The sequence below is a fragment of the Salvelinus sp. IW2-2015 genome, linkage group LG26, assembly GCF_002910315.2.
Source record: "Salvelinus sp. IW2-2015 linkage group LG26, ASM291031v2, whole genome shotgun sequence".
Taxonomy (NCBI): domain Eukaryota; kingdom Metazoa; phylum Chordata; class Actinopteri; order Salmoniformes; family Salmonidae; genus Salvelinus; species Salvelinus sp. IW2-2015.
In genome coordinates, this window is record NC_036866.1 from 2,381,787 (window position 1) to 2,452,497 (window position 70,711).

The 70,711-nt window shown below is 41.1% G+C and overlaps 2 protein-coding genes across 4 annotated transcripts; one reads left to right on the forward strand and one right to left on the reverse strand.

The window, feature by feature from the left end:
• Positions 1-20,020: 20,020 nt before the first annotated feature.
• dynlt2b (dynein light chain Tctex-type 2B) lies at positions 20,021-30,250 on the reverse strand. 3 transcript variants are annotated; one of them, XM_023971982.2, is made up of 5 exons: positions 30,060-30,250; positions 26,924-27,057; positions 23,365-23,434; positions 20,759-20,822; positions 20,021-20,671 (listed from the first exon to the last, which is right to left on the reverse strand). In XM_023971982.2, the coding sequence occupies exons 1-5, from the start codon at positions 30,116-30,118 to the stop codon at positions 20,597-20,599; spliced, it is 402 nt and encodes a 133-aa protein (XP_023827750.1). In that variant the 5' UTR covers positions 30,119-30,250; the 3' UTR covers positions 20,021-20,596. The 3 variants fall into 3 exon arrangements, with proteins under 3 accessions (XP_023827750.1, XP_023827751.1, XP_023827752.1); XM_023971983.1 differs by having other exon boundaries at positions 20,021-20,676; positions 30,060-30,248; XM_023971984.2 differs by lacking the exon at positions 30,060-30,250 and adding an exon at positions 29,694-29,903.
• Positions 30,251-37,847: 7,597 nt separating this feature from the next.
• On the forward strand, positions 37,848-46,640 carry LOC111952916 (uncharacterized). Its single transcript, XM_023971934.2, has 5 exons — positions 37,848-38,059; positions 41,412-41,747; positions 42,103-42,261; positions 45,668-45,705; positions 45,926-46,640. Exons 1-5 carry the CDS (start codon positions 37,999-38,001, stop codon positions 46,121-46,123), a joined length of 792 nt encoding a protein of 263 aa, XP_023827702.1. The 5' UTR covers positions 37,848-37,998; the 3' UTR covers positions 46,124-46,640.
• Positions 46,641-70,711: the final 24,071 nt, after the last annotated feature.

Consider the following 70,711-nt stretch of genomic DNA (forward strand, 5'->3'; position numbering starts at 1 on the left):
CAAAACAACCAATGTGCCATCGTCCCAAAACTTTCAGCTCACTGGATCTCTGGTCTGTCTTGGAATATATGGGAAATGTCTCCAAATTTAATTAATATGATTAAAATACTTATATGCCAAATCGCTCAGCCATAATTATAACAGGCAACTCTGTTTCAGAATCACTAGAAGCAGAGAATCTAGACAATGTATCAATCGCTCCCYAACGCATTGAAGATCGTAGATAAATACAGCTTTATCTCAAGTTATAAAATTAATCTAACCAAATCAGCTCTACTACCTCTCAAGACCCCGATGGAAGACTCCATCTCTACTTATGGAATCCTAATAGTTTCCCATTTTAAATATGTGGGAATAGATTATCTCCTTCTTTAGATAAAACCTTTGCAAGAAACTTTGACAGAACYCTCAAATCATTTCAATCCAACCTCAGTAGATGGAATAATATCCAGTTGCTTTAACCCGGCACAATATTTATTGTCAAAATTAATATATTGCCAAGGCTGAATTTCAGTATTTCAATGCTTCCCATGACTCCCCCTTCAGGCTGTTGGGAAAAATTCATAGTGCGGTTTTTAAAAATGCATACGCAAGGTACGCAAGGTAAAAGATAAAATGTATACATTTCTAAAGAGGGAAAGACATAGGAGGACTATCCGTACTGATGGATTCTGGGTACTAACTTCTAAACTTGGGATAGGGTTAATTATCAGGTATGCTATTGAAATATTGAGTGCTTAGGTTTAGAGAGTCTACACCAGAAGTTAATGGTTATCTGTAGGAGGAAGGTATATGGTGGGTGAAATMAYGTTTGGAATGTGCTGAGTGCAGGGAAAGTGATCACGTAGCAGGCAGTGATAAAGGGAGAGAGCCATGGATTACTGATGAAGGGMTRAGGTCACATTAAGAGAGAAAGAAAAGTTTATGGCCGTATTACTTAGTTTCCTGCCTAGCAGTAAATATATGTTTGTTCAGATCAGCCTAAGAGAAAGTGTTTTAAATATCAGTGCTTGTGTGAACAATGTGTTTGTCTAATGCAGCTGRATTGATCCTCTGGGAAGAATAAACTTGGTTTAAGATTTCATAGTGTCCGTCAAGTTTTTACTCTGAAATTTAGAGCCTAACCGTACCAAACTTTAAATTATATTTCCAGGCTCTAGCATTTCCAGGAGCGGTGCGTGCAGCACTGGCAGGCAGCACTGGCAGGCAGCACTGGCCGGCAGCACTGGCCGGCAGCACTGGCCGGCAGCACTGGCCGGCAGCACTGCTGCAAATGTTTTGGGGGGACTAAGATGGCAACCACCTCTCTCCCATTTAACCAGTGGATACAGTTACTGTTAGAAGCTCTAACATCAGAACTATTGACAGTGAGAATGAATGGTGCTAGTCAAGGAACAATTGAGGCCTGAACAAATATACTTGACTCTGTAAAGAACATTCTCAGCTAAAACCCCCCCACACACACAGTACCAGGCAAAAGTTTGGACACACCTACTCATTCCATGGTTTTTCTTTTCTTTTTARTATTTTCTACATTGTAGAATAACAGTGAAAACATRYAAACTATGAAATAACACATATGGAATKATGTWGTAACCAAAAAAGTGTTAAACAAACATATTTTATATTGAGATTCTTCAAAGTAGCCACCCTTTTTATTGATGACAGCTTTGCACACTCTTGGCATTCTCTCAACCAGCTTCATGAGGAATGCTTTCCAACTGTCTTGAAGGAGTTCCCACATATACTGAGCACCTGTTGGCTGCTTTTCCTTCACTCTGCAGGCCAACTCATCCCAAACTATCTCAATTGGGTTGAGGTCGGGTGATTGTGGAGGCCAGGTCATCTGATGCAGCACTCCACCCCTCTCCTTCTTGGTCAAATAGCCCTTATGATAGTCCCACTAAGCGCATACCAGATAGGATGGCGTATCGCTGCAAAATGATGTGGTAGCCATGCTGGTTATATGTGCTTTGAATTCTAAATGAATCACCAAGTGTCACCAGCAAAGCACCATCACACCTCATCCTTCATCATCCGTTCACCTACTCTGCGTCTCACAAAGACACGGCGGTTGGAAGCAAAAATCWAAAATTTGGACTCATCAGACCAAAGGAAAGATTTCCACCAGTCTAATATCCGTTGCTCGGGTTTCTTGGTCCAAGCAAGTCTCTTCTTCTGATTGGTGTCCTTTAGTAGTGGTTTCTTTGCAGCAARTTGACCATGATGGCCTGTTTCACAAAGTATTTTCTGAACAGTTGATGTTGAGATGTGTCTGTTATTTGAACTCTGTGATGCATTTATTTGGGCTGCAATTTCTGAGGCTGTTAACTCTAATGAACTTATTCTCTGCAGCAGAGGTAACTCWGGGTCGTCCTTTCCTGTGGCGGTCCTCATGAGAGCCAGTTTCATCACAGCGATTGATTGTTTTGATACTGCACTTGAAGAAACTTAAAAATTTCTTGAAATCTTCCGGATTGACTGACCTTCATGTCTTAAAGTAATTATGGACTGTCGTTTCTCTTTGCTTCTTTGAGCTGTTTTTGCCATAAAATGGATTTGGTCTTTTACAAAATAGGGCTATCTTCTGTATACCACCCCTACCTTGTCACAACATAACTGATTGGCTCAAATGCATTAAGAAGGAAAGAAATTCCACAAATTAACTTTTAACAAGGCACACCTGTTAATTGAAATGCATTCCAGGTGACTACCTCATGAAGCTGGTTGAGAGAACGCCAAGAGGGTGCAAAGCTGTCATCAAGGCAAAGGGTMGCTACTTTGAAGTATATAAAATATATTTTGATTTGTTTAACCCTTTTTTGTTACTACATGATTCCATATGTGTTATTTCATAGTTTTGATGTCTTCACCATTATTCTACAATGTAGAAAATACTAAAAATAAAGAAAAACCCTTGAATGACTAGGRGTGTCCAAAKTMTTGACTGGTACTGTATATACACACTGAGTGGATAAAACATTTGGAACACCTTCCTAATGTTGAGATGCACCCCCAATTCGTCGGGGCAATGGACTCCACAAGGTGTCGAAAGCTCATGTTGACGCAAATAGTCTACTTGGACACCGGGTCCCCACATTTCGCACTCTGAATAGCCTGACGCCACAGGGCTCTTCTCGCAGGCTCCATATACCTACGTGGGAGCATTGCGAACCGTAGGTTGGGATTTTTGACCTGGCTACATGTACATTGAACACAGCAGCTTTTCGGCATGTTTTTCTATATAACCATTTTTTTTTTTTAATTGACAACGAAGTTGCCTCTATTACAATGAAATCAATAGAAAACAATGTTGGTTTATCCCAATTTGTGAGCGTGGTCGAGGGGAATTGCCTATTATTACGTGAATACCGACTGAGACTATGCTTCCCACAGTTGTGTCAAATTGGCTGGATGTCTTTTGGATGTTTGGCCATTCTTGATACACACTTGAAACTTTTGAGTGTGAAAAAGCCAGCATCGTTGCAGTTCTTGACACACTAATCGGTGTGCCTGGCAACTACTACCATACCCGGTTCAAAGGCACTTTAATATTTTCTCTTGCCCATTCACCCTCTAAATGGTACACATCGACAATGATTTAAGTGGATTTAACAAAGTGATATCAATAAGGGATCTTCGCTTTGAGCTGGAATCACCTGGTCAGTCTATGTCATGAAAACACAATGTTTTGTATAGTCAGTATACAGTACATTACTTTTATTTTGTACTTTATTTTGTTTTTCTTAAAACCGCATTGTTAGTTAAGGGCTTGTAAGTAAGCATTTCACTGTAAGGTCTACTACACCTGTTGTATTTGGCACATGTGACAAATACAATTGAATTTGTGTCTGGATTCACCCGGTCAGCCTATAGAAACACAATGTTTTGAATACTCTGTGAATTTAGACTTTTGCTACTTTCTTTCCTTCCACCTGGGGGGCAGTATGGGGGGGTCTAACGGAGTCTCAGGGAATGGATGGGTGGGAGTGGGACTGATAAACAACCTCCGTTGCTGGGTGGGTGTGTGCAAATTCAAAGCTGAGTTTCTGTTGTCATGGCAAACTGCCAGTTGCCTTACTGCCTCCCTGGCAAGAGTGGCCTTTGAATGATTAACTTGGTCAAAATACTTGCAATGTGAACTGAATAAGCGGAGTTTTGTCTTATTGGAAAAGCCATGATTCATATTCAATGATTTTCCCCTCTAGTGGCATTAAGGGCAGACTTTTGAATATTGAATGATCTCTGATTTTCATTCAGCTAGATTTAAGGCCTTGTGAGTTTTGAAAATGGATTTGACATGGAAGTTATGTAAAGATATTTTCTGAAGGAAAGGGGAATTATATTGACCATCTCAGTTAAAAACCGATGCCCTTGTCTACAAAAAATAAATAAAAATAAATAATATTATTTACATTTATTCTAAAGCTCCTGGAAACAACAGGTGTGGATTATGAGAGAAATTCAACCCAGTGTCAGTAATCCACATTAATAATGTTTACATACTGCGTTACTTATTTCATATCTACAGTACATTCGGAAAGTATTCAGACCTCTTGACTTAACATTTTGTTGCGTTTCAGCCTTATTCTAAAATTGATTAAAAAAAAAAAATCCCCCTCAATCTACACACAATACACCACAATGACAGTGAAATCAGTTCTTTTGACATTTTTGCAAATGTATTASAAATAACAGAAAAACCTTATTTACATAAGTATTCAGGCCCTTTGCTTTGAGACTCAAAATTGAGCTCAGGTGCATCCTGTTTCCATTGATCATCTTGGAGATGTTTCTACAGCCGCCCAGCCAAACTGAGCAATCGGGGGAGAAGAGTCTTGGTCAGGTAGGTGTCCCGATGGTCACTCTGACAGAGCTCCAGATTTCATCTGTGGAGATGGGAGAACCTTCCAGAAGCACAACCATCTGTGCAGAACTCCACCAATCAGGCCTTTATGGTAGAGTGGCCAGATGGAAGCGAGAGAGCGAGAGAGACCTGAAAATAGCAGAGCAGAGATGCTCCCCATCCAACCTGACAGAGCTTGAGAGGGTCTGCATAGAAGAATGTGAGAAACTCCCCAAATACAGGTGTGCCAAGCTTGTAGCGTCATATCCAAGACGACTCGAGACCAATCGCTGTCAAAGGTGCTTCAACAAAGTACTGAGTAAAGGGGCTGAATACTTACGTAAATGTGATTTCAGTTTTTTTTTAATACATTTGCTTTGTCATTATGGGGTATTGTGTGTAGATTGATGAGGGGGAAAAAACAATTTGATTAATTTTAGAATACGGCTGTACCGTAACAAAATGTCAAAGGTGAAGGGGTCTGAATACTTTCCGAATGCACTGTATATAACGTATTCTCATTAATGCCATCCTATTCAACTATTGCTGTACATATACTATTCTATCCTATGTATTCTACAGATCTACTAAATATTCTATTCACATACACAATCCGGACTTCGACATTGCTCATTCTTTTTTTTTTTTTTCTTCTTTTTTTTACCTTTATTTAACTAGGCAAGTCAGTTAAGAACAAATTCTTATTTTCAATGACGGCCTAGGAACAGTGGGTTAACTGCCTGTTCAGGGGCAGAACGACAGATTTGTACCTTGTCAGCTCGGGGATTTGAACTTGCAACCTTTCGGTTACTAGTCCAACGCTCTAACCACTAGGCTACCCTGCCGCCCCAAAAATTCTAATATTTATACATTTCTTTTTACATTTTAGTAGATCTCTTATCCAGAGCGACTTACAGGAGCAATTAGGGTTAAGTACCTTGCTCAAGGGCACTGACAGATTTCACATAGTCAGCTCGGGGATTTGAACCAGCAACCTTTTGGTTAATAACCTCTTAACCACTAGGCTACCACCCAGCCCACATTTGTGGTGTATTATTGTGAATTGTTAGATATTATAGCACTGTTAGAGCTAGAAACACAAGCATTTCGCTACACCCGCAATAACATCTGCTAAACATGTGTATGCGACCAATTTTTTTTTGATTCGATCTAGATTTTCATCAAAGTTGTGCATTTATGCAAGAGAGTGATTTTCAATTTTCAATGCACTTGAATTCTCAGATGACAAAATAATATTGCCAGTTTATGTACTAGTGTTTCTTCAGGAGTATGGTTGGTTTAAAATAAGAAAAGGCATTGGTCTATTGCTGGGAACATGTCGGTTGAACCTTTACCATTTGAACATTAAAGATTTAAGAGGGGAAGATTTTGGGACAGCTAACTAATTTTTAAAAAGCAGTTGTAGTGTTCAATCTCACATTGTGCCAGGTATCCTGCTAATACTTGCCAATTACCTATCCAATTACCTATGCCAGAAATAAAACTATACTGTCACATTGTATTTACATTGCTCAGGACACCTAAGGTGTGCAGAAATGTGCATATTAAATGAGCAGTGGGTGATTGAGCTCGCTCTGTTCTCTGAAGCTTCCATAAATCGGTTAGTCCGTACTGCCTAGTGAACCATCACAGACCTGAACCAAGGAGACAGTTTCATAGAATTTTCCAGGGCCCTGCGTTACGGAGAAATCCCTTAGCACATAAGGTCTTCAGAAGGTGAGTCCTTACAGGATAGAATGCATTTAGGGTCACATAGTAGAACTCACAATCCATATGGCCATACGAGGGCAACACAATAGGTAACACACTTCAATCTAGGGGGAATGAGATCACTGAACCCAGTATTCTGTGTTACAGATACAGATTAGGTCAAATGTATTGATACACTTGCACTTGTGCAATGGAGCAGAATGCTCTGTTTTTCCTATTTAAAACTTGAATGTATTGTTTTTTTTACCCTGTAGACCCTGCTGCAACTTTGCACAGGTGAAATAAATTACACAGTTAACCAGAATCATTGCCTCCAACCAAATTCATCTGAATTTTAGATAATTTAGTCCAGGCCATTTAGATTTTGTTTTATATTCTTAGTGCTGGGCAATACACATGTAAACACCAAAAGTTGTTTTCAAATTCAACTTATTTTAGAATAAATAGTGAATCATCAAGGATGCCTATATATTTGATCGCATCTGAAAATTTAATCATCAGGAAAAAAAGTGTGATGTAAGAGAGATTTAGCTGCTAAACACATTCACACTCATTCAAATGATTGCCTACAACCACACAGAGGCAGTGTTACATTCCCAATTAGGACTATCACATGCATCAACATCAAAATAGCTCTATTTTTTTACATTTGAAAATAAAACCGCTGCCATCTGCCCTTAGGGTAATTGCTATTCAGTGAGACTATGATCTGTTTTCTGAAATGCTATTTATGACTAGCTTGAGTTGTGTGCCAAAATTGTCAACCAAAATAAAAGTGCTTTGAGTAGTCACTTGGTATTTGCAGTACATCCAACAACAAATTGTCTAATTGTCTTAAACATCCTGCTCTTTAAAAAGGAACTTCCTTACTGCGCACCGTTACACCTTTTCTATCTGAGTCGTCCGACTTTCCAATTACACCTGGAAATAAACGGCAGTGTGAAACGTGTTATCGTCAGTCAGCAATTATGAAAAAGGCACAGAACTAGTTGGAGGATGACCTCGCTCATGATTGAGACAACACTGCAATCATTGTCTATTTGAGAAACAAATGATATGGATGAAAGGATGCGTAATCCCTTTGCTGAGAACATACTAGGTTTCATTTTATTTGTAATCAGAAAGAGATAGGTGCTAATGGTGTTTGCTCATGTGCAAATATTTTAACTATAGGATTGAACATTGTTACCATATTAGAGTGCAAAATATTAAATCATCTGAACATAGCAAGAGCGTTTCTTACATTGTCCTCCTTTAGATGCAGGTTCACTGCAGACTGAAAATAAATTGAGCCAAAAGCTATTGAGTGTAGGAAACAATCAATTCAAACAGTCAACGATAAGCAGAACTCAAGTATTCGAGCAGTAATCCAAGCAGTATTCCAATCATGACAGAGGTATATGGAGACAACACAAAATAAATCAGAACTCAAGTATTCAAGTAGTAATCCAATAATGACAGTGGTATATGGAGACAACACAAATCAATCAACAGGGATATAGAAAGATATTTTCAGATTTAAGAGTTAGACATAAGATTTTTGTTTTTAGCTGAGAAACAAACTGAAAGGACGCAACGCAGGCCACATGACGCAACGCAGGCCACATGACGCAACGCAGGCCACATGACACAACGCAGGCCACATGACGCAACGCAGACCACATGACGCAACGCAGACGCAACGCAGACCACATGACACAACGCAGGCCATTGGTGCAATTTTCACAACTCTTAATTACAACCCTCAAACCAACTCGGGATGAGGAGGGCTTTTAGCGGGTGGAATAGTAGGGACCAATTGGAGGTTTACTTAGTAGCAATGCAAATATCATGGTACAGCTATATACACACTCAATCATCATGGTACGTTTTAATGGTACGTTTACAAACATATTTTGATAAAAATAATTGAAAGTTGTGTCTCATTATGGTAAGTGGTGAAATAAGTATAGCCAGTTACAATTGTAATGGCCTAGCAGATAATAAGAAAAGACGATCAGTATTTACCTGGCTAAAAGAGAAGGAATATAACATCTATTGTTTACAGGAAACCCATTCAACCGTTTTAGATGAAGTTTTGTGGAAAAAGAACTGGGGGGGTGAAATATATTTCTCCCATGGGCAAAGAAATTCAAAAGGGGTGATGGTTTTAATTAACAATAATTTTGATCCAAATGTACAAATTGTCCAAACAGATCCTCAAGGTAGATGGATTATTTTAAATATGTTATTGGACAATAAATAGATATGGCTTATTAACCTATATGGTCCGAATAATGATGATCCAAGCTTCTTTGACAATACATATAAGAATTTATCAACTCTACAAGCAACACTAGAGTCTATTATTATGGTGGGAGATTTTAATACGGTCTTAAATACCTCTATGGACCGGAAAGGAAATCACACTACAAACTATCACCCTCAGGCACTTAAGGAAATCATGAATGTCATGGATATATTGGAATTAGTGGATATATGGAGACTTAAATACCCTGGCCTAGTGAGATATACATGGCAGAGGCTTAATCAAGCTAGTCGTCTTGACTACTGTCACGATCGTCGTATGGTGGAAGAGAGGAGGACCAAGGCGCAGCGTGATAACAATACATCTTCTATTTATTATAACGAAGACGAAGAACACTTAAACAAACTATACAAAAACAACAAACGAACGTGAAGCTATAATTACAATAAGTGCAGACACAGGCAACTTACATATAGACAATCACCCACGAACTACCTAATGAATATGGCTGCCTAAATATGGTTCCCAATCAGAGACAACGATAGACAGCTGTCTCTAATTGAGAACCAATCTAGGCAACCATAGACATACATACACCTAGACAAGAGCCTGCCCCATAAACATACAAACCCCTAGACAATACGAAACACATACATCCCCCATGTCACACCCTGACCTAACTAAAATAATAAAGAAAACAAAGATAACTAAGGCCAGGGCGTGACAACTACTTTCTTATGCCATTCTCTCTGGCACCAAAAGTTTAAAAAGTGTTGATAGGGGACAGAATGCGGTCGGATCATCACATAATTGGCATTATATTACTCTTACAAGAATTTCCACGTGGGCGGGATATTGGAAATGTAATCAAAGCCTACTAGATGATAAATTGTTTAAACTAGGACAGAAGAATTTATAACTGACTTTTTCCAGACATAACATAGGTACAGCAGATCCCCGTATTGTATGGGAAACTTAAGTGTGCCTTTAGAGGCCATGCAATTCAGTACTCATCTATAAAAACAAAAGCAATTTAGATCAAGAGTCCATATTAACAAAGGAAATTGAAGGACTAACAGTACAGTTAGATAGCAATAAAAACGGTACCATAGAGGCCAGAATAAGTTAGAGGAAAAACAAAAAGAAATGGAGGAACTATATTCAAGAAAAGCTCCAGTGTAATATATTATAAAAATAAAGCGAACTGGATGAATATGGGGAAAAAATGCACCAAATTCTTTTTCTATCTTCAATATAGAAATGCTACCAAAAACAATGTATTAAAACTTGTTACAAATGGAGTCACGCATTATTCACCAAATGATATTTTGAAAGAGGAAGTAAAGTACTTTAAGAATATGTTTTAGTTTCAGGCTCCTCCATCTCCACTAACTGAAACTAATTGTATGGAATTTTTTCCTAATAATAATGTAAAATTAACATCTGTACAGAAAGACTCATGTGAAGGCCAAATTACAGAGGAGGAACTGCTTGATGCAATTGGGCCTTTAAGGATGGGAAAACTCCAGGGCTGGATGGCATACCAGTGGAAGTATACGAAACTGTTTTTGATATACTCAAAAGGACCATTATTAGCATGTTTTAACCACTCCTATATAAATGGTAATTATCAGACACGCAACAAGAAGGTCTGATATCATTATTACTGAAACAGGACCAAGTGGTATATATAGATCCAGTCCATTAAAAAATTGGAGACCTCTTACACTTCAGTGTTGTGATGCAAAAATCCTAGCAAAATGCTTGGCGCATAGAATTAAAAAAGTTATCAGATATTATTCATCCTAATCAGACAGGTTTTTTACATGGACGATACATTGGAGATAATATAAGACAAGTATGGAAACAATAGAATACTATGAAATATCGGGGACACCAGGCCTGGATTTCATAGCTGATTTTGAAAAGGCTTTTGATGAAGTACGACTGGAGTTTATATTAAATGCCTAGAATATTTCAATTTTGGGGAATCTCTTTATAAATGGACCAAAAACTGACAGCTGTGCCAATAAAATTGCAAAATAGTTGGGAAGAGATTTTCGATGTACCCATTCCATGGCACATGGTTTATGAATTGATACGGAAAACAACGCCGGATTCAAAACTTCTAACTTTTCTATTTAAATTACTATACAAAATTCTTGCAACTAATAGAATATTATATATATGGGGGATACAATCTTCCCAGCTCTGCAGACTTTGCTGTGAGGAGGCAGAGTCATTAGATCATTTATTTTGGTATTGTCCATATGTAGCTCGTTTTTGTAACAGGTCCAGGAATGGCTGAAGAATTGCAACATTTGCCTAGAACTAACACTACGATAGCAATACTGGGGGATTTGAAAAGCCATAGTCAATCAATCAATTATATATAATTATTTTAGCAAAAATGTTTATTTTTAAATTAACAATCTGTAGAAGCTATTAGAATAGAAAGGTTCAATTATTTTGTGAAGCATCACAGAACAGGTGAAAAATATATGGCAATAAGAAATCCGAATGGATGATGTTGAGAGTAGATGGGAGGGGTTGAATGGAGCTGAAGGGTGGGACTAATAACAAGATAAACAATGTAAAACATACGGGATCTGTAAAATGTATATAGGTTCGGAACTTTTGTGAAATAGCAGCTACAAATATAAATCAAACTGGATGGACATCAGAAATAGAGGAAGGACTAAGAACAAACAAGATAACTATGTGTAAACTGTGTCTGTAAAAATGTGTATAAGATGTATAAATTGAAGGTAAAAGCAGAAGTGTTTATTAGTTTACTCCAATTGGGGGATCGGTGGTAGGGTTTGCGGGGAATAAATAATAAAGGTACTGTATATTCTTTTTAAAGTATGTATGTCTATATAGGTATGTATATATGTATGCATGCGTGTATGGATATTAGATTTACCCCAAAATATATGGGGGATTGGAATGATGCAGCAATTAAATTGATGGAAGCAACATTCTTTCCGCAATATTAAGCTGATCCACCCTTAAATAAATAAAATACAACCCTCAAAACCAAATTGTCAAAAAGGCAGCCGTTTCAAAAAACTCACATTTTCACTTGACTAAGACCACAAAAAAAAAAAAAACTTGACCAGTGTCTGTTGAGATTGCGACCAACAGAATGAAAATGTATGTTTGTAAAGTATAACATATAGCATGACAGAGGCTGACTGTAATGAGCAATTATGATTAGGACTCTACACTAGTAAAAATCATCTTATTTGACAAGAACAGATATGTAACAAATGCATAATCCAAGATGAATTGCTTGGTATTTTGCTATGGGGGGGGGGGGTTTCGCTTCTTTTTGCTAATATTCCATTGTCTAATAGATTACTGTATATATTCCAGTGGTCTAATAGGTTACTGTATATATTCCATTTAGTCTAATAGATTACTGTAATATATTCCATTGTCTAAATAGATTACTGTAATATATTCCATTGTCTAATAGATTACTGTAATATATTCCATTGTCTAATAGATTACTGTAATACATTCCATTGTCTAATAGATTACTGTAATACTTTCCATTTATGTGAAAAAACACTTGTATCCACAGTGCATTCAACCCTGACAATGGATTGGCCATGCCAAAATATTTTTTCCCAGGTGCATGAACATTCACTGCTATGTGGATGAGAACCTGTGGCCAAATGCTAAACAGGCTTGACGCAAACTAGAACTTCCTAAACGTTCTATTTCTTTCATTTGATTACAGTACACCTATGTTGTAATTATATCGGAAAATATATATTATTTTCTTTGCATCAACGATTGTGGAAGACGTCGTCAACGATCACACCTGGGATAGAAATGATGGAAATGTGATTCAGTCAATTTTGATGCGTAGTGCAAAGTGTATAGCCTAATCTGAAAACAATGTAATATACTATAATATACAGTACTTTGGCATATCACTTTCAGCACTTCAAAAGGGCAATTTTGAAACATGTATCTTGCATTTTTTTGCTATTGGATTGTGTTTTGTTGATTAAACCAAAATGTTCTCATTATATTTCACAGTTAACTTGTATTTTTGATCAATGGCTGTGTGGTGAAAGATGTCTCCAAAGAAAAGGAATGCACAATGAAAAGTTTTGAATGTAAGACGCTTCGTTACAAGAGAAACTGTAATAAGCTTAGAAACCACGAGGGTCACAGTACATTAGTCTGCCATATACAGTTGCTACCTACGCTTCCATTCTAATTCGTATGCAGCTGGTTCTCTACAGACAAGTGGTAGCTCCTACTGTTCCACACTAGCTCCAAACTACCAAAACAAAATGACTTTTGAAACATTGAGGAATAATATCAAGCATCACTTATTTCCTTAAGGATCACCCCGCACACACACACACACACACAACTGTGTTCTTGGGGACCTTCAATGCTGCAGACATTTTTTGGTACCCTTCCCCAGACCTGTGCCTCGACACAATCCTGTCTCGGAGCTCTACAGACAATTCCTTCGACCTCATGGCTTGGTTTTTGCTCTGACATGCACTGTCAACTATGGGACCTTATATAGACAGATGTGTGCCTTTCCAAATCATGTCAAATTAAATGAATTTACCACAGGTGGACTCCAATCAAAGTTGTAGAAACATCTCAAGGATGATCAATGGAAACAGGATGTACCTGAGCTCAATTTTGAGTCTCATAGCAAAGGGTCTGAATACTTGTGTAAATAAGCTATTTCTGTTTTTAATACATTTGCATACGTTTCTAAAAACCTGTTTTCACTTTGTCATTATGGGGTATTGTGATGTCATTATGGGGTATTGTGATGTCATTATGGGGTATTGTGTGTAGATTGATGAGAAAAAAAATATTGAATCCATTTCAGAATAAGGCTGTAACGTAACTAAATGTGGAAAAAGTCAATGGGTCTGAATACTTTCCCAATGTACTGTACGTACGTACAGTATGCATGCATACATGCATACATACATGCATACATACACAGTACCAGTCAACAGTTTTGACACACCTACTCATTCCAGGGTTTTTCTTTACTTTGACTATTTTCTACATTGTAGAATAATAGTGACATCGAAACTATGAAATAACACATATGGAATCATGTAGTAACCAAAAAAAGTGTTAAACAAATCAAAATATATTTTATACTCTTCAAAGTAGCCACAGTGTTGCACACTCTTGGCATATATTGGAAAATAGTAAAAATAAAGAAAAACACTTGAATGAGTAGGTGTGTCCAAACTTTTGACTGGGACTCATACAGTTGAAGTCGGAAGTTTACATACACTTAGGTTGGAGTCATTAAATATTGTTTTTCAACCACTCCACAAATTTCTTGTAAACAAACTATAGTTTTGGCAAGTCAGTTAGGACATCTACTTTGTACATGACACAAGTTATTTTTCCAACAATTGTTTACAAACAGATTAATTCACTGTATCACAATTCCAGTGGGTCAGAAGTTTACATACACTAAGTTGACTGTGCCTTTAAACAGCTTGGAAAATTCCAGAAAATTATGTCATGGCTTTAGAAGCTTCTGATGGGCTAATTGACATAATTTGAGTCAATTGGAGGTATACAGTGGGGCAAAAAAGTATTTAGTTAGCCACCAATTGGCAATCTCCCACTTAAAAAGATGAGAGGCCTGTAATTTTCATCATAGGTACACTTCAACTATGACAGACAAAATGAGAAAGAAATCCAAAATCACATTGTAGGATTTTTAATGAATTTATTTGCAAATTATGGTGGAAAATAAATATTTGGTCAATAACAAAAGTTTATCTCAATACTTTGTTATATACCCTTTGTTGGCAATGACAGAGGTCAAACGTTTTCTGTAAGTCTTCACAAGGTTTTTCACACACTGTTGCTGGTATTTTGGCCCATTCCTCCATGCAGATCTCCTCTAGAGGCAGTGATTGTTTTGGGGCTGTTGCTGGGCAACACAGACTTTCAACTCCCTCCAAAGATTTTCTATGGGGTTGAGATCTGGAGACTGGCGAGGCCACTCCAGGACCTTGAAATGCTTCTTACAAGCCACTCCTTCGTGTTAGGGATCATTGTCATGCTGAAAGACCAGCCACGTTTCATCTTCAATCGCCCTTGCTGTGAAGGAGGTTTTCACTCAAAATCTCACGATACATGCCCCATTCATTCTTTCCTTTACACGGATCAGTCGTCCTGGTCCCTTTGCAGAAAAACAGCCCCAAAGCATGATTGGTGGTGTTTGGATGCAACTCAGCATTCTTTGTCCTCCAAACACGACGAGGTGAGTTTTTACCAAAAAATTATATTTTGTTTCATCTGTCCATAATGACATTCTCCCAATCTTCTTCTGGATCATCCAAATGCTCTCTAGCAAACTTCAGACGGGCCTGGACATGACTGGCATAGCGAGGGGACACGTCTGGCACTGCGAGGATTTGAGTCCCTGGCGTAGTGTGTTACTGATGGTAGGCTTTGTTACTTTGGCCCAGCTCTCTGCAGGTCATGTCACTAGGTCCCCCCGTGTGTCCTGGGATTTTGCTCAACCGTTCTTGTGATCATTTTGACCCACGGGGTGAGATCTTGCGTGGAGCCCCAGGATCGAGGGAGATTATCAGTGGTCTTGTATGTCTTCCATTTCCGAATAATTGGCTCCCACAGTTGATTTCTTCAAACCAAGGCTGCTTACCTATTGCAGTTTCAGTCTTCCAGCTGGTGCAGGTCTTACAATTTTGTTTCTGGTGGTCCTTTGACAGCTCTTTGGTCTTGGCCATAGTGGAGTTTGGAGTGTGACTGTTTTGAGGTTGTGGACAGGTGTCTTTTATACTGATAAGTTCAAAACACGTGCCATTAATTAACAGGTAACGAGTGGAGGACAGAGGAGCCTCTTAAAGAAGAAGTTACAGGTCTGTGAGAGCCAGGAAATCTGCTGTTTTGTTAGGTGACCAAATACTTATTTTCCACCATAATTTGCAAATAAATTCATTTAAAAATCCTACAATATGTGATTTCTGGATTTTTTTCTCATTTTGTCTGTCATGTTGGTCCGTGATTTCGTTCTTTTGAAGTGTAATCTATATGTCAATTAGTTTTATTTTACTATTGTTGATAGTGTAGAATCGTGGAGAATGAACTTCACAATTGGTGGCTGACTAAATAACCTTTTTGCGCCCCACTGTACCTGTGGATGTATTTTCAAGGCCTCCTGTTCAAACTCAGTGCCTCTTTGTTGACATCATGGGAAAATCAAAAGAAATCAGCCATAGACCTCAGATAAAAAATTGTAGACCTACACAAGTCTGGTTCATCCTTGGGAGTCATTTCCAAACGCCTGAAGGTACCACGTTCATCTATACAAACAATAATATGCAAGTATATAACACCATGGGACCACGCAGCCGTCATACCGCTCAGGAAGGAGACATGTTTCTGTCTCCTAGAGATGAACGTACTTTGGTGCGAAAAGCGCAAATCAATCCCAGAACAACAGCAAAAGACCTTGTGAAGATGCTGGAGGAAACAGGTACAAAAGTATCTATATCCACAGTAAAACTTATATCGACCATAACCTTGAAGCAAACATGTGCTGTGCAAGACATCAGTCAGTGAGTTAAAGCTTGGACGCAAATGGGTCTTCATAAATGGACAATGACCCCAAGGCATACTTGGTCCATAAGTTTGTGGCATTAAAGGTTGAGGACGGAACCAGAAGTCAAGGTATTGGGGAGTTGGCCATCCACAAAGGCCCTAACCTCTAATCACATAGAAAATGTGTGGCAGAACTGAATAAAGCGTGTGTGAGCAAGGAGGCTGTAGCAAACCTGAGTCAGTACCACACTGCTCTGGTCAGGCAGAAGTGGGCCAAAAATTTACCTCGACTTATTGTGGGAAGCTTTGTGGAAGGCTACCCGAAATGTTTGACCCAGATAAACAATTTAAAGGCAATGCTAGCGGAATATACTGGTGTATGTAAACTTCTGACGCCACTGGGAATGTGATGGAAAGAAAAAAAGCTGAAATAATATTCCTACTATTTTTCTGACATTCTAGCATTCTAAAAGGATGAATTGGTGATCCTAAACTGACCCAAGTCAAGAATTTAATCTAGGATTTAAATGTCAGGAATTGTGAAAAAACGTGAGGTTTAAATGGTATTTGGCTAAGGAGTATGTAACTTCCGACTTGTGTATGGTATTGTAGTATATGCAACACACACACACACACACAGCACACACACACAACACCACACACACCCCCACACACACACACACCACACACACACAACATCACACCACACAACATCCATCACACACACACACACACACACTACACACACCACACACACACACACACACACTATAAAGTCTCTGAAACAGTTCTTAGCGACACAGTTCAACAGGATTCCACAGGCGACACACACAGATGAGATTCTGTAAATGAGCATATGGGGGGGGCAGCGAAAAATGAATCACGAGCTGACAAGGTACAAATATGTCGTTCTGCCCCTGAACAAGGCAGTTAACCCACTAGGCCGTCATTGAAAATAAGAATTTGTTCTTAACTGACTTGCCTAGTTAAATAAAGGTTAAATAAATAAATAATCTACTGTTCCTGTACAAATCCATGTGTCAAGTCTTTGTGCAAAACGACAATACACTTAGTGTATTGCAGCAAATGGTGACTTCAAAGCAAGTTGCACTGAAATCCTCACTTATTCCTTTTGTTGTTCTTTTCTTTCACCCCTTTTTCTCCAATTGGTAGTTACAGTCTTGTCGCTGCAACTCCAGTATGAACTCGGGAGAGGCGAAGGTCGAGAGCRGTGCGTCCTCCGAAACACAACCCAGCCAAGCCGCACTGCTTCTTGACACAATGCRCACTTAACCCAGAAGCCAGCCACACTAACGTGTCGGAGGAAACACCGTACACCTGGCGATCATGTCAGCGTGCATTGCACCCAGCCCGCCACYGGAGTCGCTAGTGCGCGATGGGACAAGAACATCCCTAACCCGGACGACACTGGGCCAATTGTGCGCCGCACCATGAGTCTCCCGGTCGCGGCCGGCTGTGACAGAGCCTGGACTCGAACCAGGATCTCTAGTAGCACAGCTAGCACTGCYATGCAGTGCCTTAGACCACTGCGRCACATAGGAGGACCATGGGAATACATTTCTATTAAACATCATTATGTGCAGTCAAATTGTTTTAAAAGTCCAAGACCAACTCACCAATATTGCAATCCTCATCCAGATCATTTTCAGTTCCACATCCTCACYGTCATTCTCCTAGTGAACTGACGAAACCTCCTTTAAATGGCAACTTGTTAGGGCTCATTTAGTCTAGACTAGAGCAAGTGCACCAAAGGGATTGCACACAGTTGAACTGACAGAAAAAAGTCAGACAAAAGTCCCCTCTTCAAAGACAAGCATGTCACACATTTACACAGATGCAAATATAAATACATTTAACAAAACGAAACCAAAAAAATACATCAAAAGTTATCCATTTTTCCCCCACAGCATAGACAGGTTAGCTGATAACGTCAGTAAAACTATACCGAAACTTAAATGGGGCAGAAGTATGTGTATTGTGATTCTGGATGGCCAGACAGCTAGCAACAATGACAAGAAACTGCCCTGATTTCTAGGAGATTGGCGGAGAACGAAGCGTAGTACTGAATATGAACAAAGTAGACATAGCTACTGACACTCAATCTGGGATTGGCACGCAATATATGTACGCGCTAGGACACATGTCTAAACTCGAGCACTATCACAGCTGTGCCTCGTCAAGACAAATAACACTGGTAAAGCTAGGCACTACAATAGACCAAGTATAGAAAGTCGAGTGCAACTGATCTAGTCTGAGGGAATCTTGCAAGCCCAGGAGCAAGGGGCCTTAGTGAGGAAAACAACTAGCACCAAGTTTCTAGAATCTACGCCCCTGACTCTATAAGAGGATTGGCAAAAGGCAAATGCTAGTCAAGCTAAGATGCAAAGATATACTAGGGACATACAGGATTCGGGATGCGCTCTTAGAGTTTTACAAGGCTTAGTATTAACAATCTGTATCAAATTGCAACATTAAAAACTGACGCGCTTAGATTATCTTTGGATGGCCAGGACCAGACTAGCAGGCGCAGCTAATTTGGTTAAAGACAATTAAACTGCCCCGCCTTATATACTGGTACTAGGGTCCAAGCTACGGTACAACAATTGACAAGAAGCTTTGCCGATTCTCGGGATTTAGCCCAAATACGCAACTGCTAGTGACTGCAACTTAATTAGATAACAATAACAAACATGGTCCATGAGATTGCTGGTCTTGTTGGATTCGCCAGATTTAGTAGCAACATGGAAATCATGTGGTTACCACGGTTTGTAGGTAGGATGGGGGCAAGAAGGACATCTTAGCAAAACATGACAAGCAAAACGTTAGGCGCTTCTCTGGTAGACTGATCTAGGCTGGGCCAGGGATAGCTAGGCAACAATGACAAGAAACTGGGCCCTAGCAGTTCTGGAGTGGGCTCAGACAGCTTAGCAACAACTGACTAATGGAAAACGCCCTGATTCTGGATGGCCAGACAGCTAGCAACAATGACAAGAAACTGCCCTGATTCTGGATGGCCAGATAGTTAGTAACAATGACAAGAAACTGCCATGATTCTGGATGGCCAGATAGCTAGCAACAATGAGAAACTGCCATGATTCTGGATGGTCAGACAGCTAGCAACAATGACAAGAAACTGCCATGATTCTGGATGGCCAGATTGTCATTGTTACTAACTGCCATGATTCTGGATGGTCAGATAGCTAGCAACAATGACAAGAAACMTTTTTCCTATACTGGTCCCCCGTGGGAATTGAACCCACAATCCTGGTCTTGCAAGCACTGTGCTCTACCAACTGAGCCACACGGGACACATTTGAGTGGTGAGAGATACACAATAATTCAAAGTCGAAAGTGTACTGAGGACCCAGCTGCAAAGTACGCTAGCGCTTCCAGGTAATTACCAGGGAACATATTCACTGGGGAACTAGCTGGATAAACCTAGCTACATAAAGTGCATGCATCTATGGCTACAAGATAGGAAATTAACAATTGCTCATTTGTTTGTGCCTTCCTCATTAGCAAGGAAGTCTGTATTAAATTGAAGAGTCAATTGCAGTACCCAATGACAAGTCAAATAGCCAATATATTTGAAATGAATTACATTTAATAAACTAATCTTGTATACAAATAGCAATAAGGGTGATGTAAAATGACACGCATTAGAAAGAAAACATTGGCAGACAGAATTTAACACCATGTTACAGCCACAGTCTGTGTGTAGGTTATGCATGTTTTATTCTCAGGTTGACCTGACATTAGTATGAATAAAACAGTGCCTGTCTCGTTGTCCTCTGCAGTGAAGCATGGCCACAGTCCTGTCAGATATTTAACTGTAATTTGCTGCTACTTACAACAAAAACACAACAGAGATTGCACAGTGCATCTTCTCCGGGGAAAGGGCAAGTTCTAGACTCGAATCCACAAAGCATCTCAGTGTAGAAGTTCTGATCTAGGATCTGTCCATGTAATCCTATTCACTATGATCTAAAAAAAGGTTAAACTGATCCTGGATCATCACTTCTACTCGGAGATGCTTTGTGGACCTTTTCCCGTCTTTGTGGACGTCTTATGTGGAGCACTCTCATTTTAAAGTTCTTGTGTCAAAGTAATTATGCAATTACTGAAGTCATGACTGCAAAAGTGCTTTTAAAATAGCAAAGCTATTGCAAAATCTTCCCATCTTCTTTTGTCCTCAGTAGAAATAACTGCCAAAAGCAGCCGCCACACAGAACAAACTGTCCTAGAGGAGGGAAAATAGTAATTATCACGGACTATCAAAAAATGACAATTCCTCATACCAGACCGGAAGATAAAATGCTTACATTCATGAAAATGTCCTGAGCGTAGCTGTCTGTGTCAGCATCCCAGAAACACCTGGCAGCCATCCTGGTGAGACAGGAAGAAGTCATCAGATCCTTTTAAATGAACGTTAACACAAAGAAAGAAGCTTTGGAAATCACAATGTAACAACCACAGAGAGCAACATAATGCATTTTGACATTAAAGCCAACACTAGGTGTCATGCACGCTCCCTGATAAAAAGGTACAGGAGACAGAGCATAGTCCCTTACAGTCTATATATGGTTTAGCCTGTAAGGATACACCACATACAACTACTACTAAAAGCCTTTGTTCACTCTAGAGCTCAACAATGTTTCTATGAGGATAAGTGGGGTCCATCAGACCTGTGAACTAAAAAGATGGTCAGAGATGGTCTTGAAATTGGGCACACAAATAGTTGCTTGGGAGAAAGGAAAACAAACATCCTCCGTGCATATTATCTAAACGGTATAGGAGCTAGTACAACATCCTCTGTACATATTTTAAACGGTATAGGAGCTAGTGACAATCCTCGTACATATTATCTAAACGTATAGAGCTAGTGACACATCCTCTGTACATATATCTAAACTGGATAGGAGCTAGTGACACATCCTTACATATTATCTAAACGGTATAGGAGCCAGTGCCACATCCTCGTGCATATTATCTAAACGGTATAGGAGCTAGTGCCACATCTCGTCTATCATCTAAACGCGTATAGGACCTGCACATCCTCTGTACATATTATCTAAACGGTATTAGGAGCTAGTGACACATCCTCGTACATATTACTAAACGGTATAGGAGCTAGTGACACATCCTCTTACATATTATCTAAACGGTATAGGAGCTAGTACACATCTCCGTATATTATCTAAAGTATAGGAGCTAGTGACACATCCTCTGTACTATTATCTAAACGGTATAGGAGCTAGTACACATCCTCTGTACATATTATAAACGGTATAGGAGCTAGGACACATCCTCCGTTACATATGTATCTAAACGGTATAGGAGCTAGTACACATCCTCTGTACATATTATCTAAACGGTATAGAGAGCTAGCTACAACATCCTCTGTACATATTATCTAAACGGTATAGGAGCAGTGCCACATCCTCCGTTGCAGTTATATCTAAACGGTATAGGAGCTAGTGACACATCCTCTGTACATATTATCTAAACGGTATAGGACTAGTGACACACCTCGTCTCTTACATATATCTAAACGGTATAGGCTAATGACACATCCTCTGTACAATATTATCTAAACGGTATAGGAGCTAGTGACACATCCTCTGTAACTATTATCTAAACGGTATAGAAGCTAGTGCCACATCCTCTGTACATATTATCTAAACGGTATAGAGCTAGTGCCACATCCTCGTACATATTATCTAAACGTATAGGCAGTAGCCCACATCCTCCCGACATATTATCTAAACGGTATAGGAGCTAGGCCACATCCTCGTGCATATTATCTAAAACGTATAGAGCTAGTGCCACATCCTCCGTGCATATTATCTAAACGGTATAGGAGCTATGACACATCCTCTGTACATATTATCTAAACGGTATAGGAGCTAGTGGCCACATCCTCCGTGCATATGTATCAAACGGTATAGGAGCTAGTGACACATCCTCTGTGCATATTATCCAAACGTATAGGACTAGTGACACATCCTCCGTGCATATTATCTAAACGGTATAGGAGCTAGTGCCACATCCTCTGTACATATTATCTAAACGGTATAGGAGCTAGTGACACATCCTTGTACATATTATCTAAACGGTATAGGAGCTCAGTGCACATCCTCTGTACATATATCAAACGTATAGGAGCTAGTGACAACATCCTCTGTGCATATTATCTAAACGGTATTAGGAGCCAGTGCCACATCTCTGTACATATATCTAAACGAAGGAGCAGATGCAATCCTCTAGTACCATCATTATCGAAACGGTAATGGAGGCTAGTACACATCCATTCAGTAAATATTATCTAAACGGTACGTTTGGAGCAATAGTGACACATCCTTCGTGTACATATTATCTAAACGAAACTAGTGAACACCTCCGGCATATTTACCGGTTAGTCCTACATCCTCTGTACATATTATCCTAAACGGTATAGGAGCTAGTGAGCACACATTCTCCGTGCATATGTTCTAAACGGTTAGGAAGCTATGCACATCCTCGTGTACGATAATTATCTAACGGATATAGGACCAGTTAGCCACATCTCTGTACGACGATATTATCAAAGACGGGTAATAGAGCTAGTGACGACGATCCTGCTGAATATCATTAACCGGTTAGACTAGCAACCCGTGATATTATCTAGGTAATAGGAAGCCAGGCGACATCGCTTGTTACATATTAATCTAAAGCGGCGTATAGGAGCTAGACAAACATCCATCTGACATCTGATAAACAGGGATGTAGAGCTAGATCGACCACAACTCCGTGCAATTCATCTCAAACGGTATAGAGGCCAGTGACACGATGCCTTCTGCTACATATTATCTAAACGGTATAGGAGCTAGTGCCACATCCTCTGTACATATTATCTAAACGGTATAGGAGCCAGTGACACATCACTCACTTGACACCTTCTCCTCGCTGCTCTCCAATTACCACTTGTACCACCAGCTTGTATCGGTCAAAGCCCACATCTGTTATTGGAGAGAGAGACCATTATCATTAACCGTATTTGTTACAAGGTAAATTGAGAAAAAAATATAAAAAAATAACTGTCTGACAGCAAGATCCAGGATTCTTACCGGGTCCAAGTTCAATGTCTAATTATTTTGTGTTTTTAATTCACCTTTATTTTGACAGGGAAGACATCTAGGTCTCAATATCTCTTTTCCAAATGTGGAAAGGCACCAGAACATCAACATTAAATGTATTTTGAATTTTGTTCCAGCAATACTGTGCATTAAAACTAAAAGCAGATTTACCTAGCTCTGTGGAGACCCTAGAAACCTCAATAGTTAACCAATCCTGTGAACAGGTTAGGCAAATCGGGTGTCTATACATCAACAACAAAGTTAGATAAGACGGAAGTTTATGAACAAGGGCCTTGTAAACAAAAAGGGAGTAATGTAGAGATCAATGGGTTTTTAGTGAAGTCCAGCCAACCTTTTGATACAAGATGCAGTGATGAGCATCAAAACTGTCCCCTGTAACAAAACGACGGGCACTATGGTAGATGGCATCTAAAGGTTTAAGAGTAGTAGCAGCTGCACTTCGATAAATAATATCACCATAATCAAGAACAGATCAAAAGGTTGACTGAATAATCTGCTTCCTACTGCTTAGAGAAAGACCATCTGTTTCTGTAGAAAAATACAACTTTTAATCTTAGCTTCTCAACCAGCTCATCTATATAATGTTCTTTTAAACGGTCAAATCCATATCAATCCAAAAGCCGAAGTATTTATATTGGGCAACACGTTCGATTGGAGAACCATCTAATGAGTAAACATGCAGTTCATCTGAAACATTCTTACGAGAGTTTAAAAACAACATGTATTTTGTTTTGCCCGTATTAAGTACAAGTTTTTCTTTAAATCAGCAAGGGATTTCTGCATAGATATAACATTTGACTGTAGTTTMGACAAAGCCAGATCAACAGTCAGGGTAACAGCATACATAATAGTATCATCCGCATATAGATGAAGTTTACTATTTTTCACAGATTGACCAATGGTGTTTATATAAATAGTGAATAGGTTCCAAAATCGACCCCTGCGGTACACCTTTATGTACTTCTAGACGTAACCCCATCAAATCACGATGGTCTGAGTTCTGTCACTAAGATAATCATGAAACCATGAACAGGTGTCAGAGCTCTGACCTATCGAGGACAACTTATTCAATAAAATAGCATGATCAACTATATCAAACGCTTTTGACAGGTCAAACAAAAAAGCAGCACATTTAATTTTAGTGTCTAAAGCATTGACAAGTTCATTAACAACTGAAGTGGTTGCTGTAATAGTACTATATCCAGGACTAAACCCTGACTGTAGTGGTTGTTTTAAAGTTGTGACTATGTCCAGGACAAACCCTGACTGTAGTGGTTGTTTAATAGTACTATATCCAGGACAAAACCCTGACTGTAGTGGTTGTTTTAATATACTATGTCCAGGACTAAACCTGACTGTAGTGGTTGTTTTAATAGTACTATGTCCCAGGACTAAACCCTGACAGTATGGTTGTTTTAATAGTACTAGTCCAGGACTAAACCCTGACTGTAGTGGTTGTTTTAATAGTACTATGTCCAGGACTAAACCCTGACTGAAGTGGTTGTTTTAATAGTACTATGTCCAGGACTAAACCCTGATTGAAGTGGTTATTTTAATAGTACTATGTCCAGGATAAACCCTGACTGTAGTGGTGTTTTAATAGTATATGTCCCGGACTAAACCTGACTGAAGTGGTTGTTTTAATAGTTACTATGTCCAGGACTAAACCCTGACTGTTGTGGTTGTTTTAATAGTACTATGTCCAGGACTAAACACTGATTGAAGTGGTTGTTTTAATAGTACTATGTCCAGGACTAACCCTGACCGAAGTGGTTGTTTTAATAGTACTATATCCAGGACTAAACCCTTACTGTAGTGGTTGTTTTAATAGTACTATGTCCAGGACTAAACCCTGACTGAAGTGGTTGTTTTAATAGTACTATTATCCAGGACTAAACCCTGACTGTAGTGGTTGTTTTAATAGTACTATGTCCAGGACTAAACCCTGACTGAATGGTTGTTTTAATAGTACTATGTCCAGGACTAAACCCTGACAGTAGTGGTTGTTTTAATAGTACTATGTCCAGGACTAAACCCTGACTGTAGTGGTTGTTTTAATAGTACTATGTCCAGGACTAAACCCTGACTGAAGTGGTTGTTTTAATAGTACTATGTCCAGGACTAAACCCTGATTGAAGTGGTTATTTTAATAGTACTATGTCCGGACTAAACCCTGACTGTAGTGGTTGTTTTAATAGTATTATGTCCAGGACTTAAATCCTGACTGAAGTGGTTGTTTTAATAGTACTATGTCCAGGACTTAACCCTGACTTTGTGGTTGTTTTAATAGTACTATGTCCAGGACTAAACACTGATTGAAGTGGTTGTTTAATAGTACTATGTCCAGGACTAAACCCTGACCGAAGTGGTTGTTTAATAGTACTATATCCAGGACTAAACCCTGACTGTATGTGTTGTTTTATAGTACTATCCAGGACTAAACCCTGACTGTAGTGGTTGTTTTAATAGTTACTAATGTCCAGGACTAAACCCTGATTGATGAGAACTTGTTCTCAACTAGCCTACCTGGTTAAATAAAGGTGAAATAAAATTAAAATAAATACAATGTATTTATATTCAAAATACATTACTCAGAATGATTTTTTTTTTATAGCAAAGTTGTACATTTACCAAGGATCCTAGAATCATAGACAAGGAAGCCTTGGAATGGGGTGATATTTATTGAGATCATTACTATCCCCATCCTTATGTAGGGGCAGCACAAGTACTGATTTCCATACTCTTGGCATATTTCCTGATAACAATGGTCAAACTAAAATGTGCGTTATTGAGCCAACAGTGGCCGCTGCACATTTAAGCAAACCAGGATCCAATTTGTCGGCCCCTATGGATTTGTTGTTGTCTACTGGTAGCAAAGTATCCAGGACTTCTTTTAAACTGATGCATGCTTAATATATGATTTAAGGCCAAACAACACTGCTATAAATGCAAGGTAAGAAAAGTCGTGTTTTATGTCACACGATTTTGGACAAATCTGTCAAGACACCAACCATGAGAAAGGGTTAAACATAGTTTCTAAAACAACTCGTGAACTGTATTAAATGTAGCCATGTTTTCCCATTATATCTTAAAATAATGACATTAAAAACAAATGTGGCAGATTATTATCAATGACTTAACAGCTGTAACAAGTTGTCCACCGCAGAAAATCCTCACTGACGCCCAAGTTTATAGACAGATCTATAAGTTATTTAAGACTGAGTTGGGATGAGGGGTGTGAGAGCCAAAGACACTCTCATTACTATACATTTACTAATCTTATTAGAATAAGAGTTGTTTCACAACGTCAGCCGCCGTTAGAGGCTTTGTAACGGCTGAGTCGTTTCTCACCCTTCAGTTTGTCCTTTATGCAATCTGCTAATGAACGGGACAGAACGCCGACCTCATCCGGATCATACTGCACCCCAGACAGTTGTTCTCTCAGGATATCACGAATGCATTCCTTCACAACAGCTGCTTTGAACCTGAAATAAAAACAAAACGATAAAGAGAGGGAAAGACAGAGAGACACACCAGGCTGCCCTGCTAACTAACGTTAGCTAGCTAGATATTAGATAGCTAGATGGCCAACTAATTTAGTTTCATAGCTAGCTATATATCTAGTCTACATAACAGTAAATTGTGCAACAAAATGTCTTGAACATTGACTGCTGCAGCAGCATAGCTAAAGACTATATAATATTGGCAAGATATTTGAGTGACCGCTCTAACAATGTGAAATATTTCCTCAAATATGGAAGGCAGGTAGGTGGGAGGCGAGATCAGGTAGGACAATTCTAGCCAATGAGAGGGCAGATACGCATGTAAACTAAAGGCCATAGACATAGATAGAGGAATCATCTGTGTAGCTGTGCCATTATAGCGTCTGTGACAGTATGGGCAGCACCATTGAGGCTATCGCCATTTTAAAGTAGTACATTTTATTCTTATTCATTGGCTGATTGCTCCCAACTCATGAATCGCCATTTTAAAGTAGTACATTTTATTCTTATTCATTGGCTGATTGCTCCCAACTCATGAATCCCCACACAGGTGACTACTTTAAAATGGTGGAAGCCCTCAATGGCGATGCTAAAACGGGTTTATATCCATGATGAGTCGTCGATCAGATCTCAATGACAACAGGCACAACTCCGATACAAAGTCGTTTTTGGGGTAAGTTGCCGAAATGCCACGTGCATCCACTTATATCAGTAACAACCTAACCATTACCAAACCTCTATTTGATCAAATAAGCCTCATGTACTGAATTAGCAATTCTGTGTTTTTGGTGACCTATTTTGACCTCCAAAGAAAAAGGTGTCACTTCCTCAAAGTATTTTAGAGTAGCAGGTAGCCTAGAGGTTAGAGCCCAACAGTCACTGGTTCCAATAGTGGAGCTGACAAAGTGTGGGGGGGGGGGAAATCTGTCGCTGTGCACTTAGCTAACACACATTGGTGTGGTGTGTTAGGTGTGATATCCCTCTTAAATAGCTCGGGCAAATGTTCCCATTGACCCCGTAAGGCCAGCAGGCTAGTCTTTTCTTCTTTTTTACATTTTAAATTGTATTTTATTTATTGGTGCGTGACTGTTATTGAAAGTTGTATTGTCAATCTTGTTTTGTATTTAACGCCACTTTAAATGTGTACATGACACTGCAACAAAATTTCCCCATGGGGACAATAAAGTAAGTAAGTAAGTAAGTAACACACATTGCTCCAGGGGCGCTGTACAATGTACACATTTCCATGAGGACAAATTCTTCTTCTATGGTATAATTGTGTTCTCAACAATATGATGTGCATTCCGCCACCTACTGTGCGGGTGAATAATAAGGATCCCAAAAAAGGAAATTATGGAAGTAAAAAAAAAATCTAATATCATGCAAACTATCAAAAAAATAATTAATTAAACATTTTTTTAATACAAATAAAAATCAGGTCCCTACAAAGGCTCAATGGACTCCTGTGAGGGCAGGACATTTCCTAGCAACAATAGTCCTTGCAGTGCTTCTGCCGTTTAGTCTTYGAGCCCCAAAAACTTCTCGGGCTGCAGATATAATCATGTCCAGCTTCTTGGACAATTGTGCTGTACAATTAATCACTGTGGATACACTCTTCACAATGAGTGAATCCAGATCACKCGATTGACTTAAAACAACTGGTTGCAACACATCCACCACCATATRTTCAACACTATTGCCTCTTGCTCCTTCGACTCTTCACCGCCTCCACATAAGAGACCTGCTGRATAGCCCTYATCCRTGACACCTCAACCTCCTTCACCCTAACAGGATACTCAGAGGACGTCCAGAGTGTGATCCCAACTACAGTTGCAATGTTTTCCCATTGACAGATTCTGCAATACTATCCTTCTCCCGTCTGCAAACATTTGACACGTGACCATATCCTTTACAATTCCCACATTGTAATGTTTGGACACAAATGCTCTCACTGCACACCTCACATTAGGTAGAGGTCTCCTCAAACGGGTGGGTATACTTTGTGGAACGTTCCAACAGGAATCTGTTCCAAAAACTTCGTAAAGTACAAGAATGCTAACAAACAATGCATACAAAGTAGCATGATCAATTCAACTAGCTGACGGATAGGCATCAACTTATCACGTAGCTTATTCTTAATGTTTGTCCATAGGCTACCAGAGTGAGGGCAGACATTTTCCAGAATAAACGTGGTGAGTGATAACCCTAAATAAATAGCCAACTCCCTACCTGGTATCTTATTCTGCCGCTATACAACTTTGTATGCGTTGTTTGTTGACAACCTTGTCATTTACGAAGTTTTTGGAACAGATTCCTTTTGGAACGTTCCACAAATTATATCCACCCTCCTCAAACAARAATAACATCGATAGGCTTTTCWCCTTCCTRCCATTTACCATACGGGTCAGYCGACGTACACTGACCACTCCTGTGATTTWCTGACTAATGTACTCGTCATCTATATCCAACGAGACTCCAGCTATAACTCATTTGGCAGGCGCCCTACTCCGAAGATCAATACATGTTACTTCTGACGTGGACAARTTAGCCAGATCCAGCGCACGCTTCTTCTGTTCTTCATCAACACAATTAACCAAAACTCGGCCGCTTCTAGTCACCTTGATTTAATCCACATTTCTTCAGTCCTATAACGTTATATTACAAATGGAGTTCCCAAATTATTCTCCTAACGCAGTGCATTATTGGACCGATCCTTGTCTTCTACCACAACTTTTGCTCGTTTTGTTCCATTCTTTGATTTCACTATTTTACATTCATTGTCACACACTTCACTTTTGGACACTTTCAGATTCAAGCAGTCGCCATTTCCTCCCAACCACTACTACCTTACTCCTTCGAAKCTCCAACGACCACCCAAATTATTTTCGTGGGCTCAGTAAAACCTCTCACTTCGCCTCTTCRTCTCTTGCATAGCTAACGTTAGCTAGCTAATTTTACCGCTAGCATTGAGTGTGGCAACTTACTTGTGATGATAATTCGGTCTAATGAGGTAAGTATTTCCTCCGGTATCTGCTCCCTCCATTTTAACTGCGTTTTTATTSTGGTAAGAAAGCTAATTTAGCAAATAATACATAAAAACATGGAGATTGAGCTAAAGCCTCAAGAGGYCAGAATAAACGTTTGCTTATGTTACCATAACAACATTTCCGRTTCCGGAAGTGTAACGAACCAAGCGTATCCTTCTCTCAACGGTTGTTGGAACCGCAAGGTCTCGTTCAAGACTTCAAATGTTGAACGTTGTTACGACAACATCTTCCAAGAGCCAATTTGAGTTCAAAATAATTAGCCAAAAAGAAAAAAAGACGTAAATAATAGTATTAATATTTATATTGTAAGCGACAATATATATAAGCGCAATATATATAAGCGACATTGGGAGATTTTTTTTTAAACAAAAAATTGTGATTTAAATTGTATGAAAAATTTAGAAAGAATTCAGTTGATATTTGCATCCAATCTTTCTTTGGTCAAACAACATATTTTCACTCAAGGTTCTTGTTATTTTTTTTACCTTCAAGTCATCTTTTCTCTCAATTTAGGATTGGTAGTCTTGACTTGGAGGCGATGTTAGGGGGGATGGGTAATAAAGGTCATTAGGAGACTGAAATAACTTGTTCTTTAGTATCCTAWACAAGTTTCCATCCCCTACTTTCTATTTTTAATAAAGTTATTTACCCCTTCCACCAACCCAAGTCCCCTTACCTTAAACCAGGTTTGTATCCTATTCACAACCCTTCCCTTTAAATGTAAACCCTTACCCTAAACCAGGTTCATATCCTCAACCCCACCTCTCCTCCTCTTATTTTAATTTGTATTTATTTATTTTTACTTTAATTCTTTACATTTTAAATCCATAAAAGTTTGTTTTAATCAAATCAAGCCGAGGAAGAAAAAAAGGAGAACTCCACCACCCTGTCCCACTTGTACCTTGGCAAACCTGACCTTCACCAGACCGATACATTGAGAAGAGATTGGAAAACTCTAAACAAACAACAACACYAAGAGTTATCTAGCCAAAACAGAAGCTGTATGGATAAACCACTTCTCCAATCTTTTTGGCTCTATAACAAAGAACAAACATCAAAAACATATACATGATCAAATAGAATCAACTATTAAAAACTACCAGAACTCACTGGATTCTCCAATTACATTGAATTAACTACAGGACAAAATACAAACCCTCCAACCCAAAAAAAGCCTGTGGGGTTGATGATACAGACCACAAATTCCAATTGGCTATAGTTAAACTCTTTATCATCCTCAACTCTGGCATATTCTCCAATATTTGGAAGAAGAATACCTGGGTAGAGGATATGAACCTGGTTTAGGATAAGGGTACAGGTTGGGAATAGGATACAAACTTGGTTTWGAATACCTGACCACTGTGACTGACTCAAAATTAAGGACATCTTTGACTATGTACAGACTTGCTATTGAGAAAGGCCGCCGAAAGCAGACCTGGCTCTCAAGAGAAGACAGGCTATGTGCACACTGCCCACAAAATGAGGTGGAAACTGAGCTGCACTTCCTAACCTCTAGCCAAATGTATGACCATATTAGAGACACATATTTCTCTCAGATTACACAGAACCACAAAGAATTCGAAAACAAACCAATTTTGATAAACTCCCATATCTATTGGGTGAAATACCACAGCYTGCATCACAGCAGCAAGATTTGTGACCTGTTGCCACAAGAAAAGGGCAACCAGTGAAGAACAAACACCACTGTAAATACAACCTATATTTAGGTTMATTTATTTTCCCTTTTGTACATCAGTACAACACTGTATATAGACATAATATGACATTTGAAATGTCTTTATTCTTTTGGAACTTTTGGAAGTGTAAMGTTTACTGTAACATTTTTATTGTTTATTTCACTAAGTGTTTATTATCTAGTTCACTTGCTTTGGCAATGTTAACATGTGTTTCCCATGCCAACAAAAAGCCCTTCAATTGAATTGAAATAGAAGAGGGCATGAAGCCKTGAGATGTCACTARCAGTCCCAAAGGTCGTCGTTGCTCAAATAAGAACTGAAACGCACTRTGAGACCATCAAGACCCACGCCTCACCCCATTGGTCATTCAATAGCAAATGGGCTCTAAGCAACGCTTCCACCGCCGTGTCCAAAGGTAAGCTGTCCAAAGTGGCAAGGTAGTTAGSTAGCTAGCTAGGTACTGTCGACGTAGCAGAACTAMAAAKAATTCAGCCAGCTGRGATTGACTGACAGATATRGAGCTWTATACCATGCTGTATGTAAACTGAGCAGGTTAGCTAATGCATTACATATGGCTATGAGCAGATGAGGTCTACCATGGGAARATGTAAAAATAACAGTGGAGTTGTTGCCAAGATTGGGCCACTGCACTATACACTACATTGGATGTTCACGTTTTATTTTTGATTTCCTGCTGCCAACACCAACCAGCTGCCTGGTACAGCCTGACTGACTGGTTTAGAACCAGTACAGCCTGGCCCAATCCACTCCTGCCTCCCTGCTGCTTGCCCCTCACTGCGCTGGTTAACACAGAGATACTTGTAACACCTTTGTAGTAATGTGACTCCACCATGAACCAAAAAAAATAAAAAAAAATAAAAAGATTGTATAGAAATCCCCCCCACCCTCACCCCAAAAAAAGGCTATTTACTTATGTATAGGTGTTCTGGTTGCAGGTGCTTCACAAAACCTGCCATGGATCAGATATACATTCATGGAGTTGATTCCTTGGTTTCTCCATACAGATCCTGCAGACTGCTATAGACCAAGAGACAAAAATAAAATAAAAAAATCAGCCACAATATGTACTTTTATAAGAATTATTGACACTTTGTTTTTATCTACAGTTGAAGTCGGGAGTTTACATACACTAAGTTGACTGTGCCTTTAAACAGATTGGAAAATTCCAGAAAATGATGTCATGGCTTTAGAAGCTTCTGATAGGCTAATTTACATAATTTGAGTCAATTGGGGGGTGTACCTGTGGATGTATTTCAAGGCCTACTTTCAAACTCAGTGCCTCTATGCCGACATCATGGCAAAATCAAAAAAATCAGCCAAGACCTCAGAATTTTTTTTCAAACGCCTGAGGGTACCACGTTCATCTGTACAAACAATAGTATAAACCTAAGTATAAACACCATGGACCACGCACGTGTCAAAACTGCTCAGGAAGGAGACGCGTTCTGTCACCTAGAGATGAACGTACTTTGCAGAAAGTGCAAATAAATCCCAGAACAAGAGCAAAAACCTTGTGAAGATGCTGGAGCAAACAGGTACAAAAAAATCTATATCCACAGTAAAACGAGTCCTATATCGACATAACCTGAAAGGCTGGTCAGCAAGGAAGAAGCCACTGCTCCCAAACGCCATAAAAGAAGCCAGACTACGGTTTGCAACTGCACATGGGAACCTAGATCGTACTTTTTTGGAGAAAGTCCTCTGGTCTGATAAACAAAAATAGAACTGTTTGCGCAAATGACCATCGTTATGTGTTGGAGGAAAAAGGGGGAGGCTTGCAAGCCGAAGAACACACATCCCAACCGGAAGCACGGTGTTGTGGGTGCTTTGTTGAGGAGGGACTGGGGCACTTCACAAAATAGATGCATAATGAGGAAGTAAAATTATGTGATATATGTGCGATGCATTATCAAGACATCAGTCAGGAAGTTAAAGCTGGTCGCAAAATGGGTCTTCCAAATGGACAATGACCTCAAGCATAGTTCAAAGTTGTGGCAAAATGGCTTAAGGACAACAAAGTCAAGGTATTGGAGTGGCCATCACAAAGCCATGACCTCAATCCTATAGAACATTCTGGACAGAACTGAAAAAGCGTGTGTGAGCAAGGAGGCCTAGAAACCTGACTCAGTTACAGCAGCTCGGTCAGGATGAATGGCCAAAATTCACCCAACTTATTGTGGGAAGCTTGTGGAAGGCTACCCGAAACGTTTGACCCAACAATTTAAAGGGAATGCTACCAAATACTAATTGAGTGTATGTAAACTTCTGACCCACTGGGAAAGTGATGAAATAAATAAAAGCTGAAATAAATAATTTTCTCTACTATTATTCTGACATTTCACATTCTTAAAATAAAGTGGTGATTCTAACTGACCTAAGCCAGGGAATTTTTACGAAGATTAAATGTCAGAAAATGTGAAAAACTGAGTTTAAATGTATTTGGCTAAGGTGTATGTAAACTTCTGACTTCAACTGTTTATATATATATTTTAAAAATCGGACTATTAATTGGTATCGGCTTTTTTTGGTCCTCCAATAATCGGTATCGGTGTTGAAAAATCATAATTGGTCGACCTCAAAAATACACAAAGTATTATGGACACGCCTTCAAATAAGTGGATTCTGCTATTTCAGTCTCACCCGTGGCTGACAGGTGTATAAAATCAAGCACACAGCCATGCTGTGTCTCCATAGACAAACATTGGCAGTAGAATAGCTTTACTGAAGAGCTCAGTGACTTTCAATGTGGCACTGTCATAGGGTGCCACCTTTCCAGCAAGTCAGTTCGTCAACTTTGTGTCCTGCTAGATCTTCCCTGGTCAACTGTAAGTGCTGTTATTTTGAAGTGGAAACGTCTAGGAGCAACAACGGCTCAGCCGCGAAGTGGTAGGCCTCACAAGCTCACAGAAGGGACTGCCGAGTGCTGAAGKACGTAGCGRGTAAAAATCGTCTGCCTTRGGTTGCAACACTCKCTAWCGAGTTCCAAACTGGCTCTGGAAGCAACGGTAGCACAAGAACTGTTCGTCMGGAGCTTCATGAAGTGGYTTTCCATAGCCGAGCAGCCTCACACAAGTCTAAGATCACTATGRGCAATGCCAAGCGTTGACTGGAGTGGTGTAAAGCTCACCGCRATTGGACTCTTGAGCAGTAGAAACCTTTTTTATGGAGTGATGAATCACGCTTCACCATKTGGCAGTCCGACAGACGAATCTGGAWTTGGTGGATGCCAGGAGAACACTACCTGCCCAAATAGGCTAGGCCCTTTAGTTCCAGTGAAGGGAAATCTTAACGCTASKGCATAAAATMACATTCTAGATGATTCTGTGCTTCCAACTTTGTGGCAAAAGTTTGGGGAAGGCRCTTTCCTGTTTCAGCATGASAATGCCCCCGTGCACAAAGCGAGGTCCATACAGAAATGGTTTGTCGAGATCGGTGTGGAAGAACTTGACTGGTTTGCACAGAGCTCTGACCTCAACCCCATCAAACACTTTTGGMATGAACTGGAARGCCGACTGCAAGCCAGGCCTAATCGCCCAACATCAGTGCCCGACCTCACTAATGCTCTTGTGGCTGAATGGAAGCAAGTCCATGCGACAATGTTCCAACATCTAGTGGAAAGCCTTCCCAGAAGAGTGAAGGCTATTATAGCAGCAAAGGGGGGACCAATTCCATATTAATGCCCATGATTTTGGAATGAGATGTTCAACCAGCAGGTGTACACAATGTTGGTCATGTAGTGCATTATTAAAAACATTGATGAGTGTGAAACATGGCCTACTAAACCAAATGTCAAAGGTGTTTAGGCTTATGTGTTGGTGTTTAGGCCTAGGTGTTGGTATAAGAGAAGAGCACAGCATACCAAATATTTTTAGGCAGTGAATATACAGCCGACAGATTTTGTAACCCTATGCCTAACCCTCAGAAAACTGGACACAGGAATGTTCTTGTATTGAAAGCTAGCTAGCTACATCCTATCAAACCTGTCGTCTGGTGTGTTTGGTTAGCCTGCTAGCTAGTAGAAAGTAGGTTAGGAATTAAGATAACTAGCTAGGATGTCATGCTAGCAACAACGCTAACCATTTAGATAGCTATCAAGCTAAACATTTAGCTAGCTGCCATGGCAAGCAAAGTTAGGAATTAAACTAGTTAGCTAGCCTGTTTTGCTATCGACGACGCTAACCATTTATCTAGTTAACAAGTTAAACATTTGACTAGCTGGCATCGGGAGTATGGGGTGATGTTATTTACAGCGTGGTGAGGTTGAATACAATTTCTTCCACATCTTGCTAGCTAGRTAGTTATCTAGCTAGTTGTAGCCAAAGGACTTTCTACAATTACTAGCTAGCTTGCAACATTAGCAAAGATACCCGCACAGTCACATTGGCTAGCTAACAACATAACATTTACATATTCTGGAGGCAGTGGAAACACAAAAATCGACCATGGCCAGCCAGGCCGAGCCAGGTTCACTTCACAGTGCGAGGCTTTAGAACCGTGTTTCTTCTCGAATTTGAGCAAAGACATACGCTACAACGGGAATTGACTTCACCATTTCTATTGAGAAAAAACCATACGCCTTAGACCGGGTATACTGTAGGATTTTACCGATTTTCCCCCAAAACAGATGTCCCGCTCCAGAGAAGCTTGCCTGTTCCCTCATGTGTAGGTAGGCTGATAATGCCCCTAGACGTGACTTGGGTCAGTTTTGAATTTATTCCCTAAATGATTGAGGTTAGGATTGGGGGAGCGGAAGCTTATCCCATTTTGCTCATCCTGAATTTAAGGATGAGCATAATGAATTTAATTCTGCTGCTCTATCGATTGCTACATACATTCATTGTGAAGAAGAAACGATAATGGAAGTGGTGTTTTGGTCAGTTTGATGTGGATGGATAGTCAGACTAGATCCAATCTGCACTGAGGGGGAACTTCAAGCCGGAGTGTGAAAAATAAACCTTCAAAGTAGGTATGTTTCCAGAGAGTGCATTTGTTACAGTACAAAATGATAAAGAGACTGCTGATAAGTCAGTCAGTTAACAATTGTGGTCTCAGTTTAAAGTGACAAGAAGATGGTAGGATTCACACAGCAGAAGGATGTCAGCAGGACCACAAAAAACAGCTGAAGAGGACGCCCCTCCCAACGACCACAGACACCACAACAAAACCCTTTGTTTTGATTCCTCCACTACTGTAGACCACCGACAACTCTCTCTCTGACATGTCCTCATAGYATCTCCAGTAAGCTTCAAACGGCTGTTTTGGCATCTGATTACCTCATCTAATGTCATGCTTACTGTTTATGCAAGTGGTACTCATGAAAATATATGTTTTGATATATCAGAAGTGTCTTGGAATACTTTCATTCTTTATTTCTTACAATTTGATTGGCTCARAGGTGCTGTGGCATGGACCCAGCTTGGCTTTGGTTCCAAAACAGTTGTGAGGTGTGACAATGTCTGTCACGGCCGTCGGAAGAAGAGGACCAAGGTGCAGCGTGGTGAGCGTAAATTTCCCTTTTTATTTACAATGTCGCCAACAAAACAACAAACGAAAGAAACAACCGTAAAGCTTACAGGGCATTAGCGCCACAAACAAAGTTAACTACCCACACTGAAAGGAGTGAAAAAGGGCTACCTAAGTATGATTCCCAATCAGAGACAACGATAGACAGCTGTCCCTGATTGAGAACCATACCCGGCCAAAACATAGAAATAAAGAAACATAGAAAACTAAACAGAATGCCCACCCCAAATCACACCCTGACCAAACCAAATAGAGACATAAAAAGGCTCTCTAAGGTCAGGGTGTGGCAATGTCTGACATAGGCTACTTTTCTTTTAAGGTGAACTATCTCTTTAACTGAAACATTATTCTGACTTTTATTGGCACGCTTGACACACTCACAAGTCTGCACCACAAGTCCCAGAACCCCTTTGAAGCCTTTGTTCACAGGAGGTGCTTGAAGTTGCACATACATATGGGTTCAAGCTAGTTCCTGTCAGCATTTCTCTCTTTACTATGAGCTCAAGTTTGAGGAAAAGAAGAAACAGATCAGGCGTTAGACGAGTGGAGACAGACGGYGCAGACACATAATTTAGGCCAAGGATAGAAGCCAAGGATATAGAAGCTCCATTCTTGTGATCCAGTCCTCGTGTATCATGTTCTACTACTCTAGCTCAAAGCCTCTATTACTGGTTGTCCTCATCGTGCTGTTCAACGGTAGGCCATCTTCCTCTGTCTATGTACTGTAGATGTAGCCTACTAGAATGGCAGTGACTGTGTATGTTCGGATCAAATGTTGAAGGATTATTATTTCTAATAAATTCCTGATCTGTAAAAGTTATGACTTAAACTATAGGAAAAGGAACTTTAGTAACCCAACTCTTTATCATCGAACTCACAGGTCAGAGGTGGTGATACTCACTAGCACAGAGTATGTATGGTATGTCTCTGAACAACCAAGATGGTATTTTTATTTCATTTTATTTTATTTCACCTTTATTTAACCAGGTAGGCCAGTTGAGAACAAGTTCTCATTTACAATTGCAACCTGGCCAAGATAAAGCAAAGCAGTTCGACACATACAACAACACAGAGTTACACATGGAGTAAAGCAAAACATACAGTCAATAATACAATAGAAAAAAAGTATATATACAGTGTGTGCAAATGAGGTAGGATAAGGGAATTAAGGCAATAACATAGGCCATAGTGGCGAAATGGGCTGTATAATTAAGCCCAATGTTTTTGTGACTTTTTGCTTGTGGAATATGTGACAAGGTGACAAAAGTTCTCCATAGCCWTTATTTGAATTGGGGTACAGTAGGCCTATATACAGTGCCTTCAGAAAGTTTTCACACCCCTTGACTTTTTCTACATTGTGTTGTATTACAGCCTGCATTTAAAATMGATTAAYTTGAGATTTGTGTCACTGGCCTACACACAATACCCGTGGATTTATATTTTTAGACATWTTTTWACAAATTAATATAAAAATGAAAAGATGAAATGTCTTGAGTCAATAAGTATTCAACCCCTTTGTTATGGCAAGCCTAAATAAATTCAGGAGTAAAWATGTGCCTAACAAGTTGCTTGGACTCTGTGTGCAATAATAGTGTTTAACATGATTTTTATATGACTACCTCATCTCTGTAGCCCACACATACAATTACAGTGCCTTCCAAAAGTATTTACACCTTGACTGTTTCCACATTTTGTTGTGTTACAAAGTGGGATAAAATTTATTTCATTTCTATTTGTTGTCAACGATCTACACAAAATACTCTGTAATGTCACTACTTTGTTGAAGCACATTTGGCAGCGATTACAGCTGTGTGTCTTTCTGGGCAAGTCTCTAAGAGCTTTCCACATCTGGATTCTGCAACATTTCCCATGATTATTTTCAATATTCTTCAAGCTCTGTCAAATTGGTTGTTGATCATTGCTAGACAACCATTTTAAGGTCTTGCCATAGATTTTCAAGTAGATTTAATTCAAAACTGAAAATAGGCCACTCAGGAACATTCASTGTCCTCTTCTTAGTAAGCAACTCCAGTGTAGATTTGGCCTTGTGTTTAAGGTTATTGTCCTGCTGAAAGGTGAATTCATCTCCCGGTGTCTGGTGAAACTCAGACTGAACCAGGTTTTCCTCTAGGATTTTGCCTGTGCATTTGGCCTCCATTCTGTTTCCCTATTTATCTTGAAATATTACCCAGTCCTTAACGATTACAAGCATACCCATAACATGAGGCAGCCACCTCTATACTTGAAAATAGGGAGAGTGGTACTCAGTAATTTGATGTATTGGATTTGCCCCAAACATAACACTTTATATTCAGGACAAAAAAGTGAATTGCTTTGCCACATGTTTTGCAGTATTACTTTAGTGCCTTGTTGCAAATATTCCTTTGAGCATGATGAAATTATGAATGACACTTTGGATGGTGTATCAATACACCCAGTCACTACAAAGATGCAGGCATCCTTTCTAACTCAGTTCCAGAGAGGATGGAAACTGCTCAGGGATTTCACCATGAGGTCAATGGTGACAGTTACAGAGTTTAATGGTTGTGATAGGAGAAAACTGAGGATGGATCAACAACATAGTAGTTACTCCACAATACTAACCTAATTGACAGAGTAAAAAGGAAGCTTTTACAGAACACAAATATTCTAAAACATGCATCTGTTTTGCAATAAGACACTAAAGTAAAACTTCAAAAAAATGTGGCAAAGCAATTCACTTTATGTCCTGAATACAATGCGTAATTTCTTGGGAAAATCCAACACAACACATCACTGAGTAGTACCACTTCATATTTTCAAGCATGGTGGTGGCTGCATCATGTTATGAGTATGCTTGTCATCGGGAGTTTTTTGGGGGGTAAAAAGAAACGGAATAGAGCTAAGCACAGGTCAAACCTGGTTCAGCCTCCTTTCCAACAGACACTGGGAGACAAATTCACCTTTCAGCAGGACAATAAGCTAAAACACAAGGCCAAATGTACACTGGAGTTGATTACCAAGATGACATTGATTGTTGCTGAGTGGCCTAATTACAGTTTTGACTTAAATCGTCTTGAAAATCTATGGCAATAATCGGAAATGGCTGTCTAGCAATGATCAACAACCAACTCGACAGAGCTTGAAGAATAAAGAAAAATAACAATGTGCAAATATTGTACAATCCAGTTGTGCAAAGCTTTTAGATACTTACCCAGACAGACCACAGCTGTAATCGCTGCCAAATGGYATTTTAACATGGATTGACTCAAGGGTGTGAATACTTACGTAAAGTAGATATTTCTGTATTTCATTTTAAATAAATTTGCCAACATTTCTAAAAGCATGTTTTTACTTTGTCATTTCAGGGTATGATTGAGAAAAAAAATCTATTCAATCAATTTTGAATTCAGGCTGTAACACAACAGAATGTGGAATAAGTCAAGGGGTATGAATACTTTCTGAAGACACTCTCACACCTTCTAAAAGGCATTCTAATTTTTGTAATATATCTCTATGAAGACATTTTTGTCCAAGGAATATTTGTGGATCATATCTCTAGTCAATGAAAACTGGGTTCCTGGGATAAGACAAATATACAGGAAATATAAACAATACTGTATGCACAGTGATGAAAATATATACAACACTGTGTATATTTGATGAAGTATATTGTACTTCTCTTTTCCTACTAGCACTGACTTTGCTGATAACTTCTTAATTWAAGGAAAAATGTACTTACTACGACTGTGATATGTGGTTGTCTCAACTAGCTATCTTAAGATGAATGCACTAACTGTAAGTTGCTCTGGATAAGAGTGTCTGCTAAATGACTAAAATATGAATTATATTAAATTAAATTAAGTATAAAATTAGTAATATAGAACATAGTTTTTTTTTGTTGATTAAAAGTKAAAGATGTTAAAGGTTCATTACAATATTAATTTACAATATGTGTGTTATGCTATCAAGTGGAGATTGAAGTTATAGAACAAAAAAAAAACATCTTGTGTACCTAAATCATCAGGTCATGTCCTAACTTGTTGACAACTTCCTCTCTCTTTTTCAGGACACAACTGGGCAGATAAAGTGGTAGGAATCATAGGTCATGATATCACCATCCGCTTCTCATTTCAGAACACGTTCAKAGCATCTGGTAATCGGTCAATTAGTCTTTACAAAAGTTCTAAAAAGATCGGTGAATGTAATCATGATGTGCACAGCTGTTGCTCACAAAGCCACCTCTGCATCTCTGAGAATAAAGAGTTCTCTTTCTTCATCCAAAATCTGACATCATTTGACAACGGAACATATTGGATCACGTTGTTCCAAATCAATAGAGATCCTCCCATGCTAAAAAGCAATGAGGTGTCGCTTATCCTTCAATCGGATGGTTACACCACAGGTAGGCTATAAGATCGCTCTCTTCACAGTGTAATGTCTATAACTATTCTAAGTCAATGTCAAGCACAAGGGTTTTCATTATACGTCACATTACGTTTTTTATTTATATTAAAGCATTGTCCGTCCAGCCTGTATTGTACCCAGCAAAATGTACAACCTTTTTACAAGTACTATCTGTTAAAAATTCAAAACCAACCCAAGCAACTGTTTTAAATGAGCTAACTATGGACCTTTAAAGCCTTTGGTCAACATTGTGGTCCTTGAAGATTGATGTTCTAGACAGCATGACCCTACTCTGCTTTACCTTCATTTACTGTCTCATCTAGTTTCACCTAAGGAGCCATTTTCTATTCCAGAATCCCCATCATGCACCTCTAACGATGATGATATCAGCGACAGTGGAAACGCCAACAATGTCTATGTCCTGATCATCTTTGCTGTTTTGGGGGTATCCATCATAGCTCTGTTAATCGGACTGCTTGGTTGGTTCTGCTGGACCTACAAAAGGAGCCCAGGTATTGAAGAGGCCTATCATTATCCCTAACCATACATATCATAAGCAGGAGGTTGGTGGCACCTTAATTAGGGAGGAAGGGCATGTGGTAATGCTGGAGCGGAATTTGTGAAAAGGTATCAACAACATCAAACGCATGGTTTCCATGTGTTTGACGCCATTCCATTTGCTTATGTTCCAGACATTATTATGAGCCGTCCTCCCCTCAGCAGCCTCCACTGATACCATAGTATCTCTTATAGTTGTAATTCTATGCAATCCAGTTAGATTAAGGCCTTGGTTCTTGTCCATCGACTTCTTTCTTTCTGCACTTGATGTCGACACCTGGATCAAAGATATGTGTTTATTATCTGAAACATAGCTTTACAGTCTGAAATCAGTCCAATCATTCTGCTTGATCAAACTGACAAATGGAGTAATTCTTAAGGGAGCTGAAATCAATAGCGGGGGGAGGGGGAGCATCAGTAGTTCGGTTTCCATCCAATTGGTGATAGATTTGAAATGCAAATATTCTCAAATCCGCATTAAAAAAGTATGCGCATTTTCTCATCAGAGATGTGTTTCCATCCAATTAATATTTTGCAGATAAAACGCTGTGCGTAATCAAATTAACCAAAAGTAAAATTATCTTGCGGAAGTTTGTCATTTCCTGTTTTACTTCTGGGAGAAATGCTGTTAACAATTGTGATTACCTTTGTGCAAAGGAAGAAAGTGAAGACTCCTCCCTCGCTAACGGAGGGAGCATCACAGAGCTAGAGGCGTCACTACAGACCCGGGTTCGATCCCGGCTGTGATCGGGAGTCCCATAGGGCAGCGCACAATTGGCCCAGCGTCATCCGGGTTAGGGGAGGGTTTTGCCGCGGGGGGGGGGCTTTACTTGGCTCATCGCGCTCTAGTGACTCCTTGTGGCGGGCCGGGTAACTGCAGGCTGACCCCGGTCATCAGTTGAATAATGTTTCCTCCGACACGTTGGTGCGGCTGGCTTCCGGGTTAAGCAGGCGGGTGTTAAGGAGCGTGGTTTGGCGGGTCATGTTTCGGAAGACTCGTGACTCCACCTTTGCCTCCCGAGCCCATTGCAGTGATGAGACAAGATCGAAATTGGGGAGATTATAATAATGAAATGAAATCCGTCAGTACTCTTCTCACAAAAACATCTGTAGCGTCTGAGCTACAAACTAATATGACCACACTGCGGAAAGGGGAGACTCTCACGAAAATGATGGTGTTCTTCATTTTGCTCTACGACCCCCACAAGTTTAATGGGAATCGTCTGAAGGTAACCAATCCAAATGAATGGAAGTAGTGTATGGAGATAGTTTTGTATAGTAGTAATGGCAAAGTTCCATAGATTTTGTTATACCTAATGGAGTACTACATTTCAAAATATAATAGCTAAATGAACCCACTGGTAGTGGGAGGACCACATACGTATCATTGTGTGACTCCAAGTTTACTTCACTATGATGGTTATTATATCAACATTTGTGCATAAAAGCATTTCCACTGCCATTTTTTGCATAATTAATTTTAAAGATCCCACTATACGTAGCGTATTTTGTATTGTCGACATTTGTAAAACTGACAAATTTGCGCTTTCCATCAGGCCTGTCGTGACATTTTTTATCAGACATGTACTTTACTTGCATGAAAATGCTGGATGGAAACCTTGTAGTGAGATGAAATACAACCCTTCGAATGAGCCACTGTTGCAGTTTCACATGCATGACTCACGCACTTTGATATGAGCCTCCTTTAACCAGAGGAAATAACCACCTACACAGAGAATTCAAATTAGCACAGAGACAGGGAGAAAAATTGCACACTGTTTGTTTTCACAAATGCTGTCTCAAACTCTCGTTTGCTTTTCTCCTGACACACTTAAAAACAGAGCATCATGTTTCTTTGATGTGTTTTTTGGTATCCCCCCCACATGTCATGTTTTGTACCTCCTTGAACAAATGCATTCTCAAGCACTACTATGTACCAGCAGAAAAGGCTATCTTTCCACCCAGCGACTTCATCTGACTTTGAGGAAAAGTGTCACTGACTCAGATTGATTGCAGATACAAGCAGCACAACACTGCAAAGATGATCTGGACAACTAAAATCCTTGGATATGAATAGAATAACCCATCTTCAACCCTTAATACTATAGGCCATGATCTTATATCATCTTGTATCAGTGGTGGTTGGTGCCGTTTAAGATGAGGGAGGATGTTTTTTTATGTTTTTTTCTTCTTGAACATTGGCCTTATTTCTATTTCAGCATATCAGATGACTCTCATTCAAATTCCATTCACCCAGTTCAATGTAACATTGATAGAATTAGGCTATACTCTAATTTTCCCTATGCCCCATCATGAGGTTGCTACAACCTAGGCTATAAACGAAAGTTTACAACGTAAGTGCACACAGGTCGAGAGACAAATTTGATGTGACAGACAGTGACAGACTTGCCTGCATGTAGCTGATGTAGGGTGTAATCATTAGTATAAACAAGAGTTTCAAGAGTTTCTATTGGATAAATTCAGGTATGTTTAGCCCCGTTTTGTTCCATTTGCTTCCGTTTAAAAAARGTTTTTCAACAGAATCTGATGAATGAATCACGCGTAAACACAGTTCACTTTCATGGAAGCCACGTCCTATGCGCTCTCCTTCTCTCACCTCTTCCCTTCGCTTGTSGACTTCAATGCACAACACATCAGCTGTATTTGACCAGGTGAAAAAACCTTTCCAAGTCAAACCGCTACACTACATTGTCACCATATTAGCTAAAGTAATGTCATAGTCAGCATAGCTAATAGAACTAACGTATTAGTAAACCCGCTACAATCATGCAGTAACATTAGTGTACAGTCAGTAAGCAGTTACACCAGCTGCAATAAATTAGTTATACCAAAAGCTTACCTTGACTTCCAGTGTTGTGCAGCCAGCTAGCTAACATAGCATACCTCTGTTTGTGCAGGMTGTTTTAGTAGGCTGAAWGTGAAAAAAAATGACACTCTCTCTCTCCATTTCCCTATTTCTTCTCCTTCATTTTGGAAATGTATTTGTTCAAAACTGTTAAACTATTGGCTTTCTTTATCTTTGAGTCAACTACTCACCACATTTTATACACTGCAGTGCTAGCTAGCTGTAGCTTATGCTTTCAGTACTAGATTCATTATCTGATCCTTTGATTGGGTGGACAACACTTCAGTTCATGCTGCAAGAGCTCTTATAGGCTGGAGGARGTCCTCCGGAAGTTGTCATAATTACTTTGTAAGTCTATGGAAGGGGCTGAGAACCACGAGCCTCRTAGGTTTTGTATTGAAGTCAATGTACCCAGAGGAGTTTAAGATAAGTMACAAAATGCAGGATCATTTGTCTATGATTAACACATAGTAAAATATTTATCTTGTGTCCAGAAGGGGACCAGCAAGAGAACCTCAAGGCCAAGCAACAGGTAAGATCACACTCTATAAGTGTCTCTCAGAGTCCTGGCCATTCTTTGGTTTGTTAGAATTTTGACAAATTTGCTTAGCAACAACCATAAGACAAATTCCTAATACAAAGTTTAAATAAAATTATGCTTCACTGTTTGTATTTTGACAGATTTATTAGATCAAATCCAATAAATTGCAAAGGTTCTGTTTWTATAAAATGCATACTGTATACATTTTCAGGGGTCAGGAGAGGCATCCACCTCCATGTCTGTGTATTCTGTAGAATACGGTGTGCTGGACTTCAACAGTAGARCCAATGGAGAAGAGGGGAACACGCATGGGAGGGAGAGGGAGGGAGGAGTGGTAAGGTCTGCAGAGACAGTGGAATATGCTGCAATCACCTTTCCCCCACAACAAAGGGTGTCATATGGGAGATAGTGAGTCAACTCAAACTCTATTAAATACAAACAGCGTTGCTTGATTTGAACTGGATGGCATCAACATATGGAACAGGTGCTAAGAGAATGATGCTGCGGTTGATGTGTCACTCTGAGGTGATAGATACCGTAAGAATGGAAATACTTAGTCCTATATTAATAAAAACACCCTCCCTGTGCGGCTATGCGTGACTGTACCCTACTGGAAATACAAAAAAAAAAAAAACGTTGTAGATACAGTAACCCATTTGACTGTAACACAAATAGAATTTTAACATGTTTTTTAAAAAATTAAAAAAATTATAAAGTCATGGAACATTAATTGCGTGTAAAATTTCCGGTGGGGTTTTGCACGGATAAACACACTTGTAATAGGTTATTGTTTTCACAGAGTGTTATGTTGTTTGTTTACTCTGACACTATTTGGATTACCAGAAGTATCTGGGGGGGATTTTACAAAATAATTAGCATGGGCCTCTGCAATCCAACTAAGTTCTCATTAAACGGAGTTTACTTGACAGATGTTATTTTTTTTTTGTATCCCTCAATGGTTTGAAATTCACAATGATTGACATACATGTATACTGGGAAAATCAAGTTTCAAAGAAATGATTTTGTATAATAGGTGATCATATCGCACGGATTACATTCTGATCTAATTGAGCTCTTTCACGGATGTTGTTTTTAGATTTTCAATGGCTCTAATGTAACAGCTTTCCAGACAAATGCAGTGRATCAAGTGCTGTAATCTTGACACGATCGGTCTAGCTGACGCCTCGAAGCATGGAGGATTTGGAGGATTTTAATTTGAATGTATCACTGGCAATTGCTATTAGGCAATGTTTTTGCAGAGTTACTCTGTCCAGTGTCTGTGTTCTTTTGCCCATCTTAATCTTAKATTTTTATTGGCCAGTCTGAGATATGGCTTTTTCTTTGCAACTCTGCCTAGAAGGCCAGCATTCCGGAGTTGCCTCTTCACTGTTGATGTTGAGACTGGTGTTTTGCGGGTACTATTTAATGAAGCTGCCAGTTGAGGACTTGTGAGGTGTCTGTTTCTCAACCTAGACACTCTAATGTACTTGTCCTCTTGCTCAGTTGTGCACCGGGGCCTCCCACTCCTCTTTCTATTCTGGTTAGAGACAGTTTGCGCTGTTCTGTGAAGGGAGTAGTACACAGCGTTGTACAAGATCTTCAGTTTCTTGGCAATTTCTCGCATGGAATAGCCTTCTTTTCTCAGAACAAGAATAGACTGACGAGTTTCAGAAGAAAGTTCTTTGTTTCTGACCATTTGAGCCTGTAATCAGACCCACAAATGCTGATGCTCTAGATACTCAACTAGTCTAAAGAAGGCCAGTTTTATAGCTTCTTTAATCAGTACAACATTTTTCAGCTGTGCTAACATCATTTCAAAAGGGTTTTCTAATGATCAATTAGCCTTTTAAAATTGTAAACTTGGATTAGCTAACACAACTTGCCATTGGAACACAGGAGTGATGGTTGGTGATAATTGGCCTTTGTACGCCTATGTAGATATTCCATAAAAAATCATCCATTACCAGCTACAATAGTCATTTACAACATTAACAATGTCTACACTGTTTTTCTGATCAATTTGATGTTATTTTAAGGACAAAAAATGTGCTTTTCTTTTCAAAAACAAGGACATTTCTAAGTGACCGCAAACTTTTGAACGGTAGTGTATTTTAATAGCACTAAACACAAATCGCATTTCATAAATCTTTGTTCATCTCATGATGTTAACCCACTTAACTCCAAAATGTCTCCAAGATTTCACCATCATAGTTATTTTGTTGCTTTGACAAAGTCATTTCTGAAGATTTTATTTATTAATGTGATTAGTGATTCATTTACGTCTGTCCCTCATTTTAATGTCAACCCTGTTGAACTGAACTCTCATTTTATTATGGTGAAACTATCCCTTTTCTTTTAAAATCTAAACAAACCAACACAATGTCATAGTGTAAAAGCAGGTTTTCTGGTTCTTCTCTTTGTGTCCATTTTTGTTTTGTGGTGGAAAACTAAGCATGTCTATCAATTTCAATCAATTTTATTTTATATAGCCCTTCGTACATCAGCTAATATCTCGAAGTGCTGTACAGACACCCAGCCTAAAACCCCAAACAGCTAGTAATGCAGGTGTAGAAGCACGGTGGCTAGGAAAAACTCCCTAGAAAGGCCAAACCTAGGAAGAAACCTAGAGAGGAACCAGGCTATGAGGGGTGGCCAGTCCCTTCTGGCTGTGCCGGGTGGAGATTATAACAGAACTATGCCAAGATGTTCAAAAATGTTCATAAGTGACAAGCATGGTCAAATAATAATCATGAATAATTTTCAGTTGGCTTTTCATAGCCGATCATCAAGAGTTGAAAAACAACAGGTCTGGGACAGGTAGCGGTTCCATACCGCAGGCAGAACAGCTGAAACTGGAATAGCAGCAAGGCCAGGCGGACTGGGACAGCAAGGAGTCACCACGGGCGGCAGTCCCGACGCATGGTCCTAGGGCCCAGGTCCTCCGAGAGAAAGAAAGAGAGAAGGAGAAAATTAGAGAGAGCCAAGATTTTCAAAATTTCCATAAATGACAAGCATGGTCAAATAATAATCAGGAATAAATCTCAGTTGGCTTTTCATAGCCGATCATTAAGAGTTGAAAACAGCAGGTCTGGGACAGGTAGGGGTTCCATAACCACAGCAGAACAGTTTGAAACTGGAATAGCAGCAAGGCCAGGCGGACTGGGACAGCAAGGAGTCACCACGGCCGGTAGTCCCGACGTATGGTCCTAGGGCTCAGGTCCTCCGAGAGAAAGAAAGAGAGAAGGAGAAAATTAGAGAGAGCCAAGATTTTCAAAATGTTCATAAATGACAAGCATGGTCAAATAATAATCAGGAATAAATCTCAGTTGGCTTCATAGCCGATCATTAAGAGTTGAAAACAGCAGGTCTGGGACAGGTAGGGGTTCCGTAACCACAGGCAGAACAGTTGAAACTGGAATAGCAGCAAGGCCAGGCGGACTGGGGACAGCAAGGTGTCATCATGCCCGGTAGTCCTGACGTATGGTCCTAGGGCTCAGGTTCTCAGAGAGAAAGAGAGAACGAGAGAATTAGAGAGAGCATACTTAAAATTCACACAGGACACTGGAAAAGACAGGAGAAGTACTCCAGGTAACCAACTGACCCTAGCCCCCCGACACAAACTACTGCAGCATAAATACTGGAGGCTGAGACAGGAGCGGTCAGGAGACACTGTGGCCCCATCCGAAGAACCCCCGGACAGGGCCAAATAGGAAGGATATAACCCCACCCACTTTGCCAAAGCACAGCCCCCGCACCACTAGAGGGTAATCCTCAACCACCAACTTACAATCCTGAGACAAGGCCGAGTATAGCCCACAAGGTCTCCACCACAGCACAAACCAAGGGGGGCGCCAACCCAGACAGGAAGATCACGTCAGTAACTCAACCCACTCAAGTGACGCACCCCTCCTAGGGACGGCATGAAAGAGCACCAGCAAGCCAGTGACTCAGCCCCTGTAACAGGGTTAGAGGCAGAGAATCCCAGTGGAGAGAGGGAACCGGCCTGGCAGAGACAGCAAGGGCGGTTCGTTGCTCCAGAGCCTTTCCGTTCACCTTCACACTCCTGGGCCAGGCTACACTCAATCATATGACCTACTGAAGAGATAAGTCTTCAGTAAAGACTTAAAGGTTGAGACCGAGTCTGCGTCTCTCACATGGGTAGGCAGACTGTTCCATAAAAATGGAGATCTATAGGAGAAAGCCCTGCTCCCGCTGTTTGCTGAAATTCTAGGGACAATTAGGAGGCCTGCGTCTTGTGACCGTAGCGTACGTATTGGTATGTACGGCAGGACCAACTCGGAAAGATAGGTAGGAGCAAGCCCATGTAACGCTTTATAGGTTAACAGTAAAACTTGAATCAGCCCTTGCCTTAACAGGAAGCCAGTGTAGGGAAGCTAGCACTGGAGTAATATGATCAAATTTCTTGGTTCTAGTCAGGATTCTAGCAGCCGTATTTACACTAACTGAAGTTTATTCAGTGCTTTATCCGGTAGCCGGAAAGTAGAGCATTGCAGTAGTCTAACCTAGAAGTAACAAATGCATGGATTAATTTTTCTGCATCATTTTTGGACAGAAAATTTCTGATTTTAGCAATGTTACGTAGATGGAAAAAAGCTGTCCTGAAACAGTCTTGATATGTTCGTCAAAAGAGAGATCAGGGTCAAGAGTAACGCCAAGGTCCTTCACAGTTTTATTTGAGACGACTTTACAACCATCAAGATGAATTGTCAGATTTAACAGAAGATCTCTTTGTTTCTTGGGACCTAGAACAAGCATCTCTGTTTTGTCCGAGTTTAAAAGTAGAAAGTTTTCAGCCATCCACTCCTTATGTCTGAAACACAGGCTTCTAGCGAGGGCAATTTTGGGGCTTCACCATGTTTCATTGAAATGTACAGCTGTGTGTCATCCGCATAGCAGTGAAAGTTAACATTATGTTTTCGAATAACATCCCAAGAGGTAAAATATATAGTGAAAACAATAGTGGTCCTAAAACGGAACCTTGAGGAACACCGAAATGTACAGTTGATTTGTCAGAGGACAGACCATTCACAGAGACAAACTGATATCTTTCCGACAGGTAAGATCTAAACCAGGCCAGAACTTGTCCGTGTAGACCAATTTTGGGTTTCCAGTCTCTCCAAAAAATGTGGTGATCGATGGTGTCAAAGGCAGCACTAAGGTCTAGTAGCACGAGGACAGATGCAGAGCCTCGGTCTGCTGCCTGGCCGGCCTCACCCTATTTCATTGTGGGGCTAGAGGAGTTAGAGCCCTGTCTATGTTGGTAGATAAGATGAGAGCACCCCTCCAGCTAGGATGGAGTCCGTCACTCCTCAGCAGGTCAGGCTTGGTCCTGTTTGTGGGTGAGTCCCAGAAGAGGGCCAATTATCTACAAATTCTATCTTTTGGGAGGGGCAGAAAACAGTTTTCAACCAGCGATTGAGTGCTGAGACTCTGCTGTAGAGCTCGTCACTCCCCTAACTGGGAGGGGCCAGAGACAATTACTCGATGCCGACACATCTTTCTAGCTGATTTACACGCTGAAGCTATGTTGCACTTGGTGACCTCTGACTGTTTCATCCTAACATCGTTTGGTGCCACGTGGATAACAATATCTCATTACTCTCTACACTGCGCCAGATTTAGCTTTAGCCAGCACCATCTTTAGATTAGCCTTAACGTCGGTAGCCCTGCCCCTGGTAAAACAGTGTATGATCGCTGGGTGATTCGCTTTAAGTCTAATACTGCGGGTAATGGAGTCGCCAATGACTAGGGTTTTCAATTTGTCAGAGCTAATGGTGGGAGCCTTCGGCGTCTCAGACCCCGTAACGGGAGGAGTAGAGACAAGAGAAGACTCAGACTCAGACTCCGACTCGCTACATAATGGGGAGAACCGTTGAAAGTTTCTGTCGGCTGAATAAGCGACACCGGTTGAGCATTCCTACAGCGTTTCCCTCCAGAAGCCATGAGAAAAGTTGTCCGGCTGCGGGGACTGTGCGGGGGGTATACTTACTATCTGTACTTACTGTGGCACAGACGCTGTTTCTTCCTTTCCTACACTGAAATTACCCTTGCCTAACGATTGCGTCTGAAGCTGGGCTTGTAGCACAGCTATTCTCGCCGTAAGGCATCGTTCTCCTGTATATTATGAGTACAGCGACTGCAATTAGAAGACATCATGTTTATGTTACTACTTAGCTTCGGCTGTTGAAGGTGTTGACGAACCATGTCCAGATAAAGCGTCCGGAGTGAAAAAGTTGAATGAGGGAAAAAAGTTGCGATGGAAAAAACTAAAAATATAAACGGTAATTAAAAACAAAAACAAAACAAAAAAACGTAAAGTTGTCAGCTAGCAAAGTAAAGTTGGCAGCAAAACGCACAGACAACAAAACGCACAGCAACACGTCTGCAGATTCAACCCATAGATAGACAGGCTAGAATTTTTGGGGGAAGCTTGCATTAAATTGCCACTTCCTCATAGCCAAATGCTTCCAGTGTTAAATCAACACTGAGAGTGTTAAATTTAACACTGTTCCAGTGTCTATACGAGTACACAATTTCAGTGTTAAATTAACACACTCCTTATTGTAAAGCCTTATTTGCATATTTCCCAGAGTGCATTTTAAAGAATTGTAGTTACCACCCATAACTGTAGTTGCTAGTGACAACGACTTAGTTCTTACATTCATTAAAGTTTCAGGGTGTGTGGCCTTCACCAAGTGAGTTTCTCTTATTTCAGGACTAGCAGCCTGTCCATGAGGTGTACTTGTACATCAAGCTACCTTGCGCTACAGAAACAGGAAATAAGATTCTGTCCCAACCATTCTGGCTCAGACAAGGCTTAGGATAGGTTTACTGTATCTCAGTATTTAATTTATACAGTATGGGGGTTATTTAAACCGGTGGGCATTAACATAACATCATGTCAGCATATTACCAGTCAGATAGAAGGGCAATAAGGACAATAGCAGGCACAAAGATAATAGGAGAGAGTGAAAGGGGGTTTCTTGCTTTCATATACAATGTGTGTGGTCTATGTCATTGTGTAAAATTACCACTGGAGACTAGCAGTAGATTACAGTATGGCTCTAGCTACGGTGCCTTCGGAAAGTATTCAGACCCTRTACTCAGTACTTTGTTGAAGCGTATTTGGCAMCTATTACAGCCTCAATTCTTCTTGGGTATGACGCTACAAGCTTGGCACACCTGTATTTGGGGAGTTTCTCCCATTCTTCTCTGCAGATCCTGTCAAACTCTGTCAGGTTGGATGGGGAGCGTTGRTGCCCAGCTATTTCAGGTCTCTCCAGAGATGTTRGATCGGGTTCAAGTCCGGCCTCTGSCTGGGCCACTCAAGGACATTCAGTGACTTGTKCCGAAGKAACTCCTGCATTGTCTTGGCTGTGTGCTTACGGTCGGTGTCCTGTTGAAAGGTGAACRTTCGCCCCGGTCTCAGGTCCTGAGCGCTCTGGAGCAGGTTTTCATCAAGGATCTCTCTGTACTTTGCGCCYTTCATCTMTCCCTCGATCCTGACTAGTCTCCCAGTCCCTGKCGCTGAAAAAACATCCCCACAGCAAGATGCTTCCACCACCATGCTTCACCGTAMGGATGGTGCCCGGTTTCCTCCAGACATGAAGCTTGGCATTCAGGACAAATAGTTCAATCTTGGTTTCATCAGACCAGAGAATCATGTTTCTCATGGTGTGAGAGTCTTTAGGTGCCTTTTGGCAAACTCCAAGCCGGCTGTCATGTGCCTTTTACTGAGTGGCATCCGTCTGGCCACTCTACCATAAAGGCCTAATTGGTGGAGTGCTGCAGAGATGGTTGGCCTTCTGGAAGGTTCTCCCATCCCCACAGAAGAACTCTAGAGCTCTGTCAGAGTGACCATCAGGTTCTTGCTCACCTCCCTGACCAAGGCCCTTCTTCCCCGATTGCTCAGTTTGGCCGGGCGGCCAGCTCTAAGAAGAGTCTTGGTGGTTCCGAACTTCTTCCATTTAAGAATGYTGGAGATCACTGTGTTCTTGGGGACCTTCAATGCTGCAGAAATGTTTTGGTWCCCTTCCCCAGATATGTGTCTCWACACAATCCTGTCTTGGAGCTCTACGGACAATTCCTTCGACTTCATGSCTTMGTTTTTMCTCTGACATGCACTGTCAACTGTGGGACCTTATATAGACTGTCGTGTGCCTTTCCAAATCATGTCCAATCAATTGAATTTACCACAGGTGGACTCCAATCAAGTTCTAGAAATCTCAAGGATGATCAATGGAAACAGGATGCACCTGAGCTCAATTTCGAGTCTCATAGCAAAGCGTCTGAATACTTATGTAAATAAGGTATTTCTGTATTTTGTTTTTAATACATTTGCAAAAATTCTACAAACCTGTTTACGCTTTGTCATTCATGGGGTGTAGATTGCTTAGGATTTTTATTTATTGAATACATTTTAGAATAAGGCTGTAATGTAACATAATGTGGAAAAAGTAAAGGGTTGTGAATGCTTTCCGAAGGCACTGTAAGCAGCACCCATCCTTTTGTTTCTATATTTCCATCACCTTCATGAGGGCTTTTACCAAGTGTTTGTCGCTCGCAGCTTGTGGTGTGTGATGCTTACTGAAGCGTTAATAACCACCACCTCTGGCTCTGCACAAGATCTCAGGCATGCAGGTCACATGTCTCTTTGAAAAAACTGTTGCCCCATCAGCCCACAATCTAACCACACCACACTCCATAGCTGTGTTGTCAGCACATTTACCACAATATTTTTCTCTCTTACTGTTAGCATTAGCAAACAGGTCTAATTTTCCTAATACAAACTTGACCTTATTAACTACAGAGTATGCTGAGATGGCATGGCACCGAACTAGTTGAGGTCATCATAAAGCATCTGAATTTCCAATTGGCGTCACCAGAAAATGCAGAGCAACACAACATAGAGCAATATAGTACAAGTTGGAAACTTTTCATTAGTCATTTCGGTCTGATCATGTGTTGATCAGAGTGTTGTACACCACAGAGTACATGTAATATCAGATGACAAGATGGCGCCGACAGAGATGYTCGCCTCACTTCAGGTCCTTACGAAACTATGRAGTAATTTGTTTTTTATGTATTATTTCTGACATTGTTAGCCCAGAAAAGCTCAAGTGTTATTACATACAGCCGGGAAGAACTATTGGATATAAAAGCYACGTCAATTTACCAACATTACGACCAGGAATATGACTTTCCCGAAGTGGATCCATTGTTCAGACCTCCACCCTGGACATGGGATCTAATCCCAGAGGCTGACCCAAAACAACACGGTCGCCGCAGTTCGAGGCAGACGGAGCGGCCTACTGGTCAGACTTAGAAGGCGAGCACACCATCCACCACTTCCGAGCATATTACTTGCAAATGTTCAATCTCTAGACAACAAGGTGGACGAAATTAGCGCACGAGTTGCCTTCCAGAGAGACATCAGAAATTGTAACATTCTCTGTTTCACGGAAACATGGCTCACTCGGGATATGTTGTCAGAGTCGGTACAGCCATCTGGTTTCATCATGCATCGCACCGACAGAAACATACACCTCTCTGGTAAGAAGAAGGGCGGGGGTGTATGCCTTATGATTAACGACTCATGGTGTAATCATAACAACATACAGGAACTCAAGTCCTTTTTTTCACCTGACCTAGAGTTCCTTACAATCAAATGCCGCCCGCATTATCTCACAAGAGAATTCTCTTCGATTATAGTCACAGCCGTGTATATCCCCCCAAGCAGATACCTCAACGGTCATGAAAGAACTTCACTGGACTCTATGTAAACTGGAAACCATATATCCTGAGGCTGCATTTATTGTAGCTGGGGATTTTAACAAAGCTAATCTGAGAACAAGGCTTCCTAAATTCTATCAGCATATCGAATGCGCGACACGAGCTGGTAGCTGCATTCTGGACCATTGCTACTCTAACATCCGCGATGCATACAAAGTCCTCCTCCGCCATCCCTTCGGCAAATCTGACCATGACTCCATTTTGTTGCATCCATCCTATAGGCAGAAACTGAAACAGGAAATGCCCATGCTCAGGTCTATCCAACGCTGGTCTGACCAATCGGATTCCACGCTTCAAGATTGGGACTGGGAWATGTTCCGGGTAGCCTCAGACAATAACATTGACGTATACGCTGACTCGGTGAGCGAGTTTATTAGCAAGTGCATCYGWGARGTTGTACCRACTGTGACTATTAAAACCTTRCCTAACCAGAAACCATGGATTGATGGCAGCATTCGCACAAAACTGAAAGCATGAACCACTGCTTTTAATCATGGCAAGGCGACTGGAAACATGACTGAATACYAACAGTGTAGTTATTRCCTCTGCAAGGCAATCAAACAAGCAAAGCGTCAATATAGAGACAAAATAGAGTCGCAATTCAATGGCTCAAACGCGAGACATATGTGGCAGAGTCTACAGACAATCACGGATTACAAAAAGAAAACCAGGCCCGTCACGGACATCGACGTCTTGCTCCCAGACAAATTAAACAACTTCTCTGCTCGCTTTGAGGACAATACAGTGCCACCAACACGGCCCGCTACCAAAYACTGTGGGCTGTCCTTCTCCGTGGCCGTGAGTAAAACATTTAAACACGTCAACCCTCGCAAGGCTGCCGGCCCAGACGGCCACGTCCTCAGAGCATGCGCAGACRAGCTGGCTGGTGTGTTTACGGACATATTCTATCAATCCCTATCCCAGTCTGCTGTCCCCACATGCTTCAAGATGGCCACCATTGTTCCTGTTCCCAGGAAAGCAAAGGTAACTGAACTGAATTACTATCACCTGTAGCACTCACTTCTGTCATCATGAAGTGCTTTGAGAGACTAGTCAAGGATCATATCACCTTCACCCTACCTGATACCCTAGACCCACTCCAATTCATTTACCGTCCCAATAGGTCCAGAGACGATGCAATCACCATCACACTGCACATTGCCCTATCCCATCTGGACAAGAGGAATACCTATGTAAGAATGCTGTTCATTGACTACAGCTCAGCATAGTACCCTTCAAACTCGTCATTAAGCTTGAGACCCTGGGTCTCGACCCCGCCCTGTGCAACTGGGTCCTGGACTTTATGACGGGCCGCCCCCCAGGTGGTGAAGATAGGAAACAACCTCCACCACCGCCTGATCCTCACACTGAGGCCCCACAAGGGTGCGTTCTCACCCTCTCCTATATCCCTGTTCACCATGACTGCGTGGCCTGCACGCCTCCAACTCAATCATCAAGTTTGCAGACGACACTACAATGGTAGGCTTGATTACCAACAACAACGAGACGGCCTACGAGAGGAGGTGAGGGCCTCGGAGTGTGGTGTCAGGAAAATACCTTTCACTCAACATCAAAAAACAAAGGAGATGATTGTGGACTTCGAAACAGCAGACGGAGCATCTCCCACCCCCCTATCACTTCGACGGGACAGTAGTGAAGAAAGTGGAAAGTTTTAAGTTCTCGGCGTACACACCACGGACAAACTAAAATGGTCCACCACAACAGACGCGCCTCAGGAGGCTGAAGAATATTCGGCTTGTCACCTAAAACACTCAAAACTTTTACAGATGCAAATCGAGAGCATCCTGTCGGGCTGTATCACCGCCTGGTACGGCAACTGCACCGGCCTCAACCGTAAGCTCTCCAGAGGGTAGTGCGGTCTGCACAACGCATCACCGAGGGCAAACTACCTGACTCTAGGACACCTATAGTACCAGATGTCACAGGAAGGCCAAAAATATATATCAAGGACAACAACACCGAACTGCCTGACGTATCATCCAGAAGGCGAGGTCAGTACAGGTGCATAACAAAGTTGGGGCCGAGAGAACTAGAAACATCTTTATCTCAAGGCCATCAGACTGTTAAAATCATAACTATAGGAGTGGCTGTTGCCACATACAGACTCAATCTCTAGACACTTTAATAAATGGATTTAATAAAGATATCACTAGTCACTTTGAATAACGCCATTTTAATAATGTTTACATATCCTACATTACTCATTTTATATGTTTATTTTATTTATAAAAATAAATAAAAATTACCCCTTTTTTCTCCCAATTGGTAGTTAGTCTTGTCTCATCGTTGAAGAGGGAGAGATGAAGGTCAAGAGCCGTGCATCTCCGAAACACAACCCAACCAAGCCACACTGCTTCTTGACACAATGCCACTTAACCCAGAAGCCAGCCACACTAACGTGTCGGAGGAAACACGTACACTGGGACCGTGCACTGCGCCAGCACAGGAGTCGCTAGTGACAATGGGACAATGATATCCGCCTGCCAAACTCTCCCTAACCCGGACGACGCTGGGCAATTGTGGCGCCGCCCATGGTCTCCCGGTCACGACAGAGCCTGGACTCTAACCCAGAATCTCTAGTGGCACAGCAGTGCCTTAGACCACTGCGTCACTTGGGAGACCCACTCATCTCATATGTATATACTGTATTCTGTACCATCTACTGCATCTTGCCTATGCCGCACGGCCAATGCTCATCCATATTTTTATATGTACATATTCTTATTCCCCTTTAACATTTGTGTGTATAAGGTGTCGTGTGAATTTTGAGATTACTTGTTAAGATATTACTGCACTGTCGGAACTAGAAGCACAAGCATTAACATCTGCTAACCATATGTAAGTGACCAATACAATTTGATTTGATATCTGCATAAGTACAAATGTAATTACAAGGTGTTACACGGGATTTATCTACTTGAAATTAAGTGTATCTTGAGGGGTACTTCATCATAATGATTGTGTACCTAAAATACATGATCCATTCTGAACAATCTAAATCGTCAGCTTCTGAAAAGCGCCATCCAAGTGAGAAAATACACTCACCAATATACCACAGAGTACATATGTACAGTTGAATTCAGAAGTTTACATACCTAGGTTGGAGTCAATAAACTTGTTTTCAAACTCTCCACAAATTCCTTGTTAACAAACTATAGTATTTGGCAAGTCGTTAGGACATCTATTTTGTGCATGACACAATAATTTTTCCAACAATTGTTTAGGCAGATTTTATTTCACTATTCACTGTATCACAATTCCAGTGGGTCAGAAGTTTACATACACTAAGTTGACTGTGCCTTTTAAACAGCTTGGAAAATTCCAGAAAATTTGTCATGGCTTTAGAAGCTTCTGACAGTACCTGTGGATGTATTTCAAGGCCTACCTTCAAACTCAGTGCCTCTTTGCTTGACATCATGTGGAAATCAAAAGAATCAACAAGACCTCAGAAAACAATTGTAGACCTCCATTGCTCCATAATCCTTTGGAGCAATTTCCAAACACCTGAAGGTACCAGTTCATCTGTACAAACAATAGTACGCAAGTATAAACATCATGGGACCACGCAGCCGTCATACTGCTCAGGAAGGAGACGCGTTCTGTCTCCTAGAGATGAACTTACTTTGGTGCGAAAAGTGCAATCAATCCAGAACAACAGCAAAGGACCTTGTGAAGATGCTGGAGGAAACAGGTACAAAAGTATATATCCACAGTAAAATTAGTCCTATATTGACATAACCTGAAAGTCTGCTCAGAAAGGAAGAAGGCACTGCTCCAAAACAGCAATAAATAGCCAGACTATGGTTTGCAATTGCACATGGGGACAAAGATCGTACTTTTTGGAGAAATGTCCTCATTTCTGACGAAACAAAATTAGAACTGTTTGGCATAATGACCATCGTTATGTTTGGAGGAAAAAGGGGGGAGGCTTGCAAGCCAAAGAACACCATCCCAACGTGAAGCACGGGGGTGGCAGCATCTGATGCGGGGGTGCTTTGCTCCAGGAGTGACTGGTGCACTTCACAAAATAGATGGCATCATGAGGGAGGAAAAGTATGTGGATATATTGAAGCAACATCTGAAGGCATCAGTAAGGAATTAAAGCATGGTCGCAAATGGGTCTTCCAAATGGACAATGACCCGAAGTATACTTCCAAAGTTATGGCGAAATGGCTTAAGGGACAACAAAGTCAAGGTATTGGAGTGGCCATCACAAAAGCCCTGCATATCCATTGAAAATTTGTGGCAGAACTGAAAAAGCCTGTGCGAGCAAGGAGGCCTACAAACCTGATCAGTTACACCAGCTCTGTCAGGAGGAATGGGCCAAAATTCACCCAACTTATTGTGGGGCGCTTGTGGAAGGCTACCCAAAACGTTTGACTCAAGTTAAACAATTTAAAGGCAATGATACCATACTAATTGAGTGTATGTACACTTCTGACCCATGGGAATGTGATGAAAGAAATAAAAACTGAAATAAATCCTCTCTATTGTTTTTCTGACATGTCACATTCTTAAAAAAAGTGGTGACCAGCTGACCTAAGACTTTTTACTAGGATTAAATGTCAAGAAATGTGAAAAACTGAGTTTAAATGTATTTGCTAGGTGTTATTGTAAACTTTCGACTTCAACTGTATAATACCTGCATAAGTACAACATATAAATGTCAGCTTCTGAAAAGATTGTCGCAGGATTTACCTATTTAAAGCGAAGTGTAATTATAGTTACCTATAAGCAATTTCTATATATTCTATATAATTAGTTATTACCAAGTGAAAATGCCTACAAACAAAGAAGAGCTTCTACTTTAGTCAGTTTTATTTCAACATGTAAAAAGACCTTACATTTCTGACAAAAATAATAAGGTTTTATTTTTAGATTATAATTAGATTAATTAGATTAAACAAAGATAATATATATATATAGGCTACTCAAAAAATAAATTAACTATTCTAGTGGTGACTCAAAAGTATGGTGAGTAGCTTAGATAGCTACCTAATTTAGAAAAAATTGGATTGTCTTTTTCGTCCATTTTTAATATTACAGTAACAATGGAAAATCGACAACTCGCTGTCTCTGACTGTCTTCATCCGTTTCGTTCTTGTTTATATTATTTTATTTTGTACCTTTTTATACTAGGCAAGTCAGTAAAGAACAAATTCTTATTTGCAATGACGGCCTACCAAAAGGCAAAATGCTTCTGCGGTGATGTGGCTGGGATAAAAAAAAATATATATATAATAATATACAGTACATACTGTATAGAGACAAACACACATCACGGCAAGAGAGACAACACTACATAAAGAGAGACCTAAGACGACAATATAGCAAGGCAGCAACACATGACAACACAGCATAAAAACTGTCCAGTTTGAGTGTTGTTGCAGCTTGTTCCAGTCGCTAGCTGCAGCGAACTGGAAAGACAAGCGACCCAGGGATGTGTGTGCTTTGGGGACCTTTACCAGAATGTGACTGGCAGAACGGGTGTTGTATGTGGAGGATAAGGGCTGCAGTAGATATCTCAGATAGGGGGAGTGAGCCTAAGAGGGTTTACAAATAAGCATCAACCAGAGACGGGTTACAGAGATGACAGTTTACAGAGTGCATAGAGTGCGTGATGTGTCCTTTAACCTATAAGGAGCATTGGTAGGAGATCTGATGGCCGAATGGTAAAGAACATCTAGCCGTTCGAGAGCACCCTTACCTGCCGGTCTATAAATTACATCTCTAATCTACAGTGGGTAGGATGGTCATCTGATCAGTGTTCAGTTTGGCAGCTGGGTGAAAGAGGAGCGATTGCGATAGAGGAAATAAAGTCTAATTTAACCTTAGCCTACAGCTTGGATTATGTGCTGAGAAACAGACAGTGTACTGTCTATCCACACTCCCAGGTACTTGTATGAGGTTGACTACCTCAAGCTCTAAACCCTCAGAGGTAGTAATCACACCGTGGGAGAGTGGCATTCTTCTTACCAAACACATGCCCTTTGTTTTGGGAGGTGTTTCAAAACAAGGTTAAGGGTAAATAAATGCTTGTTGGACACTAAAGCTTTGTAGTCGAGCTTTAAACACACAATCCGGGGAGGGGCCAGCTGAGTAAAGACTGTATCATCTGCATATAAATGGATGAGAGAGCGTCCTACTGACTGGCTATGTTGTTGATATAAATTGAGAAGAGTGTGGGGCCTAGGATGAGATTGGGGTACTCCCTTGGTGACAGGCAGTAGCTGAAGACAACAGATGTTTGACTTTTAGACACTGCACTCTTTGAGAGAGGTAGTTAGCACCCAGGCCAAGACCCTATCATGACGCTAGGACTCGGGACCCTCGCAGCGGGCCCGAAGGAGGGCGACTCTGGCAGTCGGAAGGAGGGCGACTCTGGCAGCTCCGGGACAGGAGGGCGATCTGGCAGCTCCGACAGGAGGCGACTCTGGCAGCTCCGACAGGGGGCGGAACCTGGCGCTCCGGACTGGAGGGCGATCTCTGGCAGCTCTCGGACAGGAGGGCGACTCTGGCTGCTCCGGCCCGGAGGGCGACTCTGGCTGCTCCGGACAGGAGGGCGACTCTGGCGCTCCGGACAGGAGGCGACTCGGCTTGCTCCGGACAGGAGGGCGACTCTGGCTGCTCCGGCAGGAGGGCGACTCTGGTGCTCCGGACGAGGGCGACTCTGGCTGCTCCGGACAGGAGGGCGACTCTGGCTGCCCGGACAGGAGGGGCATCTGGCTGCTCGACAGGAGGGACTTGGCTGCTCCGGACTCAGAGGGAGACTCTGGCTGCTCCGGACTAGAGGGCGACGCTGGGCTCCGACTACAGAGGCGTCGCTGGAGGCCTCGTGCCATACATCCTCGCTAGAGGCTTCGGCCATACCTCCTCGCTGGAGGCTTCGTGCCACGGATCATCTCTGGAGGCTTCGGCCCGGGATCATCACTGGAGGCTTCTACCCCGGATCATCACTGGAGGCTTCGTGCCATGGATCACCACTGGAGGCTTCGTGCCATGATCATCACTGGAGGCTTCGTGCCATGGTCATCACTGGAGGCTTCGTGCCATGGATCATCACTGGAGGCTTCGTGCCATGGATCATCACTGGAGGCTTCTTGCCATGGATCATCACTGGAGGCTTCGTGCCATGGACATCACCGGAGTGGAGAGACACACAGGAGGCCTGGCTCTGGGAGAAGGCACAGGACACTCACCAGGCTGGGAGACATGCAGGAGGGTTAGGGCTTAGCACAGGCACAGGACTCACCAGGCTGGGAGACATGCAGGAGGCCTTGTCCTTGACCGAGGCACCGGATACACTGGGCTGTAAGGCGCACTGGAGGTCTCGAGCAAAGAGCTGCACAACCCGTCCTGGCTGGATGGTGACTTTGGCCCTGCACTGCGGGGCGCAGGCATAGGACGCACTGGACACAGTGCACAGAGCCGGCGCAGGATTTCCTGGACCGTAGAGATGTACTGGAGGTCTGGAGAGCAAGGCTGGCACACTCCGTCCTGGCTCGATGCCCACTAGCCCGGCCGATGCGAGGCGCTGGGATATAGCACCGGGCAAAGAACACGTACTGAAGACACCGTGCGCTCCACCGCATAACACGGTGCCTGACCAGTACGACGCTCGCCACGGTAAGCAGGGGGGAGTTGGCTCAGGTCTCCTACCTGACTCCGCCAATCTCCCCGTGTGCCCCCCAAAAATTATTCTGGGGCTGCCTCTCGGGCTTCCTTGCCAGCCGTGTTCGTGTCGCCAACTCCATTCTCCGGTATCCTCCCTGCACTGTTCTAGAGAATCCCAGGCGGGCTCCGGCACTCTCCTGGGTCGACCGACCACCTTTCTACCTCCTCCCAGATTGTCTCATAGTCCAAATAGTGCTGTTCACCTGTCCAGGAGTCCCTTTCACCACGCTGCTTGGTCCTTTGGTGGGTGCTAGTTCTGTAACGGCTGTTGGAAGGAGAGGACCAAGGTGCAGCGTGGTACGTGTCCATATTTATTTCATGAACACACAGAAATAACAAAAATAACGACCGAAACAGTTCTGGCTGGTGCAGACACACAACAGAAACAACATACCACACAAACACCTGGTGGGAAAAGGCTACCTAAGTATGGTTCTCAATCAGAGACAACGATAGACAGCTGCCTCTGATTGGAAACCATACAGGCCACCATGGAAATAGAAAACATAGAAAAAACACATAGAATGCCCACCCCAACTCACGCCCTGACCAAACCAAAATAGAGACATAAAAAAGGAACTAAGGTCAGGGCGTGACAATACCATTTTACAGAGGCCAGTTCATGAAGGAAGGCTTGCTCATTAAAGTTTTTTAGCAAGCATCTATGACAAATCAGGACAGGTCGTTRSACTGAGCAGCCATTACGAACACAGGCTYTAAAACAGTGATCACTAAGGTCATTACAGAAAACACCAGACTGATACCAATCAGGATTATTTGTGAGGATAACATTGAGGAAAGTAGCCTTTTCTGGGCTAATTGAAGTTGTATCTGGTCTGTCCTAGCAAGCCTGGGAGCCTTAASTCAGCATTCAGTCCCCATAAAGTAAAATATATCATTGTAATGTACTTTATTTGTCTTTATGTTTTTAAATGTTTTTTTCTTCTTGGCTTTCAAAATAGCATCAGACTAAACACTACTCACTCAGTGCCAGGTTGGATGGTGTCCTCAGATCTCTTCTGTTTGTTTGGTAGAGCACCCTCCGTATAGCTTGGAAAAGGGAATTCTTGGTAGCAGTAATCCCTCCTGGTAATTTTGGCCAAAATTAGGTTGTAGGTTTGGAGTTTTGATCTGGAGCGAAGGCCATGTTGTAGCGGGTAGCACCCTTGAAAAATCAAAATTTATCTTAGTTTATCTAACTCCAAATCTATCCTTTTGTACAAAACATGTTGAAAAATGTGAGCGCTCACGTGCAGCATACCGGAGTCGCCTCTTCACTGTTGACGTTGAGACTGGTGTTTTGCGGGTACAATTTAATGAAGCTGCCAGTTGAGGACTTGTGAGGCGTCGGTTTCTCAAACTAGACACTCTAATGTACTTGTCCTATWGCTCAGTTGTGCACCGGGGCCTCCCACTCCTCTTTCCATTCTGGTTAGAGACAGTTTGCGCTGTTCTGTGAAGGGAGTAGTACACAGCGTTGTACGAGATCTTCAGTTTCTTGGCAATTTCTCGCATGGAAGAGCCTTCATTTCTCAGAACAAGAATAAACTGAGGAGTTTCAGAAGAAAGTTAATTTGTTTCTGGCCATTTTGATCCTGTAATCAAACCCACAAATGCTGATGCTCCAGATACTCAACTCGTCTAAAGAAGCCAGTTTTATTGCTTCTTTAATCAGTACACAGTTTTCAGCTGTGCTAACATCATTGCAAAAGGGTTTTCTAATGATCAATAAGCATTTAAATTATAACTTGGATTAGCTAACACAACGTGCCATTGGAACACAGAAGTGATGGTTGCTGATAATGGGCCTCTGTACGCCTATGTAGATATTCCATACAAAAATCTGTAGTTTCCAGCTACAATAGTCATTTTACAACATTAACAATGTCTACACTGTATTTCGGATCAATTGTATGTTTTTTAATGGACAAAAAAATAGTTTTCTTTCAAAAACAAGGAAATTTCTAAGTGACCCAAACTTTTGAATGTGTAGTGTAGATACTATACATTACCCCTAGTTATCATCATCATTATGATTTCTATAGTTTAGCATATCGCTAGTTAGGCCTAGCTAGTTGTTGTGTTATCCAGCTAGCAATAATAGTGCTTTGTTTACACAAGTAGTAGCTAGCTAGCTAGCTAACATAACATGCTGGGGATCTCACGTAATATCGATGTGGGATGAATACCCTGAGAACAAGGTTCAGGGACGATAAGACCATTGAGCCCAGCTAACGTTAGCTAGATATTTAGCTAGCGAGTAGCAACCATAGCAAATTTGCCAGCTTTAGGTCGCTAGCTAGCTGTTCATGGTTAGAAAACTAGCTAGCTAGCTAGCTGTGGAGGTTCTGGCTGGCGTGGTTACACGTGGTCTGCGGTTGTGAGGCCGGTTGAACGTACTGCCAAATTCTTTAAAATGACGTTGAAGGCGGCTTATGGTAGAGAAATTAACATTAAATATCTGGCAACAGCTCTGGTGGACATTCCTGCAGTCAGCATGCCAATTGCACGCTCCTCAAAACTTGAGACATCTGTGGCATTGTGTTGTGTGACAAAACTGCACATTTTAGAGTGACCTTTTATTTGTCTCCAGACAAGGTGCATCTGTGTATGATCATGGCTTCTAATCGGCTTCTTGATATGCCACACCTGTCAGGTGGATGGATTATCTTGACAAAATATAAAATGCTCACTAACAGGGATGTAAACAAATTTGTTCCCACATTGAGAGAATAAGCTTCTTGTGTGTATGGAACATTTCTCGTATGTTATTTCAGCTCATGAAACATGGGACCAACACTTTACATGTTGCGTTTATATTTTTGTTCAGTGTATAAACCATTATTCAGCCAAGCTTAATCAGCGTACAATTTGGCAAGCACGAATGACTATCTCATCATTTTAACCACAGCTGTTTATTTGAATGTGTCTAAAACAATGTAATGATGGTAAAAGAATTTGACCCAAATGAGGTTTGTAAGTTTTTTTGTTTCAGTGAACAGTTTGTGAACCCATTTTGACACTGTGCTTGGGCATGAGAGCCAGCTTTCTATTGCAGAGTTGTGTCAACGAGGTGGTAGGTTTTCAATTGGCTAACACTTATCACTGGCTTAAATATGGTGTGTTGGGATGCTACCAGTAACTTTAACATTTGTAACAAGCACGGTACAAGCATTCGTTGTTACACCCCTGTAATTTCTGACTGCAATTAACACTAAAAATGTTTTTACAGACCCCCTGGGGAGCCATGTTATTGCAGTGTAACTATGAATTGTTACAATTAATTACAATACTTGTTACAGTGTAATTACATTTGTAATTACAATGTAATAAGGACCCCTTAAAATTAAGTGTTACTAAGAGTTCATATTTTGTAATCATGTCACACAAAGGATGACTTGAAAATTGACCTGACATGTTGACCATGTTGCTCTGCAAGACTCCAGTAGGTGGCAGCATGACTTTAGCACACATTTCTATCATTCTGGGTGAGTTCTCTTTTTCAGGTCTTCAAGTGTTAATGTCACATGCACAAGTACAGTGAAATGCCTCTCTTGCAAACTCAAAACCCAACAATGCAATAATCAATAACAATGTATTACTAGAAAAAAGGCACACGAGAAATAAGAATAAAAAATATGAAATACACAATAAAGTAAAGTAATAATGTTTAAAAAGTTTGTTCCAATACCATATTTACATGTGCAGGGATACTGGCAGTGATGGAGGTAGATATGTATAGGGGTAAGGTGACTATATACAGGGTCAGTCAGTTCCTGTACCATATTTACATGTGCAGGGATCTGGAGTGATGGAATAGATATGTATAGGGGTAAGGTGACTATATACAGGGTCAGTCATTCCTGTACCATATTTACAATGTGCAGTGATACTGGATGATGGAGGTAATATGTATAGGGGTAAGTGACTATATACAGGGCAGTCAGTTCCTGTACATATACAATGTGCAGTGATACTGGAGTGATGGAGGTAGAATGTATAGGGGTAAGGTGACTAGGCAACAGGAAATAAGATAAACAGAGCAGCAAGCAGCTTGTATGTGATGGGTGTGTGGCTGTGTAGAGTCAGTATAAGATGTATGTGCATATATGTGTGAGCGAAAAATGATGGAGTGAGTTTTGTGTGTGTGTGTTGGAGTGACAGTGTGTGTGAGTGTGTAGGGCCCTGTGAGCGTGCATAGACAGTGCAAATACTGAATAAAAGTCAATAAAGGTACAGGGTAAACTCAGTCCGTGTACTGTAGCTATTTTGTTAGCTATTTATCAGTCGTATTACTTGGGGATAGAAGCTGTTCAAGAGCCTGTTGGTGTCAGACTTGATGCACCGGTACATCTTTGCCGTGCGGCAGCAGAGAGACAGTCTATGTTTGGGTGGTTGGGATCTTTGACGATATTTCCGGGCCTTCTTTTCACATCCCCTGATATATTTCATTGACTGTCTGCATCTTGAGAGCTCTTTATTGTGTAGGCTAGATAAAGAAGGCCCTATTCACCTTCATCTGATTGCCAGCAGACATTATCCCCGTTATACCTAGGCTACATGAGTCATTGTCCTGATCTTGTCTACATTCTGATTGTGCCCACAATTCTGAAATATGTCACAGTGTCTCTGATCTTGCTGTTGCCTCTACACATGTAGTAAAATATGTCTCTTATCCGTCACTATGTCTGCATTGTGACCTATTTTCTAGTCCGTCCCTTATGCAAATTATTCAAGCTATTCTTGTCAAATATTATTTATTTATTGTAAACACATATTTGTCACGATTCCGCCGAAGTCGGTTCCTCTCTGTAACGGAGTCTAGCTTCCTCCTCCATCAGAGGAGAGGCGAGATAGGATCGGGGACCAATGTGCAGCGTGGTAAGTTTCATGATTTAAATGCATGAAACGAATACACGATACAAAATAACAAACAACTAAACCGTAACAGTCCGTGTGCACAACACTACACAGAAACAACACCCCCAAATCCCCACCAAAAAAAGCCACCTATATATGGATTCTCAATCAGGACAACGATATGACAGCTGCCTCTGATTGGAACATATAGGCTGAACACAGAAACAACGAAACTAGACACACAACATAAGAATGCCCACCAGCTCACGTCCTGACCAAACTAAAACAAGCAAAACACATAAGCACTATGCGTCAGGACGTGACACTCTCCTTGTTCGGGCGGCGTTCGGGCGGTCGACGTCACCGGTCTTCTAAGCATCGCCGAGCCACCTTTCATTTTCCATTTGTTTTGTCTTGTTTTTCCCACACACCTGGTTTACATTCCCTCATTACTTGACATGTATATAACCCTCTGTTCCCCCCATGTCTGTGTGTGGAATTGTTGTTGTGTGTATGTGTATGTGCACTTCAGACTGGTTTGCGACGGGTTATTTCAACCCATACTTTGTGTTCTGGTGCCGTTGGTTTGCCTCATTAAACTGCTCCGGTTATTACCAGTTCTGCTCTCCTGCGCCTGACTTCCCTGCAGCCAGTACGCACCTCTTTACAATATTGATGTAATTCACTTCACCTATCAATGATTTTGTAGGGGGATAATAATTATTTTAAAATGGTTTCCCTGTCCAGATCTGTCTACACTGCTTGTTGCTTCCTGACGCCCCCGGAGGTTGTCAGGAAGATCTGATCACAATCAGATCACCCATTTGTCTGACTGTCTACGACTGTCTTGAAAACGTGGGCACAATCAGAATGTGGACAAGATCAGGATAAAGGACACAAAGTTAGAACTAGGTATAAAGGGATCTTGATAGTGTAACGTCTGCTTCCAACTCACGTCTCAAACACATATATCCCCTGAACGCAGCTCACTTTCCAGCCCACTTTCCAGCTCACACTCTCAAACACATAGACGAGACAGCCTATAGGGAGGAGGTCAGAGACCTGGCCGGTGGTGCCAGAATAACAAACCTCTCCTCAACGTAACAATACTAAGGGAGATGAATTGTGGACTACAGGAAAAGGAGGACCGAGCACACCCCCATTCTCATCGACGGGGCTGTAGTTGGAGCAGGTTGAGAGCTTCAAGTTCCTTGGTGTCCACACAACAACAAACTAGAATGGTCCAAACACACCAAGACAGTCGTGAAGAAGGCACGACAAAGCCTATCCCCTCAGGAAACTAAAAAGATTTGGCATGGTCCTGAGATCCTCAAAGGTCTACAGCTGCATCACTGCCTGGTATGGCCATGCTCCGCCTCCGACCGCAAGGCACTACAGAGGAGTAGGCGTACGCCCGAGTACATCACTGGTGCTAAGCTGCCTGCCATCCAGGACCTTCTTCACCAAGCGGAGTCAGAGCAAGGCCCTAAAAATTGTCAAGAGCCCAGCCACAGAATGTTCCCTCACTACCGCATGGCAAGCGGTACCGGAGTGCCAAGTCTAGGACAAAAAGGCTTCTCAAATTTAACCCCGAGCCATAAGACTCCTGAACAGTAATCAAATGGCTACCTGGACTATGTGCATTGTGTGCCCCCCCCCAACCCCTCTTTTTACCCTGCTGCTACTCTCTGTTTATCATATATGCATAGTCCTTTAACGATACATTCATGAACATACTACCTCAATTGGCCGACCAACAGTGCTCCCGCACATTGCTAACCGTGCTCTCTGCATTGTGGTCCCGCACCCGCCAAACCCTCTTTTACGCTAACTGCTACTCTCTGTTCATCATATATACATAGTCACTTTAACCATATCTACATGTACATACTATCTCAATCAGGCTGACTACCGGTGTATGTAGCCTCGCTACTTTATACCCTCGCTACTGTATATAGCCTCCTACTGTTATTTTTCACTGTCTTTTTACTGTTGTTTTATTTCTTTACTTACCTATTGTTCACCTAATACATTTTTACCACTATTGGTTAGAGCCTGTAAGGAAGCATTTTCACTGTAAGTCTACACACGTGACAAATACACTTTGATTGAATCCCCTGAATGCAGCTCACTCTCCAGATTCCCAATCACCTGATTTCTGATCACCTGTTCACACACCTGTATGTCATTTACACACACTATTTAATTCAGTTCATTGCACCCCATCATTGTGAGGTATTGTTTATTTATGTACACATTCTTATTCGGGAATACTGTTTATGTCCATATTAGTCCTCCCATGTATCGTTTTTTTTTTTGCCTATTCCCTTGCCTGTACTTTTGCCTATCAGTTGTCCTGTCATTAACCTCTTGCCTGATCTCTCGGACTACGTTATTAGCCTTTCCCTAGCTGTACTGTTACCTTTTTGGATTCCCTTAGTGTTGACCTTCTGTCTGTCCCTGGACCCTGCTACCTGCCTCCTCCTGTTGGTCCTTTTCTAAATAAACACCTGCTGCGCCCTGGGGCGTTGCACAAAAGTAGAACATTAAGACATCACGGGTCAAAATGACTCAGACCTGACCTCAATTTGAAGCCAAACATGTGCGAAATACCCAGGTGTGTTATTAT

Excerpts from the sequence above, each read along its gene's own strand:
- dynlt2b (XM_023971982.2), bottom strand. The coding sequence starts at position 30,118 with ATGGAGGGAGCAGATACCGGAGGAAATACTTACCTCATTAGACCGAAT. Across the intron at positions 23,435-26,923 it reads CATAAAGGACAAACTGAAGG|ATGTGGGCTTTGACCGATAC; the intron begins GTGAGAAACGAC and ends CTCCAATAACAG. Across the intron at positions 20,823-23,364 it reads CAGCGAGGAGAAGGTGTCAA|GATGGCTGCCAGGTGTTTCT; the intron begins GTGAGTGATGTG and ends CTGTCTCACCAG.